Genomic DNA, 72,089 nt, shown 5'->3' with positions numbered 1-72,089 from the left:
TTTTAGGACTTGTTGCAAGTTCCTATTTTATGGCCTTTGTATTTCAATGTAATGTGTTAGTAGTTTTTGCTACCAGATCCATCTGTGATTTTAATTTTGTTTGCACATGAAAATAAAGTTGGCAATTAAACTTATTGTCTTGGGATTTCCATCCTGAATAGTATTTTTTAATATTTTTTAGTGATGATAGCATTGTAAGCGTACAAGAGTCTCCTTGGCTGGTAAGAATAAGGATGTGTCTGTGTAAGCCAATCAATGTGAAAAAGGTGCTCGAGGTTGGTTTTCAAGCAATGTATTTACAAATTATTCAGCCTTAGAGACCCACATTCAGTTTTATATTCAGATGCAGTCCAGGGTTGGGGGTGGGAGGAAAATAAAGCTCTGAAGTGGGGTACCTAATCATATGAAGGTTTTCAATTTTGTTAGGAATAATAGAGAAGCAATATTGAGAGAGCTGTGGGGTTAATGAACACGGATGTGGCTTTCATGTGCAAATTTCTTTTGATTAGATGAAACAACAATTCCCAGAGTTGGGACTGGTGTCCACACACTCAGGCCTGCATCTGCATGTAAATGGCTTCATTAGAGGCCAAATCTGTGTGCACAGATGAACTGTGTAAGGCACTCAGAGAGTCTCTGCTTCATGAGCCACTTTCTTGCTGTGTCTTTTTCCCTTTCAGAAAATTAGTGGTAAATTTTCCTTTTTGCCAAAGCTTTTGAAAAAAAGGGATGGGAAGCAGTGAACTGTTAACATATTTGTCCTCTTTTTCTTATTCTTACAACTTGCCGATTGAAAACGTAACTTTTTCTACTTCCAAGTAAAATTGAACTTTCTCAATTTTATCTTGCAATTATTGAGGTTAGTGTTCTGTGGTTTACCATTTATTAAATGCTGACAGAAGAATGGACCTCGTGTCAATCAAGGGCATCACCGAACATACAAATAACTTGGCTGTTGGCTCATTCTACCTAGGTTGAATCGGACCTCTGAAACTCCCTGGCCTTTTTATGATTGAAGGCTACTAAGGAGAACAGTCTTTTCTTTGAGAGAAAAGAATAAAATATATTCTCAATATGTGCTTGATGACATCCTGAGCATCATTTTAGTTTGAGATATTTCTGGGAAATTTTTATCCATAATCAATTCGTTTATTAATTGAACTGGCTTGCTATCAGCTGTAGCCTACTTATTTTAGATGGAGCATATAGGTGCTAACTTTGTGGGCACTAAAGTAATAATACTTATATAATAGAGATCTGATGTTATGTTATTTCTGCTCTAATATTTTAGAGATGTAGTTTTAACTTTATTTTATTTACAAGCTATAAAATGCATAGATGGATAGTAGCATCAAATGCATTCTTTTGTATCTGGCTTATTTTTCTCTCAGTTTAATGTTTTAAAGATTCATTCACATCATCGTATTACTAGTTTGTATCTTCTTATTGATGAGTAATATTCCTGTAAATATACCCCAATTTTCTTATCCATTTATCTATTGATGTTCTTTTGGGTTGTTTCCAGAGTTTGGCTATTATGAATAAAGCTACTATGAACATTGTGTATAAATCTTTGGATTTATGTTCTCATTTATTTTGAGAAAATACTTGAAGTTGTAGTTGCTCATTTATATGGTAAGGATATGCTAAACTTTATTAGAAATTCCCTATTTTCTAATGTGTCTGTATCATTTTGCATTCTCACTAACAACATATGAGGTTTCCTGTTGTTTCACATCCTAGCCAACATTTAATATTAACAATCTTTTAAATTTTAGCCCTTCAAATGGGCTACATTTGCATTTCTTTGGGGATTAATAATATTGAGCATCTGTTCCTGTGTACACTGGCCACTTGTGCATTTTGTTTTATGAAGTCCTGTTCACAATTTTACCCATTTTTAATATTTTTATCTTATTGAAACATAGGATTTCTTTATATATTTGGAAACATGCTTAATTTTAGAGATATTTATTGCAAATACTTTCTCCTAGTCAATGTTATGTCTTTTCAGTCTTCTAGTAGTGTCATTCAAAAAGAATTTTTAAAAATTGATGAAGCTCAATTTGTTCATTGTTTCTCTTATGTTTTTGTTTTCTATGAACTCTCTAAGAAATATTTGCCTTCCCCAAAGTCACTTATTTTCCCCTCAAAGTATTATAGTCTTAGCTTCTATATTTAGGTCTAAATCCATTTCAAGTGTGTGGTGTGAGGTAAGATTTAAATGTTTTTCTTTATAGATATTTAGTTGTCTCTGCACCATTTATTTTTTAAAAACGCTATCTTTTTATCATATTATTGCTTTCAGACGTTATCAAAAATCAAGTAAATATTTTGGGAGGTTTATTTTTGAAGTTTTCCTTCTATTCCATTAATCTCTATCTTTAATCTACTAGCATATTGTCTGGATTATTGTACCTTTAGAATAATCTTGAAATCAAACGGTATAATTCTTTCATCTTTTTTCTTCTTTTACAAAACTTATAATTATTTCTTATTTTTTACATTATCATATTAGAGTGGCTTATTGATTTATATTTTTAAAACTGCTTAAATTTTGATTGCAGTTGAGTATAGTCTAGGGGTCTATTTTGAGAAAACAAATATTTTGACAGTATTGAATATTCTGATTCATCAACAATTATTTGGATTCTTAATTTTTTCTTAGTGTTTCATAGTTTTCAGTATACATGTCTTACAAAATGCGAATTTCCCATAAATATGTTTTTGTAGACACTATGTTATATGTTCTTGTTTTAATTTTGATTTCCACTTTTTTTTCAGAGTACAGAAACATAAATAATTTTTGTATATTGACCTTGTATTCTGCAAACTGGATAAACATATTTATTAGTTTTCTAATGATAGTTTTTACTCTTAAGCCAACCTTATATACTTAAAGTAAACCCCAGGACACAATCTTTTCATACATTTCTGGTTGGGCTTTGCTAATATTTTGTGAAGACTTTTTACACGTATGTTTATCAGGATATTGGTGGGTAGTTTTATTTTATTGTAATGTCTTTGCCTGATTTTCATATCAGTGTAATGTTTTCTTTATAAAATTAACTGAATAATTTTTCCTCCTAAATTTTCTGGTAGAATGTGTAAATAGCTAGCATTCTTTCTAAAATGTTTGATGAAACCCGTTAGTAAAAACGTCTGTTTTTTTTTGTATATTCTTTGTGGGACCATTTTTAACTAAAAACTTAAGTTTGATAATAGATACAGAAATAATCAGATTATCAATTTCTTTCCGAAACAGTGTAGGTAGTATGTCTTTTAAGGAATTAATTCACTTCATCTAAGTTTTCAAAATTATCAACATATGGATTTTTATCATTCTTCTATTATATAACAAGAAATTTACCAAATTTATTAGTCTTTGAAAGGTTTCATTGATTTCCATTCTTTGTCCATTTTCTATGGTATTTGTTTTCTTTCTTATCTTTAGTATTTTCTAACTTTGTTCACCATGGGTTCTAGTTTCTCTTCCTTTTTGGTTTATTCATATAAAAACTTAGATACTTGATCTTAGACTTTTTTTTCAATTTAAGCATTTAAAATTAAAATGAAGGTTTTCTTACACATTAGCATCATCCTATGCATTTTGATATATTTGCATTTTCATTTTCAGTTGGTACAAAGTATTTTCTAATTTCATTTATAGTATCTTCTTTGAAGTATTGGTTATTTAAATTTATGTTTTTAAATTTCCAAATACTTTGAGCTTTTTAAATATATTTCTGCTATTGACGTCTGATTTAATTTCAATTAGGTCAGAAAATACACTCCTACAATTTAAATCTTTAAAAAATGTATTGAGACTTGTTTGACGATCACACATGTAGTCTATCTTTATAAATGTTTCTTGTGCTGTTGAAATGAACATGTATTCTGATGTTGATGGTGGTGTATTCCATGTCAATTAGATCAAGTTGGTTGACAGTGCTGTTCAGGTGTTCCATATTATTATTTATTTTCTCTCAGTAGTGTTGAAATCTCTACCTACAATGTGGATTTTATTTCTCCTTTCAGTTCTTTCATATTTTGCTTTAAATATTCTGAAGATTTGTTGATGGGTGCTTATACACTTATAGCTGTTAGATTCTTTTAATGAGTTGAACCTTCAATCATTATATGTTTTCCTACTTTTATCCATCATAACAGCAACTGTTTTGAAGTCTACACTGTCTAATATTTACAAAACATCTTCAATGTTTTTTTATGACTGGCATTTGCAAGGCCTATCTTTTAAGCTATTTCTTTGTATTAAAAATGGGTTTCTCAAAGAAAGCAAATAGCTGTTGCTTTTTTTTTTAATCCAGTATGTCAGTATATCCCCTTTATTTGGGGTGCTTAAATCATTTACATTTAATATAATTATCAAATGTGTTTGGGTTCATATCCACCATCAGGTTAATTTAAAATTTTTTTCTCCTCTGTTTTTTTCTGCCTTTTTTTCAGAAACTGAGGACATTTTTATTATTCCATTCTGATTCTCTGATTGGTTTATTTATCATACCTGGTAAATAACATGGTTTGTTTTATTAGGAGTTGTTCTACATTTTAAAATACATATCTTTAATTTATCATAGTCTGCTCTCAACTGATATTATACCACTTTACATATAAGAACAATTTCTGTTTTAAATTTACCCAGGTGAATTGACAATCACATAAGCAAAATTTGATATAAGTCAGGATGTAGGTTTTGTGTGACACATTGTGAATAAATCTGATTTGAAATCCACATCTCAGCCAGTTGGTACTGGCTGATTTTTCACAGAAAAGCCATTATTGGCATCCTAAAGATCTAGACTTGTCAAGGAACATAAGGCAATTAGATAGAAAAGGTGGGGACATGTGGGCTGTGTCTTATATATCCGTGTATCTACAAGGCACAGCACAAAATCAGGTCAGGTACATCTGGAGTTCTAAAAATATATTTGATTGAAAGACAAATAAGTGAATTTAAGGATGACTAGCAGAAGCTGGAGAAAAAACCCAAAGCTCTTCTATACCATTCAATTGTCTAGAATGCTTTTGCTATGACTACCCGGGCAGAAGCATCAGACTTATTCTAATTTTATTTAAGTAAAATTTCATATATCTGAACAATTTTTTTGTGGGGAGGGAGGTTCAATTTGTTAGGTAAAGGATTTTATTTTATTTTCTAATAAAACTGTCAAATGTACTCCTTTGAACTGAGATATTTATTCTGCTCCTATGTTTCTAGAAGGTATCATGCACTTGAAAAATTTCTGAAGACTTGGTAAGTCAGAGTGGCCTCTTTCTTCATTTTTTCTCCCCTTGTTCATGAGGACCATGGAAAGTTATGGCTATGGAGGAAAGATAGAGTGCTGGGAGAGGATTTGAAGGCAGGAGAAATCCCAGAGGCAAAAAAGTGAATGAAAATATTCTGATAAAAATTGTCTTGTACTGTATGTCTATGTATTTTGTATCCAAAACATTTTTTGTTCAAAACTAGATGACTAATTTTAATACAATGTTGGGAAGCTTCTCTTGTTCTGTTTATGATGAGCTGTTTTATTTTCAATTGTTATATCTTTTACTCTTTTATGGAAGGCAAGTGGGAAATAACATGTTCCCAAGACTTGTTTTGGTTACTTTTCACAAATCGTGATTTAAGACATTCTTTCCAAAACATATGGTCATTAGCTATCTTTATCATTAGGAGACAAAAGATGACATATTTATTATTCAACATATCGAAATAGCTTTGTTTCATATTCACTTTTTCTCTGTAACAAGGACAAAACATCTAGTTTCACCCAAGTTCTTCAAAGATAATATGTTTGGGCTGGTTTCGGTGGCTCATGCCTGTAATCTTAGCACTTTGGAAGGTTAGGTGGGAGGCTCACTTGAGTTCAGGAGTTTGGGGCCAGGCTGGGCAACACAGCAAGACCCCAACTCTACAAGAAATTAAAAAAAATTAGCTGAGCATGATGGAACATGCCTATAGACCCAGTTACTCAGGAGGCTGAAGCAGGAGGATCTTTGAAGCCCAGGAGTTTGAGGCTGCAGTGAGCTATGATTGCACCACTGCACTGAGCCTGAATGACAGAGTAAGACTCTATCTCTGAAATAAATAGATAAATAAATAAAATACAATATGTCTGTATCAATTTCCTACTTTTTAATTAATTGTGCATAAATTAGTACTATTACTTTTTTCAGTTTTAAAATTGAATTTCCATAAAAGTAAGTTCTTTTTAATATTCTAAGAAGTCAACTTAACTCTTAGAAATATGTTCTTTTCAATGTCTCATTGATGGCTGCATTCAACACTATTTTAGAGATTTTATTTGCTCCAGCGGAGTTCTTTTGATGAAAGAGATCAAGTCATATAGGAATGTTCTTCCCTCTCTATGAGTGTAAGCTGTGTGGGTCCTTTCAAAACTTTAGGTCTCAGTGAATCAGCACATGAGAGGTAGGTAAGCTTTATTCTGCAACTTCATCAAAGCATATTAACTTCATTTGATGTGCTTATCAAAAATTCAAATCTTTTATTTTGTTTGACTTTCATGTCTCATAATTCAGTAAATCATTCTACTTAGGAAAAACCTGTAATTAGCAAGGTCCTAGTGAGATAAAAGGATGTAGAACCCCTTGATGCTTAACTGGAGTAGGAGAGTAACAACATAAATATAGAGAATGCAGTGATTTTCGTAAGAGCTTTGAGGGCAGAAGAGAAAGCTTTTGGATTATAGTTGAGCATAATACTGATGATGAGCAGGATTTTTGGTAGACACTTTCAATAGAAATGACAGTTTAGATGGAAAGGGCAGAATGAATATAAGCTTGCTGATTAGAAATATAGCCCATATCCTAGGAATGCCCAGTAGTGTTGTTCATGTCAGTGACACTGAGTGTAGAGTGTAGAGAAACAGAGATTAGGGTTGAAAAGATACAATCATGAAATACTGGTTTTTAGAGGGTGATGTCAAAATTAGCTGGTCTAATCTAATTTTATAAATGAAGAACATGAGGAGCACAATTGTTTGTAGTCCAGTGCATGGCTCGGATTTTCTCGAATTCCATTTTGTCTCTTCAAAATGTTCTGTCTATGTGTCATACTCCAGAGAGCCCTAATCACTTTGTCATGTGTTCACATTTGATTTGGTAAAAAAATGGTCATTACTGAAGATTTTTGAGGAGAGAAGTAACATGATCAGAGTCACACTTAGAAAGATTTCTCTGACAGCTCTCTGGAAGATGGATTAGAGAGGAGAGAGACTGAAGGATGGGAAAGAAGTTACAATTTGATTTAACAGCCCAGAAGAGTAATAAGAGTCTACACTATAATGATGACAACAGTAATAAGAAAGAGGAGATGGGAAAATATATATATATATATGTACATATATATACATATATATGTACACACACATACACACACACAATCTATGCATATGTTACATATATAGTAAATATATGTAAAACATATGTGTAGTTATATATAAAACATAGATATAGATGTAGATATAGCTTAGGGTAGAAGTGGCTGGATTTATTATCTAACTGAATGTGGGATTCCAGAGTGAAGGAAAAGTGATCTTTGACCCGGAAGTTCGGAGTCATGGTAATTTAGAGTAAGTCAGCATTATTAACAGAAAGAGGCCAATCCACTGACCTAAGAAGAACCAGGCACACACACACACTCAATGCAGACACAGAATCATTATGAAAAGTTTTATTTCTTCTATGAGAAAAGCATTTTTCAAAAAGCTGGATCACCTAGGTGGGCTAGAGATTGTGATATGGAGACAATTCTGGAATCGTCACGCCAGAGGGCTGGGTTGTATGACCAAGCATGCTCTCTCTCCCAGGGTACACCATAGGACAAAAGGAATGAGTAAAAGAGGACCTAAGATATATTCACGTAGCTGGGCTATAATTATTTAATAAATAGAACCAAAAGAGATCATATTTTTATATATTGGGAAGCCACGTATAGATAATTTTATGTAAAAAGAAAGGGTTTGACTAGCTGGGTCTGTAGGATGAAAAACCTTGCACAAGAATTGTGTATCCTGACTCTCAGTTCAGTTCTGTTTCCATTGCTTTTAGGATGTTGGCTGCGAATACATCAAAGGCAAAACTGTAAAGAAAAATTATAGGAAAATTTAAAACTACATGGAAGGTGTAATAGGATTGGAAAATTATGTTAGATACTCGTGAGCTAAGTTCTCAAGCGATATGAGACACCCAAACCTCCTTTTCTCTGGCTGAACCAACTACTTTCATTCTTTCATTCTAGTAGCCACTAGTTATTTTTGCTTAACTTCCAATTCTATCCTAATTAAATGGGGTGAAAATAAGCCACTACCATATTCAAAGCAGCTTGTGTGTTCTCCCCATGCTTCTGAACTGAGGGACTGGAACATTTACAAAAGGCTGGTTTTGCAGTAAGGCTTTTCATGTTCTAGTTATATGACCTTAGGCAAGTAACTTGACTCTTCTGGTCTTATTTTCTTCAACTATAAAATTGATATGGTAATAATAAGATCAAATTATAGGGTTGCTTTTAAGACTAAAATGAGTAATAGATGTAAAGCGCTTAGAAGACTACCTGGCATAAAATAAATGTTCATTATTTTCCCCAGAGTTAGAAAGTGTTCTGACTTGAACAAAGCATTACTCTCCCCTCACAGTGATCTATGAGCTATTTATAGCTCCATGTATTGTACAGTTTCTTCATGAAATCTTTTTACCACTTTGATGCCTCACCTTTGATCATTTTCCTGCTTATAGCCAAGAATACCTTATAGAAAACAGGTGCAAATGAGAGAGGATACAGCCATATTTTGTCATAAGAACTTTCATTCCTTTTTGAAGCTTTGCAAATAATTGATCAAGGAAGCAGTGTAAATTGAGTATATCCCATATGCATGTCATTGTTTATCAGTATAATTGTTGGTATATATCACTCAGTATAATTAAGACATATTAAAAACATTTTTTTCTCTTTCTTTTCTTGGACTTGGAGCAAATATCCAGTATGCCAAATTATATCGAGACCTGGATGTCTCAAATAATTGTAAGAAGTGGAGAGGTAGACCAGTTCTGAGATTCATAATCCAGACTCTGCACTGGATGAGGACTGATGCTTCTTGTGTGACCTCCCAAGTATTTATTTATGTAACACTTATTGAATGAAGATGTGTGAAGATGTAAGGATGAAAGAAAGGTTCCTCCCTTTAACAGCCTCCATTCACTATATATAATGCTGTATACCCATTTAAGCCTGAATGTAATTGAAATCTAATTCAATATGACTCCGGCAAAAACGAGAAAAAAAAAAGGGTAGTTTAATGGTAGATTAATTGTGTAGGGGAAGCAAACTAGTCAATTATTTTGTGGGTGTTTTTATGTTCCTTGGAAAGAACTGTGAGCAATTAATTAGTATGCAGACCTCGTGTTCTCTAGCGGTATCTTGACTATAGCTAAAGAAGAATAGTCTTTGGCAAGAAGTGATTATAAATTATTTTTAAAAATCAAACATAAAGGAAAAGTGAACTTTCTGGTTCTTGAAATAGGCCTATGGAGACACAGTGGCAGAGCCAGGTGGATTATTCTCCTTGATTTTCAAAATCAGTGTTTTAATGGAGGGCTATTATGTAGAAGAGAAGAAATGATGGTATGCAGGAAAAACAAATTGTATAGATAAAAGCTCTTTTTGTGTGTGGCGGGGAGGAGATTTACACATTTTGTAGGTGGATTTGGACAGAACTAGAATTGCCATGTATTTTGGCGTTGGGCAGCAGAGCAGCTGAAGTCTTAGTAAAACACACATACACACAGAGATGTGCACACACAGGCACACACTCACAGAAGCGTGCCTCACACAGCACTCCTGTTTTTAAAAAACTATTAAAACGTGCCTGTGTTTCCCTCTATTGTCCTTCTTGGTACCTCTTTCTTCCTGTTTTTCCTCCTTCCTCCCTTCCTGTCTTTTTCCCATTTAGGCTGGAAACGACTCTTTCTCTATTGAAAAACCTTCACAACTGCGGTCATTTCACATGCAACTCAGTTCATTGGTTTCAGACCATCTGCTGCCCTCTTGTGGCCATACAATCCACCTACCCATGCCCCAACTCTAGGACCCTGGTGGTTTTTGTCAGTTGAAATGTTTTTTTCTCAGATGAAACGGACATCTCAAATTATAAACAAACTATTTTTACTGTCATATATTACACCATTATCTTATAATACACTTCTCTAAAATATGTAAAAAATATATAATGTTTGTAATCATATTAAAGACAACATATTCCTATACATCATGGGGTGATTGTTGTTATCTTTCAGGGATATTTGAAAGTAATGCGTTTCACTCATTCATGTGGAGTCTTCAGTAAGTATAAGCCACTTTATATTAGTAGATAATGTTCTAACATAGAATGAGCCATAACTCACCATATAGTAAAATTATACCATGGTAAAAATTCTCTGAGAAAGGTACCAGGTAATGATAATTCTTGATCAAAATGATTTGTTTCAAGCATGTCTCATATAACACTTGTAATAATTGCAAGAAAGAAATGGTTTCAGGTAGAATTCTTAAATACGTCTTTTTATAGATTTGGGAAATATGTTTTTCTAACAGATTCTCAATTTCAGTACCAACTATACATAAACTAATACATTTATCTCTAAAGTCATTACACTTCAATTTGTATTCTTCCTTTTTTACCTCATGATTCCAGTGTTCTTTTTTGGTCACAAGAATAAAGCCAAAGTTAAAGCAAGGATAAAAAGAATCATTTTATTAATGTTGACGTGCATGCCCCTGATATTCCTTATTGCACTGCTTTTTATTTTCAGTTTCTCATTACCATTTTAAATTAAGCACAAAGATATTTAACTTATTCAATATAATGCTTTAATGAAAACCAAAGAGCTAATTCCAAGTAGCACCATATACTCAGCTACTCTGAATGCTCAGCAAAGCTGACAATTCCATTTAAGGGAAAATTTTTTTTTTCTTTATTTGGACTGTGGCTTAAAGACTGTATTAGGTAATTCAAATGTTTCTATTGCAATAATTCCTAATCAAAATATTCAAGGAGATGGAGGTATAAGAAACAGAGATTAAATGTTAAAGTCCTGGTACTACTGGAGTGTTAATGTCTGAGACATTGTCACACTGGCACAGGTTGTGCTTAGGGCCCAGCAAGGAAGAACATCAAATTATTTTAGAAAATTATTTCATGCTTTATATTTAAAACAAAATCAAATATTATTTTTAAATAACAAAGAACATCAAATCATTTTAGAAAATTATTTCATACTTTATATTTAAAACAAAATCAAAATCAAAATGTTATTTTTATGTTAAATAGATGATTTATCTATTTAAAATAAGATAAATAGATGATTTATCTATGGGAAAAGGCAGAAATCTGTCGTAATTCCTAATACTTACTTAATGGTTTAGCTGGTTATGGTTTGAATTAAAAATGTATGGAACATGTATATTCTTTATCATATTTAGGGTCGCTAAAGGTCCTAAAACAGTTCTTAGCATCGTCAAACCACATGATTAAACTGATTCTTTGGAGACAGAGAGTAGAGAATAACGATTAAATGAGAAGCATATGGGCTATTGAAAATATTTCTAAGCTGATGACTATGATGTTTCCTTAAACATGAATCACTGATTATTGATCACTGAACATGACTCTTTACCAAAAATGAATGCCCTTTCTCTATGTTCCTTACTATCCTCATCTCTGAAATGGAAAATAGAATTGTGATCGAATCTGAAAGTATCATTATTTAATTGATACCTGAATAAACCTAAATTTTCTTCTTCAGAGCTGAATGAAGAAGGAGGATATTTTTCACCTGGATTAAAGTTATGTAACTATTCAGTTACAGTTTTAAGCTCTCTTGTGACCACTTGTCTTTACTATTTGAAGACAATCTAACCTGGATGATAGAGCCAAAGGTGGTTGTCTTAAGTTGTTTTGGAGATGATTAGCCTGTGCAGTACATACAAACTTTTCCTATTGTTTAAACAAAATAAATCTTAGATAACTATTTCTTTCCAGAATATCATCTTAGTTTATTACTTTAGCAATTTCACTAACTGAACCTAGATCCATGCACAACTTAAAAGAGAATATTTTCTTTGCAATATTTGTCTTGTAGAAACTAACAACAAACAAAAAAACTTTTTCTTGCTGCTGTTAAGCAGGGGAAATTCTGGCTTGCAACTCCATTCTCCTCTCAATGGGTACCCCCAGTTCAAATATGCACATGTTGCAAGAAAAGGCCAGCTTCGTATTTGGAAAATGAGCTGTAGATACTTTTCTCCACTATAAAGAAAAGATGTTCTTACCGCTTTTCCTCAGGGTTTTATGGCGCAAGAAAACAAGCAATTAAAAAACAATCACATGTGTAAAGTAGCATGTTGTATGAGTTGTTGCACAGGCTAAGCAAGAAACTAAATCATTGAAAGTTTGAACATGGCTAAATTGCAAGTCTAGAGAACATTCTCACACTGAGTGATGCTTGTTTATAAAATTTATAAAGTAAGAATGGGGACCTGGACTGCATTTCAAATTTAATGTGATGATTTAGAAATCAAAAAAATTTAAATTATAAGTTGTATGAAATCCTTCAAATGCAAATATTTTTAAATGGCAGTATTGGAGGGTACAGTATGCTGCAAATCAGAAAGAACATGTCCCAAAGGCAAGATTTCTAAAAATCAATTTAGATTAATTGGAAATAGTTCCAGTAAAATTCTTGGACACGTTTATTATTTAGTATGCATCAGAGCTTAGCTATTTAAAAATTATTAAGCACGGCATTTATTGAATAATATTGTTATTTTTATGTTAAATAGATGATCTTTTTTTCTCTGAATGAACCATGCCTTATCTGAAAGATTTAGCTATAACTTTACGATTTTAAGAAAACTAACAAGATCATATTCCTGCCTTTCTCCTTTTTCCCATTTCTTTCTTCCTCCTTCTCTCCCTGTCTCCCTTCCTTCCCTCCCTTTTCTCCTTTCTTGCCTTGTCTCATCCCACCTCTCTCTTTTCCTTTCTTTTCTCTCACCCACGAAATGGCCATGTGCACAAGCCTGATGGATGCCTCATTCTGTGAATAAACTGGCGGTGTTGCTGTATACAGACCACATCTTTCTTCTAAAGCTGCAAGGCACACATTTAAACTCAAATCTCAGAGAGTGCAGCACCTAGATTGCAGTACAAATTGGTATGACCAACCAGACCCAGCAACCATCGATCTTCATTCTTCCTGCCACCCTGGAAACTGAAACCTTTTGTAGCAAGAGGTAACTAAAATTCTGAAGTCGGCTTGCAATAAAGGGAAGCAACAACTTTAAGATTGGACTGAAATATCTGACAGCTCTCTGAAACAAAACAAAAACAAAATGTACCCAGGTTTCAGTTACGCTCTATTTGGTTTCTTTTCTTGTTAAATAAGTGCTGGCATATAACTCATTAGACACCTTGTGGGCCGCCCCACAAAGATGTGGGCAGTTCAATTTAGAGTAAGTGGGAGGTGTATAATTCAGAGTTTACACTTCTAGATAAATCAGGCTTCAGCATGAGATTTTTGCCATATACTTCAGATAATCTTATTCCCCTAGCTTCTGGCTCAAATTTGAATTTAAACAGAAATACAAACAATACATACAGGGGGAAAGTTTTCCAATAACAATTAACATTAATAATGAAAATTCAATTGAGGAAGTAAACACCTCTTAGAACTTGTTTTCCTGGTTCATTCCTTCATTTTGGAGTAGACAGGAAAACTATGTCCTTATCTAGGAGGCTGAAGGCAGATCATCTGTTTGGTCTATTCTCAAGCGGTTCTAAAACCTTTTTAACTAGTCTTGGAGACATGTTTAACTGTTGGTCAGAGAATGTGCTTTTACTACAAAGAGCTTCAGCAGATTCTCTCTTCTTGGTGTCTAGTGATTTCTGCCCAACCCTTGGCCTTTCCTGGGACAGTTTGTGCTCAAACTGGATGATCACATGTCTCCAAGTGTAGCTTGACCCAAGTCTGTTAAATGGGTAGACAGGGCATTAGAAGTGGTTGCGGATTTTTCTTCTATCAGAAAAATATATATTAAAAACAAAACAACAACAATAAAAAGTACATGACAAAAACAAGCAAACAAACAAACAGGAAACTGGAGTATCTCTTATTTGAGAAATATCCCTTCTCCCTCAAGATGATTAGAATTCTGTGGCATGTAGTTTCCACAATTATCAAGATGAAGTTTACTATTAGGCCTCAACAGACAAAATAATACCACAACACACTGCTCTTTGCCAACTATATGGCCAAAGATTTACAAATGAATAACTATTTCACTCAATGCTAATTATGGTATGATGGTTACGAGCATTCTCATTCACAGCTGTTGCTAGTTGTGGTAGACTATTTGCAAAAAATGAAAGAAATTCTCTTACGTGAAAGGATCCCCCCTTGCCATGTAACTTTGCAAATCCCCTCATCAACAGATGGAGTATCGTTGCCCTTCTCTTTAACCTGGGCTGGCTTCATGACTTTCTTTGGCCAACAGAGTGTGGTGGAAGTGATTCTTGATCCAGACATAAAGATACTTTTAGGTCTGCGTATAAAATCATGAGAAGCTTTCTTGCTCTTCTTCTGCCCTTGTCTATAGTGGAGAATCACCTGTCATTGCTATTTGAGATCACAAGTCATTACCTTCCTGAGGAGTGGAGTCTGTTATTAAATTCACTCTCATCTTTCTGATTTAGATTTCTCCTATACTGATTTCTCCTAATCTTCCCTCAGAAAGACTGATTTCTACTGCTTAATTCTAGGCACAGCTTACTTTCAGAATACACATTTTGACCAAACTCTTTATAAACTGTGTAGAACCAGACAAGGGTGGGGTAAGTAAATCAAACAAGGCACTTAGATTGGATGCAGTATTTAAGGGGCACCAAAAATGCAAAAGTCAAGGGAAATAATAGTTTAATGCAGTATTATAAAAAATCAAAATCAATGCAAAAGTCCATAATGAACATACTATCAGTAATTTAAACAAAGACATGATCAGTATGGAACCATGTAACATGGATTTGGGCTAAATATATCTAAGTTAAATATCTTTATTTTGACAGTTTTTACTTGTGAGGCCTCAGAAAATTTATTTATATTCTCCAAATCTCTGTTTTGTCATTTGTATAATGGAACTATTATTTTCGGTGGGTCATTTAAAAGAGTAAATAAAATAATGCATAAACTACTTAGCCTGTTCTTACCACATATTACTCCCCAGTGTTAATGATTTGTCACTCTTTATTCTATGTGTGTATTTTTTCCTTTTGAAGTTTATCATTTATTCAACAAAGATGTTTGAGTTCTCATCAATGATTTAATTGGTCTCAGCAATGGATATAGAATTATGATTTTAATGGTCAGCAAACACAAGCGTAGGCCTTGACAATCCACGAGCTTACATTTCCATAGGTAAGATAGACAGTAATCAGTTAATCACAACACACATTTTAAAATATAATTTAGATAACTATATAATATAGGGATTATGCTTAATCGGACAATGCTTCGTTGTGTAAGTACAAAGCTGTGATGTGTGCGTTAATAATTAAGTGAATCCAGAGAAAGATAACATTCTTGAATAGAGAAAGTATAGTTCTTTGTAAATAGTTGAATAAAAAGAGCGTTTGAGGAGAGGTCAATGATGACAATTGTTCTAAAAATGTTCATTGGATTTTGTGACATAGAGGTCATTGATCACCTTAAAGAGGGCTGTGACTCCAGGTTTGGCTTAAATGAAGAAAAGGGGGAAGTAACAAATAAACCCATGAAGTAACAGTACTCCTTTTAATGAGCATTTTCCCCCAAGATACCAGGCAGACATAGAATAGGGAAAAGAAGGAAGGTTTTTTCTTTTCTGTTTTTTAATTAAAAAATAGAAAAGCCTTGACCGTGGTTAAATATCAAAATATGAAGTTTCCATTTCAGAGGGAAGAATCAAATACACAATCAAGAAAAGGAGTAATCAAATCAGTCTAGTGCCCCTGAAAGTAGAAGAGAAAGGGTTTCAAAGCATCATTTATAGATATGTGGAGAGGCAGTAGATCATCAATTATGAAGCAGAGAAGGAGAAGAGGGGTATAAATATAGGTAATTTGCATGTTGTGTAGTGGAGAGACAAGAGCAAAATATCACTTTTAAAATTGGAGATGTCCTTTTCTCACTATGATTACGCTGTGATAGTGTAGTGTAGTGAGTTCAGTTTCATCCCCAAGTGCAAGTATGGGATCTTCTGTCTATCACTCTATTAAATGACTGGGGACTTCATTTGGTCTTATGAGTTGTGCTGTGTGTTGCTGGGAAAAGGACTCTCCATGAAGTTGTCATGGTAGCAAAAATGAAAAAAACAAAAAACTTGGCATTGGTACTTGTATTATTTTTTCATTGCTGCTCTAACAAATTACCATAATGTAATGGCTTAAACAACACAAATGTATTATGTTACTGTTCTGTGGATTAGAAGTCTAGCACAGATCTCACACTGTGTTGGGGCAGCATTCCTTTCTGGAAGGAGTGCAGGGAAGACTTGGTTTCCTTGCCTTTTCCTGGTTTTCAGAGGCCGTCTGCTTTTTGGGGCTTATGATTCCCTTCTTCTTTCTTCAAAACCAGCAACATTAGCCTGAGTCCTTCTTGCATTGCCATCTCTCTATCCTCTAATTCTTTCATTCACTTTTAGGAACTCATAGGATTATTTTGGGCCCATTTGGGTAATCCAGTATAACCTGCCTGTTTTAAGGTCAGCTGATGAGCAAATTTAATTCTTTCTGCAACCTTAATTTCTCTTTTCTATGTAACATAATTTATTCACAGGTTTTGAGGATTAATATATGAACATCCTTGTGGGGGTCCTTATCTTACCTACTGCAGTAATGCAGTAGTAGATTGACTGAGATTAAGGTTCAGACTCTGCAATATTGCCTTAGGGAAGGTTCTTGATGAAGCCAGGTCAGGGGCCCTGAACTCTTATCTAATATTTCTGGAGAAATAAATGGCACCAAATGCAAGCATCCTTTGGAATATTCATATAGAATTCCTGACTAGTCATCTTCTAAATCCACCCTTTTAACTTAAGGTCCTAATCTCCTCTTCTACTACTTTAGAATTTCTAGAGCCTCTTATTTTACTCCGTGAGAACTACAATTCTGTGGTGATCTCCATAGATTGCAAATTAGACTAAATGGACGTCTAAATATTTGGAAAAAGTAGTTTGTTTGTTTGTTTTTCATGAAACCAAAGAGGGCACTGTCTCTTCAAATCCATTGCCCTGGGTCTCCACACCTGTAAAGGAATGATTAGGGGTAAAACATTGGCATTCTGATTCTGTCCTGCTGAGGTCACCATTCTTTACATAACTTTTAACACAGCAAGACAAACCAACAAAGAAAAACGACAAAAAAACAAGTGTAGTTTGATTGATCTGCTAGGGATTTTTCTTTTGTTTATTGTTTATGACATATATGTATTTTGTATTACTCAGCTCATGCTGCCAAAACAAAATACCATAGATTTAGTGGCTTTCCAGGAATTTGTTTTTCACAGTTCTGGAGGTTGAGAAGTCCAAGTTTAACATGTGGCCTGATTAGGTTGCTTCCTGAGGGCTTTCTGCCTGGCTTGCCAGCAGTGACCTTCTCACTGTGTCTTAATGTGGTGAAGAAAATTCTTTCTTACTTAGGTTTCTATTTTATTCAAGCCTTCAATGGATGGGATGATGCTTACTCACATTGGAAAGGGCTATCTGCCTCACCCAGTCTACTGATTCAAATGTTAATCTCATCCACAAACACTCTCATAGACACACCCAGAAATAATGTTTAACCAAATATTTGGGCACCCTGTGGCCCAGTCAAGTTGACATATAAAATTAACCATCACAAGTCCAACCCTTATCAACTTGGCACCAACATACATTTCCTTAAACGTCACTTAGTTTTCAAGTAAGGACAATAATATGGTCATAAATCCACTAAACATGATACAACTACACTGTGTTCAACTGAAAATGCCTGATACCTTCTCCAGAAAAGGGAATAAAGTCCTTGAGTGATATTTACTCTTCTTCTTGATATCTCATAACTAAAACACTATGATGCAAATCAACAAAACTTAAATACTGTGGTATAAAGTCCATATGTCTTATACTACATATGGGAATAAGAAAGGGAAGAAAACAAAGATATTTACATACACACATACATATGTATAACAAAATATGGAGAAAGTATTCATAAAAATTATAGTTATCATTTACATAGCTGATCATATGGTTGTAGCTGGTATTTATAACATTCTTCTTCTACTACATATTGGTTTTGGTTTTCTTTTTGAGTCAGTGTCTCGCTCTATCGTCCATGCTGGAGTGCAATGGTGCGATCTTGGCTCACTGCAGTCTGTGCCTCCTGGGTTCAAGCAATTCTCCTGCCTCAGCCTTCCTGAGTAGCTGGGATTACAGGGGTGTATCACCATGCCCGGCTAATTTTTGTATTTTTTTTAATTTTTAATTTTTTGCAAGGCTGGTCACAAGCTCCTGACTTTAAGTGATCTGCCCGTCTTGGCCTCCCAAAGTGCTGGGATTACAGGCCTTTACTACATATTCTTTATTCCCTTTGTCTTTGGCAAACATCTCAGCTGGTAATGGTTCTTTCCCTGGTAGAATGACCCAAACCTTCATAACTGAAGGGTCTCAGCCATTAGTAGTTCCGCCTGGATTCCATTGTTTTAGTTTTCCATTGGCCTGAATCACAGGAAATGGTAATACTAAGAGATACCCTAAGGGATTCCCTGTTTTACAGACATAGATTTATTTACTTTTATAGTGGCATAGCAGTCCAATTTCCCCTTGGCAGTTGGGATCAATTAGCCCATCCAGCAGTGTAATTCCCTTCTTTGCTGTTGATTCAGAGGCACGAGGATTCTAAAGGGGCCAGTCAGCAGTTCTAACTTCCATTTCAATGGATCATTGTTTCCCCTAGGGAAGAAATTCTTCCTCTGGAATGAAGACCTCTCAGCCAGCAGAGCATAAACTTACAGGAACAAGAAGCAAACATTTTGCTAGAGGGTACCAGGGGTGACAGAGAGTGGTGTCACTCCCATTTCCATCCCTTGAATCTTGAATCTATGAATTTTGGGTATGGGAAAAACAGCACTATATGTTGGATATTGATCAGTAGCATATGAAGCCTATAGGAGAACTTTGCAGCAGCTGTGCAAGGTATTGCCTTCTAGACAGCACCATCGCTGAGTCTTCAGAAGGCCATTCCACTATCCTATTAAACTAGTTGCATCAAGATGGAGGAGAACATGGTAAGGGCAGTGATTCCATGAGGATGGGCCCCTTGCCACACTTCTTTTGCTGTGATATGAGTTCCTTGATCAGAAGTAATGCTATGTGGTATAGCATGATGGTGGATAAGGCATTCTGTAAGTCTGTGAGTGGTATTTTTGGCATATTTGTGTGTAGTGTTGACAAACCCATATCCACAGTGTCTATTCCTTTAAGAAGAAAATGCCATGTCTTCCATGATGGAAGTGATTCCATATATAAACCTGCCACCAAGTAGCTGGCTGATCACCCCAGGGAATAGTGCCATATCATAGACTCAGTGTTGGCTTCTGCTGCTGGAAGATTGGGCACTCAGAAGTGGGTGTAGCTAGGTCAGCCTTGATGAGTGGAAGTCAATGTTTCTAAGTCCGTGCATAACCTCCTTTCCTGCTACCGTGGCTAGTTTGGTCATTAGCTCATCAGAAAATGACAGGGGTGGCTGGGGAAAGAGGCTGACTGGTATCCACAGAAGATGTCATTCTATTCACTAGATTATTAAAATCGTCCCCTGCTTGGGTCACCATTTGGTTAGCATTGAAATGGGACATAAATATCATCATATTTCTTGTGCATTATGAGAGGTATATCCACATCTTTCTCACAAATATCCTTGCCACCAACTTTGGAATCATGTTCTTTCCAAGTCCCTGACTGTATACCAGTAACATGCCTGGCCATTTCTTCTTTCATGAAAAGATGTAATGCTGGAAGTTTTACATCCACAAGAGGATTTCCCTTCCCCACTGTTCTTCAGAGATGTTCCAGAAAGAGGCTGTTGTGTTATAGCTGTCCATTTTTCAGGCAGTGCTTGCATATTGTGCAGAACCATCTATAAACCAGGCCCTAGTCATCTCTTCTTCTGCCAATAATCGTAGGTACTCTCCATGAGACCATAGGTGCAGGATGGAAGAGAGAAGGTAGTGTAGCTGGAGTGGGAACCATGGGCATTTAGGCTAGTTCTTCAAATAACTTGACATGGGTACTTGTGGCTTCAGAGCCTGCTCAGGCCTGATTGTGTACATAGCACTTCCATTTGATGATGGAGTTCTGTTGTGCATGCCACACTTTTTGGCTTAGTGGGTTGGATAACACCCTGTTCATCATGGGAAACTCAGGTCCCATGGTAACTTGGTGGCATTTGGTTAAGCACTCAGTCTCAACTGAGGCCCAGCATCTGGCCAAGAACTGTTTCTCGGAAGAAAAGTAGTTATCTGCAGAGGATGGCAGAACTTTGCTCCAAAATGCTAAGGACTTGCACTGTGATTCATCTTTAGGGGCTTGCCAAAGGTGGCAAGTGGCATCCCTGTCTGCCACTGACACTCCAAACAGTAGGATCTGCTGGATTATATAGCCCAATAGGCAGAACAACTGGCATAGCAGCCTGGACCTGTTGCAGAGCCTTTTCTATTTCTGAACCACATGCAAAACTAGCAGCTTTTGAGGTCACTCAGTAAATAAGTCAGAGTAACTAAGAAATATATTGCCAATTCCTTACCCAACTAGAGTAAGTTGCCTCCAAAATGCAAGTAGCCCCACTAGGCATTGTGCCTCTCTTTTGATTGTTAGAGGGTCATATGCAACAACTTATTTTTCACCTTAGATGGGTAACTTGACAAGCCCTATACCACTGAACCACTAGAAATTTCACTGAGATAGAAGGCTCTTGACTTTTTGTCAGATGTATTATCTACCTTCTGACACACATATGTGTTACTAATAAGTCTAGAATTGGTGCCACTTTGTGCTCACTTGGTTCCATCAGCATAATGTCATCGATGGAGTGGACCAGTGTGATGTCTTGTGAAAGTTAAAGGAGATACAAAATCCCTGAGAACTAAACCATAACATTATATTAATATAAAGAATTTTTCAGAAATATTACAGATATCAGGAAGCTATTCAAGGTCATGTTCAGGCTAAAGCTGCCTGGCTTTGAATGCCAAAGACTAATTGTAAGTAATTTATGCAAGGCTGTATGCTAAAACCTACAATTCTCTTCCAGGAAACAAAACCATTGGCAAGTACTCCAAACCCTTGTGGAGTGTTAGACTAAATTATCCTTACAAATCTTTCACACAGCATGGTGAGGGGGAAGGGGCATTTGCTCGTCTACCTATTAAGCCACAGGACTTGGAAGAATGTTCCCTACATCCTGTAATGCAGGACAGGAGGTTTGATGTATTTTAATTTTAAATTAAAGAGATCTTTTAAAATAGAGGATATGTAAGAGAAAGCAGTTAGAATTGAGAATAGCCCATAAAGATGAGCTGTTGGCTTCTGGATGCAACATCTGGAGACTGTTAGTACTGAGGATTTGTATAGATCTCTGTTTGGAATTTGAGAAACAAACATGGCCCACAGAAATCTTGGATGGGATTGCTATCCAAGGCAGAAAGACAAAGTTTGCTTATGTCTCTAGCATAATAAATATTAATTTATGTTATAGAAAAAAATAATCACTCATTCATTCAAAAAGCATTTGTGAGATTCCTACTCTGATTCGGGTTTTGTGCAAGTGTTAGAGATTGAAAAACAAAGACTGAAAGATGCCTTGAAACATTAAGAACTTGAGAGAATAACTGTGGACATTTAAAACATCATCATAGTGAGATATTTTCTGATGAAGTTTAAAACAAGAGGAAACGTCTCTCAGGCCGATAAGTGGGGATGGGAGAGTGGTGGTAGAGGAGTTAATTCCAAACAGGGTAACTGCTAGCATGGGAAAAGGCAAGTGGAGTGCAACACAGTAAGTTTGCAAGGAATTATAACATGAGTGAAGCACAAGATTCAAGCAGAATTAGAGACAGTAAGTACTGAAGATGAAAAGGTAGCAGGGACTGGCACATGGAGGATATTCCACGGCTATGACAGAATTTATAACTTTGGTCATTTATGCATCAAATTTACAACTTTAATTTAGATGCACATTGTGCATGATTGTTTGCTTTGACATATTCTTTAAATAAACCAATTTTTTAAAATTGTATGACTTTTTGAAATCTTATATTAGTCTCATAAATAGAAAATTGGTACCATTTTCTATAAATTATAAGTGAAAAGCAACTTCTCAAACTTCAAAAAATGTTATTAAGGGTGAATCAGAGGCAATTTATAGATCTGAATGCCAAAAGTTCCAATTATATATATTTGTTAAGTTCCAACTATAGATTTATGATTATAGAGGTCATTCACTGAATTGGACCAAGATACTAAAGAAAACCAATATTGTAGACAGGATACTAAGGTCAATTTTTGGTATGAAACCTTTGCAATGCCAGTGTTTGGGCACATAGAAAAAAATTCAGAAATAATGTTAGTGCTGGGAGTTTAGCTCAGGGCCGTATCAATCTGCAGGTCGGAGTTGACACTCCAAGAGTGAATGGCTCTAAAGATTTGTGAGGTTCTTAGTCAATGAGCAGATTAGCAGTAGGTTAGACTAGGTAATAACCATTACCTGGAAAATACTAAAGATACTGTTTTTTTTTCTTTTTTTTGCTTTCCTTTTCTCCTCCTTTTCCTCTTCCTCCTTCTCTTATGCTACGATTCAACTATGACAAAAATTGTTTTTCATCACTCATGTGCATAAAGGCAATTTTTTTTTCTTTGTGGCATATCCTCCTAATGGCAAATTTCTAATCTATGGTGATATGTATGTTTTCATTTTTTTCTTTCTTGGTGTTCCAATGTCTGTGACTGGACTTTGACTTGACTCTTTCAAGGTTAGGCTGTTACTGAGTTGCCTAACCTTACCTCCATGCTGAAATAGCCATGCATGTGCAGCTTTGCTGTGAGCTGGATGCTCATGTTCTCCCAAAATTCATATATTGAAATCCTAACTCCCCCAGGTGATAGTATTAGGAAGAGGAGCCTTTGGGAATAATTAGGTTATGAGGATGAAACCCACATAAATGAGATTAGTATCCTTATAAAAGAGACTCCAGAGAGCTAGCTATCCCCTTCTGACTTGTGAGGACACAGTGAAAAGTCAGCATCTGTGAACCAGCAAATAGGCTTTTACTAGACACTGAATATGATCTTGGACTTCCCAGCCTCTAGAACTGTGAGAAATGACTTTCTGTTCTGTATAAACTACTTCATTTATGGTATTTTGTTATTGCAGCCTGAATGAACTAAGACATGATTCTATCCTATGGGTTCCCATAGGAATTGCAATATATAATCCTTGAAATGACCTTTGCCCCTTTGCCTTGGTATGACATTTATGTTACATTTCCTTAATCCTTCACTCCCTCTGATTAATAAACTCACAGATGAAATACATTTTAAGGCATTGTGTTAATATGATAAAACATAGTAGTGTAAAGGTATTTTCTAGATTAGCAAAGAAAAGAATATTTAAATAATGACTTACCACAGGCAGTATCTTTACTATTCTGATGGAATCTAACATTGACACTAAGTTTTAGTGAATTTCAGAACAAATGTGCGAGAATTCATATTCTGGTCTTTCAGTCCATGTTGACAGGGAATTTTAGCCCAATAAGATATTCATCTAAGGCATAAAATTTTTCCTTTTAACAAAGATAGGTGTTAGTGAGTGTGCTGGATCTGCTTGGATAACCATCAACAACATGGAGCTCACAGCAAAACAATGGCAATGAAATGAAAGCTTGCTAGATTGAGAAGGACATTTTAGGGGATGAATGTACCAGGATAAATTCAAGACTGACAGAGAATGTAGAAGCAGTATTGTCCAGCAGTCCAGAGGCCTTACAGCAAGGTAGGCATGCTGTACACAACAGCATATAATAAAACACAGACAACTTTCTATTTGATAATAGAGAGCTCGATGCTGGTGGGATTAGCCAATTGAAAATGAAATGTTATACAAACTCTCCTCCACACTATGTCCCTTCTACACCTTGCCCTGTTTTAATTTTGAATTAGAATTGTCATCATATATAGGTTACACGGTCATTCTTTCAAAGCCTTTTCATCATTGGGATATTTTTCCCTCACACTCTAAGGTACTTTTTCCAAAGAGTAAAAATGACACCTTCTTTGGTGTTTCTCCTGGAGTATCTGGCCCAGTGCCTTGCACATATGCTATGCCCAATAAATTATGGTGGCTGGTTAACTTACGAGCCATTTTATTGTGAAGTACTAAAAAGTCTTACAAAACACATTAAGTAGGATGTTGATTTGAGGGACTTAGACTGACAATGGCCAAAGCCTGTCACAATCATTGTGCTAATAAAAAAAGAGATGCCAGAGTAAATTGGGACAAATAATTTACCGTTGTGATGGATTAACACAGTTTTACCAATGATACATGAAATGTTGATGTGTTTCTTTTGAAATGTGATTAGTTAGAAGTACAAGAGTTGGTCAATAAATCAATTTTGAACAACTAGAAATAACCACAAAAATTTAGAACATAAAGATACTTGTTGTTGAAAAAGATTAGTTCTGAGATTATGGTTAATATTGTTAATTATTTGATTCAGGATTTTAAAATAATTTTTATTCTGGGATTAGTTGACGAATTTAGGAAAATATGATTTTGACTCCAAGCAATGATACTGCAATATGATATCCAAAGTGGAAATGTAAGTGCAGAAATAAAAATGTAGGAGAATCTCCATAGGCAGGAGATCTGTAGGTTAGTTTCAAATTTCTTATTAAATTCTGTGAGCTTTTAGGCAAATCACTTTCTGTCTGAAAAGTTAGGATCTATCTGTAATTTAATAATTATGAAATATTTGTTAAGTTTCAAGTTTATTCTAGGCAATTTTTGAGGCAAGTAGCTGTCAAAATATGTTTTGGACACAAAAATCCCTTTCCATCTCTAGATTTTATTACCTATTACTAAGGTTTTTAATATTTTAACCTGCTAAATCCACATTTCAAACAAAATTCAATGAGAATTACAATATACAAACCAAATCTATGCAGTGAAGCAGGGATAGAGGGCTTGGTCTCCATCTGTTTGACAACACCCCCCCACCCACCAAACATCTTCCTTCACTACTTCCAAATAACTTTATGGTTTAGTCAATTACCATTTAATTTGAACTTGACTTGCCTAGGCCACTATTAGTTGACATTAGCTTAACAGAGGGAAAATTGTAAATAAAGTAGATGTAATAATTAAACACCTACATCATTCCCTCATTCTGGATCTATCAGTGATTTCATACTTTGACTATATCTAAATTATCTGTTTTTCCTGGACTTCAAGGTGGTCTTTAGTTCTGCCCTGCTTTCCATGGGTTAATTAAATTTCCTACAATGCTGAGATGTTTATATTGGTTTCCTCCTGTCCTGTGAAGTTTGTACTGATTTCTGCCACAATAAATTTGATTAGACGAACCCATTGTTTCTTGAGTGTCATCTCTTTTTCTTTTTTCCTCTCAGATCAAGTGTAGTTCCATTCTTGACTTATGTTTTTAACTCCATTGCTTGTTAAACTCAATGAATTAAGCACTATATTATATATTGCTTTGTCGTACTTACCATTGTAATTCTCTTGATTGCTATGTATAATCCACATGAAAAATTCCTTAATTTTTCCTATTTTTTAAACAAACTCATCTAAAAACTAAAAATAACCAGAAACCTTTAGACTTGCCAGGCTTAACATAATCCTCAAGATCTGGTGGTATCTTTATTTTGAATAATGTTGGTTTTCAAAAGGTGTTCAATTGGCCCACAATAAATGGTGGTGGCTGGTTAACTTAAAAGCCATTTTATTGTGAAGTACTGTGCCATGGATTAGAAAAATCTATGCTTCAACTCTGTTCACGTTAAATGTTACCTTCTGTGCCGTATTCTTTTGTTTGTTTGTTTGTTTGTTTTTGAGATGGAGTCTTGCTCTGTCACCCAGGCTGGGGTGCAGCGGTGCCATCTCGGCTCACTGCAACCCCTGCCTCCCGAGTTCAAGCGATTCTCCTGCCTCAGCCTCCTGAGCAGCTGGGACTACAGGTGTGTGCCATCACATTAGGCTATTTTTTGTATTTTTAGTAGAGATGGGGTTTTGCCAGTTTGGCCAGGCTGATCTCAAACTCCTGACCTCAGGTGATCCACTTGCCTTGGCCTCCCAAAGTGCTGGGATTACAGGTGTGAGCCACCATGCCCAGTCCTGGTGCCATATTCTTTGCCTATGCCTGGAGTATGGGCTAAGATATTAAGTCCTTAAGTCTATAAAGATACTCAAGCTTCCTTTACCCTTTGCACATATTGTGCCCAATTTTAGAGAAAACTGGGTCTGCAAATTGTGGTGTCAAAGGGCATAGATTTGATGGAAGATAGTGCTAATATTCACGAGAGTCAGCTTTGCTGTCTGGGTCCTAAGAAAGAGAATTTTTAGGGGTTGTTAGTGCTCTCAAATAAGAAAGCAACTGGGACAATTTACATTTAGATCTGAAAAAGATAGTGGAGACCTTAAGAACTAGGAACTGGTGAGGGCAAGGCAAATGTCTAGGTCCTTACACACCAGTAGGGTTTTAGCTCAAGAAAAAGAGTTTGAATCCAAACCAATGGTGAGACCAGAAGCCCATATATTTGGACTGGGAAACAGAGCACAGATGTAAAATAGAACACAAATCTAGGGGTAAAAAGAAATCCAGTACTCAGACCCAGGACCTTCGATGCTCAGTTTATACTGAAATAACTAATTTAAATCACCAGTATCAATGTCTTTTTATAGTTTCTGCATAATAATCAGAGCTTCTCTGAACATCTACTAAGCACATGATAATAGATGACATGTTTGCATTTTTAAATCTTAAACCAGCCAGTGTTATTTTTAAGTTTGTCTTTTAAGAGGATATTTGTATTTTTATTTTAAACATCAAAAATTACATCATTATTTTATTTCTTCTTCTACAAAGCAAAATTTTTTTTCATTCTCTATGTTTACCAAATGGTATAGATTATAATTTCAGCATACTTTTTATCCATGACAGCCTATGTTCTGAATGCAATAGAATAAAATACTATAGGCAATATAGTAAATTTATTTTTGTATACATAAGTACCATAGATGTTAAAATAAGTCTAAAAAGCTTTGAAAATGGATTTGCCACTTGTTAAATTTTTTGATAAAGAAATTTTGAGAACACATGAACACAGGGAGGGGAACATCACACACCAGGGCCTGTCAGGGGGTGGGGGGCTGGGGGAGGGATAGCATTAGGAGAAATACCTAATGTAAATGATGAGTTGATGGGTGCAGCAAACCAACATGGCACATGTATACCTATGTAACAAACCTGCACGTTGTGCACATGTATCCTGGAACTTGAATTATAATTAAAAAAAACATTTTTTTTTTTTTTTTTAAGACAAGGTCTCACTTTGTCACCCAGGCTGGAGTACAGTGGTGTAAACATGGCTAACTGCAGCCTCTGTTTCCTATGTGCAGCTAACTTTTTTTTTTTTGTGTAGACACAAGGTTTTTTCATGTTGCCCAGGCCGGTCTCAAACTTCCAGGCTCAAGGGATCCTCACCTCAGCCTCTCAAAACACTGGAATTACCGGTGTGAACCACCATGCCCAGTAAAAGAAATATTTAGGTATTGAGGAGACAATAATTCAATGGCAAATTAAATCATATTTTTAAATTTCCTAGAGTCTTATTTATTTTGAAAAACGTGATTTATTACTGAAAATGCATCTTATGTAGATAAACAAGTAATAATAAAGTAATTTTTTTCAAACAGCAGCAGAACTTTTGTTTCTGAAGAAATTTTGAAGTACTATGGTGGAAGTGTAGTTAAGAAATCAGTTACTAATGATGCTCATGTCATGGCAATTTTATTTCAGATCAATACTATGCAAATATAGACAAAATTTGTTCTGTAACACTAAGAGATGTTCTAGATCCATGGCTGACCATCTAAGAGTTACAGCGCTCACAAACCTTGGAGAAAGCCCATTCTTTACATACAAAAATACAACAAACTGTTTTCAGGGCCCTTTAAAATGTACAATGCACTTTCATTGTGTCCTTGGGTCAGAACTTCATAAAATTCTGAAAGAATGCATTATCACACTTACTACAGCAATAGAGAAACTGGGGCTCAGCAATTTAATTGATGTATTTCACGTCATGCTGAATTGCATGCATCCTATGCTCAGACTCTGGGTTTCAACTCCCAAGCATTATTTTCTTTCTCTCACAATAGTCTGCATCCATATCCCACGGGGCAAAATGTTGTAGAGGTGAGGTAAACTGTTATGGAAGAGCCTGCCAACAATATTCTAGACTTTTAAATATATTATCTGACCAATGTCACTTTTTGGGGTTCTCTATTTGTACTGACTGAACACAACTTGTGCTAACCAGAGTAGGTAACTAATTATTAACTAACTAGATGATTTGTGTGTGTGTGTGGTGTGTGTGTGTGTGTGTATGTGTATGTGTTATATTCTGAGCATTCCTAGATCCTGGGAATATATGCATGATGCAAATGAAATTTGTACAGCATTGAAAACTAAGATGTTAAATATGAGAAAAAGTTACACGTATAAATCTAAGAAGTCAGCATTGCAATAATCCTTAGGTGGTGTGTGCATCACAGGATGTGAAAGAAAGCATGAGGAGGATTCCTGGGGTTATGATTACATAGAGATTGTCAGTGTTTGAAATCCCATCAAAAGGCATGCGTTTTCTGAATGTATGTTATGATGCAATAAAAATTTAAAAATTCACTGTTTATTATTTTGAAAAGAAATAGGCTCTTTATAAACACTGTATTATGCATATTTGTTGGTTGGTTATTTAATATTTGAATATATTTAAAATGCCTATATCCCTTCCAAGTGATATACACACACATACACAACAGAAAAGAGCAAAATATAATGAAAGCATTGTACATAATATCACAAAGACTTAGAAGCGTTTTGGAGGGAACATGTAACTATACATCATAGACAAACCAAGTACTAAATGCCAAGGAAATTAATGTTAGATAACAAATTCCCATGTTGAGCTACAAATACTAATTCAAGGAACAAGACTAAATTCCTAATCTGAAACATAACATAAAACATTCTGAAAAATGTCTTGAATGTTGTAATGGACACAGTTGTTTTATACCTCCGAGAATGATTTAAAATTCATTCGCATCTTGCTGAGATATTATCTATCATATATAAGAAACTTAAGCCAAAAATGCCTTACTTACCAGAAAAACACCCTTCGTGACAAATGTGAAGCCAATGTGAAAATTCAAGATCTCAAGAAGATTGTGCTCAGTAATTAGATAGTTTGATAAGATTTATTGAAAACAAATTATAAACAGATAGGAAAAGAAATGGCTTTTAGTACTGAAGGTTGATCTTGTTCAGAAATGTACACACACACACACACACACACACACACACACACACATTAGATGGGCAAAAGTTTTGTTAATTGTAGTACTGATCCAAGATTTGACATTATAAATTTAATGTCTATGTTCCTCACAGCAAAACTGCCTTGCCTGTATATTAGTTTTGACATAAATGTGATACTTGGATTGAGATTTTAACACGTGTGATATAACAGAGTATTTTATTTTACTGAAGAATCAGTGTATTCACAGAAGGTGTTGTAAGCATAAAGCAAAACCTTGTGCATTTACAAAAAAAAAAGATGATGGTCTTTTGGGTTACCCTGTTTTGTTTTTTTTGGAAAAAAAAATTATTCTTAAAATTATCTCCTGTTAGCAAAAACAATGAAGAAAAAGACATTATAAATGAAATGGAAATGTAGATCTTATTTATCTTCAGTCTTTTTGATGAATTTGAGGGGAGTAAGCCTTTTTCTGAGCCGCATAGATGAATGAGCACTGGAAAGAAAACGTGAAGACCTGATTATAGCTCTTGGGACTTTTCTTAGCTCCTTTGACAAATAAAGGTGACACACCCCTCCATTAGGTTGTCCTTTTCTACCTAAAACACAGAGGTTGAGAAGAAAAGGAATCACAGAGTTGAACGGGACTTGATCGTTTATTTTGTTCACTCTTACCCACTTATCAATTCCTTCTGAGAAACATATTAAAATCCCATAAAAACTGTTTAAAATTAAAGTTAAGTTTTGATTATTTTTATTGCTGTTAGGTGGACAATGAGTGCAAAATACCTGAGTTCTAAATACCGGCATCCGGGGTCACTGCACGGCAGATTCCTTTGGGTCACTATCAAGAAACTGATAGTGTTCGGGTCTTATTTCAGGGGGGTTTTCTGATGACTAATTATTAAAAAGTGATACTTAATTACTCATGTTAAGTGGTTAAAAACAGGAGAAACTGGCTTCAGGTGTAGGAGAACTCTGTACTAGCTTCTCTAGTTTTCTATAAATTTAAAACTGTTCTAAAACAAAGTCTGTTATAAAAAAAGTGATTGTAAAACACATATCTGATAAAGGACTGGTGCCCAAAATGTGCATAGAACTCAACAAAAGGAAACAAACCACTTAAGTTTTTAAAAAGGCAAGAAATCTGAACAGACATCGCACCAAAGAAGATACACAGATGGCAAGGCCTGGAGCGGTGGCTTATACCTGTAATCCTAGCACTTTGGGAAGCTGAGTTGGGAGGATCACATGAGCCCAGGAGTTTGAGATCAGCCTGGGCAACATAGTAAGATGTATCTTTACCAAAAATAAAAAATTAGCTAGGTGTAGTGGCACGGCTGTAGTCCCAGCTATTTAGGAGGCTAAGCTGGGAGGATTGCTTGAGCCTGGGAGGTTGAGGCTGCAGTAAGCCATTATTGTACTACTGCACTACAGCCTGGGCAACAGAGCAAAATATTGTGTCAAAAAAAAAAAAAGAAGAAGAAGATATACAGCTGGCAAATAAGCATAAATTAGCATAAAAATAAGCATCATTTCTCATCAGGTATTTGCAAATTAATACAACAACGGGATACCACTACAAACTGACATGACTAAAATTTAAAAATTGACAATGCTAACAAGGATGGGGAGCAGGAACTTTTATTTTTAATGGAAACTCACAATGGTGCAGCTTATTGGTATTAATCTAAGTGAGTTGGAAACTTATGTCCACACCAAGTCCTCCACCCAAATTGGTATAACAGCTTTATTCATAGTTGTCAAAATTTGGAATCGACCAAGATGTCCTTCAATAGTGAATGAATTTAAAAAACTATGGTACATCCATACAATGAAATATTCTTCAGCAATGAAAATAAAACCACAAAAGGACACGGAGTTATCTTAAGTGCATATTACTAGGTGAAGGAAGTCAATCTGAAAAGTCTACTGTGTGAGTTCTACTACATGTGATATTTTGGAAAAAGTAAATCTATGGAGTCAGTAAAAAGATCAGGCTTTAACAGGAGTTCCTAGGGAAGGAGGGATGAGTAGATGGAGCAGGGAGGATTTTGAGGGCAGTGAAACTATTTTCTCTGATACTATAACTATATATACATTTCATTACATCTTTATACAAACACAGAATGTACAACACAAAGAGCGAGCCGTAACATAAACTATGGATTTTAGTTAATAATAATGCATCAATATTGACTTATCAATTGTAACAGTGTATCACACCAATGCAAGACGTTGACAATAGGAGAAACTGTGTATGTGTATGGAGGGGAGGGAGTATATGGGAATTCTCTGTACTTTTTGCTCAGTTTATCTATAACCTTAAAGCTTCCCTAAAAATATATATATATTTTTAAAAGCAGTTTGTTATCAGTAAGTTCTTTTTGTTCCTCACTATCAATGTCCTCTTTAAATATAGTTGAATTCACATTTGCACAGTGAACCAATTCTCTGGGAACTACTATGAAGTATTAAGTAGGAGCTTTGCCTGGATGTATTAAATAAAGGCATAAAGGCATAAAATATCTATTGCTAAAGACAATACCCTAAGTTTTGAATAATTTTTTTTTTTTTTTTTTTGAGACAGAATCTCGTTCTGTTGCCCAGGCTGGAGTGCAGTGGCGCCACCTCGGCTCACTGCAAGCTTCGCCTCCCAGGTTCACGCCATTCTCCTGCCTCAGCCTCCCAAGTACTGGGACTATAGGTGCCGCCACCATACCCAGCTAATTTTTTGTATTTTTTAGTAGAGATGGGATTTCACCTTGTTAGCCAAGATGGTCTTCACCTCCTGACCTCATGATCCACCCGCCTTGGCCTCCCAAAGTGCTGGGATTACAGGCGTTAGCCACCGCACCAGGACTTGAAGAATTTTTTTAATTAACAAAAATTAAAGAAATGTCATTTCTCTTTTTGATTGAACTCTCTTAATCATTGATTTCAGGGAAGATTCATATTGACTTATGATTCATGTTAAGCTTGTATGAAGGAGAAGAGAGCTTTGTTACTTATCTAGAAATCATGCATCATATATTATTGGTATTTTTATGTTTAGCGTCATGTTGATGATACCATTTGTACTAACCATTTAATTATAATCTTGGGGCTGGAAACATGCTTAATTCCCTCTGACACCTTCCTGTTGCCAACATTCCTAATCAGAAATTTCATACATAGCGATAAAGCTATATGGTCCAATTTTTAATATGTTATATAAAGATTATTCCAACATGAAAAATGTAAGAATGCCTTATATTTTTAATAATATATAGGAAGAACAAAAACACCCAGCTGACAAATATAAATGAATGTACATAGATGTTTCTATTAAAGGACAATTTACTATCTTGAAATTTTTCAAAAGCTTGAGTGTGTGATATAGAACATACAGATTTAAGAAATTTTGAATAATAAAAATGCATTGAAGCTTACAGTTTTCCAGTATAGGTCTCATAGATAAAGCAATTGTTGAGCAAGAGCAGGACATAGAAACGATAGTGATGCAAAATAAAGTTAAAAACAAAATAGTAATCATGGTACTGGCAGCTACCACTCATTATTCAGTTTTCATTTGCTAAGCCCTTACATACTTTTTTTTTTTTTAAATTATCTTACAACTTTATGGAGCAGGTAATAACTGTTGTCTTGTTTTACAGATGAGTACATAGGCAAGAAGCTATGTTACAGGCACAGGCAAGAGGTTAAGTTATCTGCTCAAGATGCTACAGCTATTGAATGATGATATCAGAATTAGTACTAAAGAGAGCCCTAAGTGGTGTGTTGTCAGAGAGGAGGGGTTGAACCATTCCAGAGAGTACATGAAAAGAGCATATAAGAATGAGCTTACAATTTTAATTAAGTGCATGCAAAGGGACTGAGTGTATTCCTGGTTGAGGGTAGAGAAAGAATTTTTTTCAAAGAAGAACAAGTCTAACTTAAATGAGCATTAGAAGACATGTTAGCATCTGAAAGCTAGTATATCTTCTTAGGCCCTATTAACCTGTTAAGAACATGTACAGTAAACCCTCACTTAACATCATCAATAGGTTCTTGAAAACTGTGACTTTAAGCTAAATGACATATCAGAAAACCATTTTTTACTCATCAATGTTATAATCAAACAACATTAAATGAAATGATGTTATTTGAGGACAAGCTGTATGTCATTTTGCTTAAAGTCAGTTTCCAAGAGCCTATCAATGATATTTAGTGAGGACTTACTGTATTATATTTTCCTTTTCTGTTAGCTCTTAGGGATGAAGCAAATAAAAAGAAACATAGACAGGAATTGTTAGAAACCTTTCCAAACTTCCCCTTCCCTCATAGACCATAGACTCCTTCCACATGTCTGTACCAAACTTTTCCAAATCTATATTCAAATGCATTTTCTCTTGGAAAGTAAGAAGCATTGATTCTTGTTTCCTTGTATGACATCATTTCTTCTGACATGTTTTGAGTTATCTGGGAAGGGCAAGGGTCCCCAAGACAGGAGTCACCAACTGTAGGACCACTGAGGGATACCTGTCCATGGACTGTTAGGAATCAGGCCTCACAGCAGGAGGCGAACGGCCTACAAGTGAGCATTACGGCCTGGGCTCTGCCTCCTGTCAGATCAGCAGAGGCATTAGATTCTCATATGAGCACCAACCCTATTGTGAACTGCGCATGTGAGGGATCCAGGATGTGCAGAATCTAATGCTTGTTGATCTGAGGTGGAACAGTTTCATCCCAAAACCATCACTCCACCACAGATCTCCCCTGAACCCACATTTCTCCCCTCACCCCATCCGTGGAAAAATTGTCTTCCACAAAACTGTTCCCTGGTGCCAAAAAGCTTGGGGACTGCTGAGGAAGGGCACCCATGCACAAAGACCTGGTGCACTGGAGTCATACCGTAGGAGTAACAATAAGTTAACGTTTATTGAATACTTCGAATTTGCTACAATGTCTAAGAGATTTTTACATGGACAGTCTCATTTAATTTTCTTACCTCTTATTCTGATCATTTAACATGTGAAGTAAATAAAGCATAAAATAGTTTAATCTCTTGAGGAAGTCACACAAGTAGTAAGTAGAACTAGGATGCAAATTTAGGTATCTTACCTCAAGAATTCACATGCTTAACTGAAAAACCAAACTTCCCCTCTACAGACTGTGTTTTGTTTTGTTTTGTTTTTTGCCTCTTATATTCCACTTGTCTGCAAAAGCTTGCCCCATTATGCCTGCCAGTGCTGAATCAGTTAAACCAGTGTTATCAAGTCACCTAACTATGAATGTAGAAGAAAAATCTTAGGAGGGAAACTGCATTAGTTTTATCGATCTGCTTTTGCAGAATTGAAAACAAAAAGCCATCTTGAAGTACCTCAATAGAATTATGGTTTCCCTTGTGAGAATTTACTGTGTTGTCATTCTGATTTGTTCTCTTCTAAAGAAGGAGCACAGAAAAAATTATTAGGTGCTAAAATAGGCTGGCCCTGGTAAATTACTGACACCTCCTCATATCTTTCTAGGGTTTTGTTTCCCTCGACGCATGCTAACATTACTCATGCTGCACTTTAACAAATTATAAAAGGTTTATTCAGATTTACTTTTTTTTTTTAGATTGAGGCCATAAGACATCAAAGCATCATACAAATTACAAGTCATTAAGTGAGGTTCTAGGATTAATATGTATTTCAGAGTATAGCTTTTCTTTATTTCTTCTCTGCCTTGAATCCATCTCTGTTCATGAGACTATTGACTATGATCTATTATGCATCCTAGTTAGGCAGTGATGGTATTGAGACTCAGATGGTGAAATATTACTGCTTTTGGAGAAGACTTTCTGGATGCAAAATACAATATATGTGATTTAAGTATATATTACACATATATATGCAATATATGCTATACATATTTGTGTGTATATATATGTCTATATATGCACACAGACAGACACAAACCCATAAACACACATGAGAGAGAGATTTCAGAGCCTAATGTAATGCTTGCTGCAAGTCAAACGTCTTTGCACCAATCAGTTTTAGTGCTTTTTTTCTGAGAAATGTGTTTAGGAAAGGTAGCAATTCAAATTCCCACATGTTTAAGTCAATCTAATCCTCTCTAAAATGTACATTTCTCTAAGCAGTTTGAAGAAGAATTAGCCCCTATCCAAAAACAAAACAAAACAAAACAAAAGGTTGTATCCTAAATGTTTTACTCTGCCATCGTCTGTTCTATCAAGGGCACTTTGCCACTTTGTTACTTTGTCCTGTGAAAGAAAACTAGAAAACTTGTTTGCAGGCACAGTTTGCTGACTCCTAAGTCACTTGGCTTCAATGGTCAAGCTCCTTACATGCCCTGTACATAGCTTGCCCAGCTCTCACTGCTATTTTGGAGCATTATTTTTGCTAGATTCTGGAAGTCATCAGTTCCACCAGGAACAAAATATCAGGCCGAGGGGCCAATGCAGCCGCCGACTGAGGACTGCAGATACTCAAGGCCCGTATTCTGACTTGATGGGTCTTAATATGCCAAAGAGAAATGGAAGAAGCATCATTGCTTAATTGGAAAATATTGAGAAACACGAGCTTTTGAAAATTTTGTATCACATAATTTCTTTAAAGTTTTGCTTTCTTATTTGAAATATATTTATTCCTTGATGTCAAGTCAACCACTCCATTTTAAGCATTAGAATAGAACTGAAAATTGATCCTTGCTTAACTTTTTCTTTATTCAAAAGAGCCTCATTGAATACGGTCAGAGAGTAGTTTTGAGAAGAGGCTATGAAACTGCAAGTCTTTCCAAGCTGACCTTTCTGGTGAAGCAGTGATCTGATGTCACCAGATAAGAGTAAAACAGTTTATGCTTTGTGCTTTTAAAATGGGTTATAAACGACGTGTTTGACTTTATTAAATTAACTTTTCTTTTCTAACAAACACCATCTGTTTAAGCTTGGCAAGTCTTCCACAGGAAAAAATTAAAAAAATATGTATCCTGAAATAGAAAAGAGAGTATAACTTTTTCCTTCTTAATTGACCCTGGTAATTTACTAAAGTTAGGTTATGCTGGCTCAGAAATAGCTTGTAAGTTTGCAGAACTAATTTAGTTATTTAGTAAAAAAGTTTGTAAAGATTTAGAAACTTTATTTGGAAAGCCATTTCACGTCCATTATCTTATTTAATTTTCCCAACAAAGGTGAAATACTAATGACTTTAGCATTCTATCCTCCCACTTTTAGACTAGCAAATAGAGGAAGGGATGTTGCAGTTTTTTAAAGATGATATAGGGAGCAATGATAGAGGTGAGTCTTAAATTCAAATTTTCTGGCTACCAATTCCATATTATCTCCATTCTACTACAGTTCGTAGGCAAGTGAAAATGACATGAGCTTTTCTGAACACCATAAAGATATGACCTTTAGTGACCTGGAATGCAGAGTTGGATTAAGAAGTATTAGCTGCTCCACAACCAAGATCTGTGCAGCACTTTCTGCACTCCACTAAGGAACAGGTAGAAATGGTGAAGGGATAATATGGCTGAGCAAGCTGCCCTCAAATGGAAATTTGCTGAGACTACGTGATGGAAATAGCCCAACCGTTTTGAAATGTTTTGACCAGTAGCCTGGATAATAACAATCACAAAAGAGTCAGCAAATGTAAAATCTACAGCTGCTCAGGATTTTGATGAGATGACTTCTTTCAGCATCATCAATTATTAGGGATGATCAGAATCCACTTCTGAGAGAAATGATGCTGAAACTAAATGAAATTAGGAGCAGGCAAAAGGGCAGTTCAGATGAAAGGAGCAATCCGTGGTGCTATCATAATCTTGATGACTGCTTGCTTAATGTATTTTACTTTGTAAACAGTATAAAGTAATTGTTGATGGCTTTGCCTGAGGTGCTTATGACAACAAATTTATACCTAGCCAGAGTTCAGTATTGCCAACATGGAGAGTTTTTGTCTCTGGGTCCAAAAAAATCTGATGGAGATACAGGGAGAACCAACCTCAGGCCAGTGATTCTGTACCTGTCTGTGACACATACTGGAAATCTGATTGGGGTAGGACTAAAAACTCAAAGATCTATTGTCACCCAAACTGGCATTGTGCTGATTCCCAATAAAGTATTTTCAAATTAAAGCTCTTCCAATGTTTGATGTTAAATGTTCCATTTGCATTTCTGAGTGCTGCTTCAGGAAGAATTGAAACATGATATATAGAAGGTCCTGGGTTCCCTGGATATGAAGCATTCATATCTTGGTTTTTTTATCTGAGTTTGCTGAACATTCACAACTAGCTCTGTTTCTAATTCTCTAGAGCATCCATAAAGTAATCTTTCTTTAGGTCCTTTGCTCCTCTTTCCAAATTCCTGAAAGAGCAACATAGAGCCCTGTAATAGTGTCTAAAATAGCCCAAGAGGAAGTAAAATGGTTTATATGGGTACAATCTCAGCTTCAAGGACAAAAGTATATTAATTAATAGGAGCATATTTCAAAGTTGACTTCTAAAGCTTGCCATTTCATTACTCTCTTGGCCAAAGTACAAAATGATGATAGTCTATATTATTTAACTACAATGAAATGGCCATAAAATGTTACTGATATTGAGAAAAAAAAGTAGATTAGCCTGTATTTTTTCCATCAGCTCCTTTGAAAGACAAAGTGCTACCATTTCTTCTTTTTGCTATCCATTCTCTGGTTCTTTTTTTTTTTTTTTCTATTCCCATTCCTCCTCCTTTTTCTTCTTTACTCCATCCCCTGATCATTCTACCTTCTCCTCTAGTTTCACCTCTCTGGACTTTCCTTTATTCTTTATATCTTTGTAACACTCACTATGTAGGATCTAGAAAATGAGATTTCATGTTTTTAAATGATTATTATATCAACTGGGTAATAATCTCAAAAGAAAAGCACAGATAGAATGCAATGAATGTTCAGAGATGAGAGAGAAGTCCATTTTAGCTTAGTGGTGGGGAAAGGAAAGGTCAGTGTAAGTTTGATGGATGGAGATTCTCTAAATTGAGAGTTAGAGTAAGGGTAAGATTTGGCCATGTGGGTACAACAGGACAGAGGAATTGCATGCACATAGGCATGGAAGTGGGAAAAAGATTTAATAGCAGCAATTAAGTTTGTTCACATGAGCATGAAATAAATGGAAAGAATGGGAAATAAAATATAAGGTAGGACACACACAATCAGAACAGAGTTTCGAATGTGACATGGAGTAATTTGAAATTTATTCATTAGGTAAGAGAATCTTGATTTTTCTTGAGAAGATCTGTTTTGTGTCTCGTGAAGATTAACATGGCAGTGATGTTTGGGATGGTTTGAAGGTGGCTTCTGTAATAGTTATTTATTTTTTTATTGACTTATTTATTTTTTAGACCGAGTCTCACTCTGTTGCCCAGGCTGGAGTGCAGTGGCACGATCTTGGCTCACTGTAACCTCCGCCTCCTGGGTTCAAGCAATTCTCCTCCCTCAGTCTCCAGAGAAGCTGGGATTACAGGTGCCTGCCACCTGGCCCAGCTAATTTTTGTATTTTTGGTAGAGATGGGGTTTTACCATGTTGTCCAGGCTGGTCTCGAACTCCGGACCTCAAATGATTTGCCCACCCTGGCCTCCCAAAGTGCTGAGATTATAGGTGTGAGCCACCACACCTGGCCTGTAACAGTTATTGACATGGTTTGGCTTTGGCTCGGTGGCCCCACCCAAATCTCATCTTGAATTGTACTCCTGTAATTCCCACGTGTGTGGGAATTACACACACACAACCACAGTGGGAATTACACCCCTCCAACCACAGCGGGAGATAATAGAATCCTGGGGGCAGTTTCCCCCATACTGTTCTCGTGGTTGGGAATAAGTCTCACGAGATCTGATGGTTTTATCAGGGGTTTCTGCTTTTGCCTCTTCCTTATTCTCTCTTTGTCTGCTGCCATCCATGTAAGATGGGACTTGCTCCTCCTTGCCTTCTGCCACGATTGTGAGGCTTCCCCAGCCATGTGGATCTGTGAGTTCAGTTAAACCTTTCTTTTGTAAATTGCCCAGTAACAGGTATGTCTTTATTAGCAGCATGAAAACGGACTAATACAGTCATTGATAGGTTAATGAAGTACTCTTTTACGTTTATGCATTTTGAGTTGCATTTTGAGTTTCCTGAGAAGTAGTTTCAGTAATAAATATCAGCACACAGAGATTTATTAGCGAGTGTTCTTGGGATCCGTACCTGTGGAAGGAAAGTGAAGAAAATATAATCAGATGGAAAGAGAAATCTCAAAATATATATATATATATCTGATCCTAATGGGAGCTCCAAATCTGGTATAGTTCTTCAGAATTGGGACAGTCCTTGAATATGAGCTGCCCCAGGAAGGGGCCATGGCCTTAGGCAAGGTGACTCTTCAGTGGCATTAACTCCTGAGATAGCTTGACAATTGAGTGCTGTCTAGCAATAATACTCCCCATAGCCAAAGCAATATTTCCCGTAGTCTTGCTGGGAAATTTGAAAAACACATCATGGTATCCACTACAATGTTTCTTTTATCTCAGTGTTTAAGATATGTCCCAATATGGCCTTGACCACTTCTCCCTCAGAGCACTTTTCACCCTCTATAGTTATTATAGAATTACTTTATCTTTGTAACTAGGAGGTAATCTTTATGTGGGCCAGAATTTTATCCTACTCATTTTCATCTCAATAGCGTCTGGGACAGTAGGAAATAGGTGTTCAACAGACAATTTTGAATAATTTTTTTTTTAATTTGCTTTAATAAAATCTAACTTTCTCCAAATTTAGAATGATAGACCAAGTGTTTGTAAAATAGTGCAACTATGTAATGATGCTATATCTCAAATCAACCATGAGTGTTTCAAATAAAATACAGCGGAAATTTTTCCTTAAACAATGACTGATAGATTCCAACTCTTCTCTTTTGTGTCTGTATTCATTTGGGGCATGTGATAGGAGCAAATAGAAAATATCTGATTCAAAAACTGACAGCCACTTCAGTTTCCTTATGAATTAAAAACTCTTGTTACAAAAAGCTATCTTTCCATTTTTAACCTTTTTAGGGGAAGTCTTAGTTTAATCAGGCTGTCCTGAATGTGCACTTGTGTCTATCATGTGTTCCCTAATCTCTGACACTAGTATTATTTTGGAAAGTTACTAACCATTATTGCCAACACATATGCATTTTTGTAAGACACTGCTAAATATTTAAGCATATTGAATAAATCTTCCATGTGTAAGGAGAGGCCAATGCTGGGAATTATTTGAAAATACAAATGAAAAGAAGATATGATGATGTACTCTAAAATTTACCATATTCTTATAACACTTTACAAAGTCTAATAAACTCCAGAATAAATATAAAGCAATGTATAATAAGTATTGAGTAATGCTGAGCAATTAAGGATAAGAAACATTAAAAGAAGGAATGATCAACATGAGGATAGTTTGTGGAGAATATGTGTGGTATTTTAAAATATGGCCTCAAAATTCTTTAACTCTACCGGCAAAGAGAGATGCGGCCTATGCCTTCTCTCCTTGAGCCTGGGTGGCTTATGACTTTCTTGACCTAAGAGAGTACAGCTGGTGTGACCACCAAGTGACATAGGAGGCTCGGTCAGAAAAGCTCATGCCGCTTCCACCTGGTTCCTTTGGAACACTAGCTCCGTGAAAGTTCACTTTCAGGAAATTCAGAACCCAGGTATCAGAACCCAGACACCGTGCTGTGAGGAGCCCAAGCCATAGGTAGAGGGCATGTTACAGTGCTCCATTCAACAGCCTCACCTGAGCCACACTTCAACGTGGAAGATGCCTTGGAAGTGATTCCTCTAGATCAGCTGTTAAAGCCCTGGATCATTTGAGTCCCAGACATTGTGAAGGAAAGAAGCCAGTCCTGTTGCGTACTTTCGTACCCACTGATCTGACCCACTGATTTTGTAAGTTATGTTTGTTGTTTTCTGCCACAAAGTTTGGAGTGATTTGTTGAGCAGTAAAAATGAAGATTAAAAGGGCTTTTTGAAAAATTGCATTTAAAAAATTCTTAACTCTCATTGTATTCTTAAACTATTTAAGTTGCTTTAACTATTCTGGAAATGTCATACATTTTTAATTTCTGTTGTTCAGAGGAGAAAGTGACTATAATAGGGTAAGCTACTAAGGCACAATTTTCTCATACCACTAGACAACAGAGGTGGCAGTTTCTATAATTAATTAAAAGTATAATGACATGTTTTAGGAGGTTCTGCATGTCAGATACCACATTATATGCATTATGTGAATTATTAATTATTTTTTTACTAAATTATATTCACCTAAATTCTTTAAGGGAGAAACTATCATTATATTTTATACATGAATATAATGAGGTTTAAATATTACATGAGCAATTGGCCCAAGGACAATCATTCTTTCCATTCAAAGAAAGTTGGGAAATGAATCTAGGTTGAGTTGACACCAAAATCTATAGTCTTAACTGCAATGAACTAGGGTTTTTATTCTTGAGATAGAGTAGAAAAATTTACAAGGGGAAAATAGTATCAAATGGTTTTTGGCATAGTATTTTCCTCTTCTGTATGGAAAATAATGAGTGTATCATAATATTGTAGTAACTTTTTACACATTAATACAAAACTTGGTGCAAAAGATTCTGGCTTAGTCTCTCTACAATATTTAGAGTAAGAGGAGAGTGTCAAGTTACTATATGTGCTGTATATAGTCAAGAAGACAATCTGAAAAGAATTCATTCAAGCAGTTGCTCTTGAAAATAAAGATTTTCTCATAAAGTAAAATGAATTATTGTCCTTTCCCATTGCACTAAAACTCTAATACGACAGTAACCAGAAAGCTGAAAAAATCATTTCAAGTAGGTCCTGTTTTGTGGCTCTGGCCTCACAGATTGATTTTATATGCAGGTTTAGCACTCGGCAGCTGCCAAAAGCCATCAGTGCAATAGCCCATTCAGAGGAAAACAAAATTTGAAAAGAGGTCAGCCAGCAAGGACATGCTGTAAAAGGCAAAGGATAGATATGAAAAAGATCTGCTGGTCCATGCTCTCAATCTGGACATTTACAACATCTTAGAATAGAAGAGAAGACAAGGGAAAGGCTGGACAAGGGAAAGGTTGAAACATATGAGATAATGATCAGTTGCTCATTTAATCTTACGTATTTCTATGAGAGTGGGGCGAAAGATAACTAGCTGAAATTATTTCATTTCAAGTAAGAAATCCCATTTAGAGTGGATGTTGAACCTGGGAACTAAATACATATGAGAGGTGATGAAACCCCATGATCATTTGAACATAGCCCTCTTTTAGAGATGGCTTGAGTCTGTGGGGTAGCAGGGAGCAGTAGATAATTGAGAGTTATCTGGGGATAATTTTAACACTTTTGTCTTGTGTAAAGGTGTTATAAAGTTATGGTATTTAAGTGTTCGAGAATAATGAAGTACATGTATTGAGAGAATGTTGCGATCTTAACTTGGAATCTAACAGGGTGTTTACAACATGAATTATTAAATACAGCATTCTTGGGTAGCTTTATATTTCCTGACTAACACAGCTTCTCAGGGTAACTCAGCATGTACCTTCAGAAAGGATCCTTTGGCTTTACAGAATTTGCTATGAGATAAACATGAATTTAGATGCAAGATTTTGAAAGAAAATGGAAATTTGAATACATATTATTTATACTTTTATTTCCATAAACCAGAGGAGTTTCCCCTAACATTGTTGTTTTTATTTAACAAGTCAGCAGTAATAGCTTTGAGAAGAAATAATTCATGTAACTGAAGTTCAAGACGATAGTGGACTTGACAGTATGTAACTGTGCTGAGTGCTGGTGTACTGGTCAGAGTAACGTGATGCTGGAACGGGGACCAATTTCTGTGACAGGTCTGATGTTTCACAATGTGGCTTCCTGGTTGTATACCTAAGTGGCATTAGTAAAGGGACTGTAGAACCTCTGATATGGCTTGTATCCCACCGTGCTCTGCAGGCTTCCAGCAAAGCTTGACAAAGCGTGCTGTCTGCATGCAGGTTCAAATGTGCTTAGAGACCTAAGTAGTGTGAGCTCTGGAGTGACTCTATTGCAAAGTGGAGTGCAAGTTATGGATTTCCTTTTAGTGATTCCTCGTTTGAATTATTTTACAGTATCTATCTGCTTGATGCTAGCCAGTTCAAAATCAGCTTGAAGATCAGTCAGTAAGTTGTTCAAATGTTTGAATCAATATAGCATATTAATTGAATAATCACAGTACTCTCTAAAGAAGGTGAACAATATGGATTTTGAGTGGTAAATAATGACTGGTACTGACTTTGAACAATAGACAGTACTTTCAAGGTGGTGGTGGGATATTGTAGTAGGGAAGCCTCTAGCAAAAATATTGAGCTAAGTGCATTTCCTTTTTTAATTGCAATTTTACATCAAGGCAAGAGACAGCAAAGGAACACATTCTAAGACTGAGTTTATGTGCCTATCTGGATACTGGTAATGGTCCTTTTAAATATTTGACCACAGGTGGAACTGTTTTCCTTCACAGCTTTCTGAATTTTAGTTTGGCAATAGGCAAAACAAAAATATGCTTGCCCAGTGTCTGACAACTCTGAGTTGATAAACTAAGTGATTTCTTGTCTGTGATAATATTATAAATAATTGGAGTGTTAACCCGTATTCAACCGAACTGAAGTTATTTTAATGTAATATAACTTACTATGCACTATATTGTCAATGCAGCTATATTGTAGCATTGAACAAGGAACATATTTTTAACACCCTTATAGATTCTCTTTGGGAAGCCTTGAGTTCATAGGGATTCCATTTTAAGTAGTTATTTTAATCACCCCTTGTTTGTAGTCTGTTTTAGAAATAGAGCTCAATATTTGCTAAAACATTTAAGAGATCATGATTTCCCTTAGAAATCTTTTCTGGTGTGTTAAAACTCTATAGGCAAGACACTATTCTAAAAAATATTTGCCTGTAATTTCAGTCCTTTTATTTTATTCCCATAGAAAGAAAAATATGTTCACCATTTATACAAAATCATATACTTTATCTGAAAAGAGAATATACTTTCTTGGCTAAAAAAGCTGAGTTTGAGGTCTATTTCATAAAATTATTTCTCAACCCATGCACACTTTTGCTTTCCATATTATTTGTTTTCATACTTAAATTATGAGATCCTTGACAAAATATATACAACTTAAAGGACTAATCAATATTAAGAATATGTTTAGAAAATATACTTTTAAAATTTATTTGCATGTGCACCCACATTTGCATCCCTAGATGAAAAATACTAAAGAAGTCTCAGTCTTAAAGATAACTGTATGCTGACTAGGATCATGGTAAAGAAATTCTATTGCAACATGGGGCAAGTGTTCACAACTCATGGTTCAGGACCATCTGCTCACTTACAATTGTACATATTCATTCTCTCTACAAATATCTGTTCGTGCCATTCTTCTCTGCAGTGTTCTGGCAATTTTTTGTCTTTTACCTGGACAAATCCCACCCAGACCAATGGACTGCTCTCTAGTTCACTTCTTCCTAGGGTTCTTTTCTAATTACCAAAGCCTCTATTAAATCTCCCCTCCTCTGCAATTCTTTGTCACACCAGTAAGTCTTCAATGTGCAACATGTTATCTTGGGCTCTTAAGATGTTTATATGGTATACATTTCCAAGTAAACTTTTAAACTGTTTGAGGGTTAAGAATATATCTAAAAGTTCTCTTGTATATTCACAGCAACTGAGCATAATGTTAAGCACACCTTGATAGATGCTTATAAATCCTTGTTGATTCGGTCACACAACCAATTGATAACCTGAGTCTCGTGGTTAATTTTGCAGTTCAATTTTGTGATACAGAGAACACTATGGTCACTTCGAGTTTCAGAAACTCTTTGTCAGAATTTGAGTTCTAGGACCTCTTAAGACCAAGTTGAGTTAGGGTTTGGAGAACAGATTCTTTCAAGTTCGATTTGTTGCTCTTGATTTTTTTTTTTTTTTAAAAACAATTTTTTATTTTTATTTTTATTTATTTTTTTATTTATTTTTTTTTTATTATACTTTAGGGTTTTAGGGTACATGTGCACAATGTGCAGGTTTGTTACATATGTATCCATGTGCCATGTTGATTTCCTGCACCCATTAATTCGTCATTTAGCATTAGGTGTATCTCCTAATGCTGTCCCTCCCCCCTCCCCCCACCCCACAACAGTCCCCGGAGCGTGATGTTCCCCTTCCTGTGTCCATGAGTTCTCATTGTTCAATTCCCACCTATGAGTGAGAACATGCGGTGTTTGGTTTTTTGTCCTTGCGATAGTTTACTGAGAATGATGTTTTCCAGTTTCATCCATGTCCCTACAAAGGACACGAACTCATCATTTTTTATGGCTGCATAGTATTCCATGGTGTATATGTGCCACATTTTCTTAATCCAGTCTATCGTTGTTGGACATTTGGGTTGGTTCCAACTCTTTGCTATTGTGAATAGTGCCGCAATAAACATATGTGTGCATGTGTCTTTATAGCAGCATGATTTATAGTCCTTTGGGTATATACCCAGTAATGGGATGGCTGGGTCAAATGGTATTTCTAGTTCTAGATCCCTGAGGAATCGCCACACTGACTTCCACAATGGTTGAACTAGTTTACAGTCCCACCAACAGTGTAAAAGTGTTCCTATTTCTCCACATCCTCTCCAGCACCTGTTGTTTCCTGATTTTTAACAAGAAAACAAGCAAGAAAGCCAGCAAACCGGCAAACACACAAAAAAACCTGCTATTATTTTCAGGCTTTCATATTCTAATTCTCACTCAAAAATGTTAGCAGCCAAAACTTTCTAAACAATTCTATAGAATAATTTTTTAAATTCCATTATTAAATTAGTGCCTATGATCTTTGGGAATGATATTCTTTTTAATAAAATGATAAGCTTACCCCCTAAATTATTTTGCACCTTATAATTGGAAGATTCTAAAGAATCATTATTGCTAGTTTAAAATCTTGGTGCCCAAAGAGTTCATGTGAAATTGTTTGATTCACTTTTTCAGATTGCAGATATTTCATGTCTGGACAAAGCATAAGTATTGCTTAAAGTCTGTCTATACAACTTCATAAATGCTAGTTTAGAAATTTCTGGCACTTCATGTTTTGATGACTGAATGTAAACTTTAGAAGGGCAGGGCTTTTAAGTTTTACACTGTTCCACTTCCATCGCTTAAACAATCCCGAACACAACACAAATATTTGCTTTATGAATGTATTTATTTAAACTTTTTTGAAATTCCAATGATATTCTAACTTTGTGGTTTTGTTAGGCAAAGATAGAGCCAATGAATCTAGAGAGGGAATAACGTAACATCCTCTCCTGTTTCAAGATGACCTTAAGATGATCTTTGGTATTATCTTTGATCAACTAATACTTTTAAAAATAATGTTATTTTTGAGGCTATTTTGAATCTCATAGAAATGTAATTTTACATTTTGTGTAAAGATTTGAATTTATTAGGTTTATCTGTGTTGGAGAGTGTAATATTCTACCAACTTTACTTTCTCTTTGTTAACATCTGTACTGTTTACTGATGCCATTAACCAGCAACATATTGCCTAATAAAGGCCAACATACTCCAAATGTTGTTTTGAACAGTAATGAAACCACTAGGCAATTAACAAATATCTTCAATGTTTTTGGTAGAACTTGGTAGAACCTAGCAGCCAAGCTTTACCTTGTTCTTTTTCAGAATTAATGACTGTGCATTTAAAAGATAATATATTTTTTCTTCTGCTTCAGACTTTTCTGAGCAGGGAATTCATTGCATCCAGAGGATAATTGTACAATGTCAGTGGGAGGATAGTAATACTCCCCATATTCTCCATTACCCATTCTGCACAAGACATATCAAATAAAAAATGTACTCTAAGTAGAAAATGTGCACTTACTATGCAGCTACAGTTTCAAAGCATGTTTACTAAAATTCCTCTTGGAAATAGACTTCTTTGCCTAAGCTCTAGTTTAGAAATTATGCAGTTTCCCAGTGGGCAGTATGTACACGGATAGTTCCGTCATTGATTTGTAATAATAATAATAATTAAGTTCTTTGTGCTTTATGCAAAACAGCTAGCATAAGTGATCATGTTTTAATATCTACAGTGGCCTTTAGAGATGTGTTATTTTTTCCATTTTTAATTGTGCAAGCCAAGGCTTAAAAAGCTAAAGTAACTTGCGTTAGCTCGTAGAATTATTGTGATATAACTACTAGCTGGTATTGGAACCCAGTGTGTTTTACAATTAATCTGTGTGTTTTGCTCTTAACAGCAATACCATATTGCCTCTCTCTGCTCTTGGCAATTATTTTACACATCACTAGCTGAGGAATGCAAAAGGAATATGTTGCTGAGTTTACTTGTTTGGAGAAGGAAATTTGATAGACAAAATTGCTAAAAGAAAAGAGGCACTTAAAACTTTTATCTCTGTCTGAAAAAGAAAATTTGTGCAAGTTAAAATGAAAGGTGATTTGCCTAGTAGCATAGATTTAAGAGATTTTAGAAATTGAGAAACACTATAGTCATCTATTCAGTGCGCAGATATTTTGAACACCTACTATGTGGCACCATTGAAAGTAGGCACTGAACATACAGTAATGTACGCTTGAAGTAAAGGTTTCTTTAGTGAAAATTATACAGAAATAATGTGACTCCTCACAGATGAAAGTTGTAGGGACTGATGGAAATACCATATTAAAGATTTCATTGGAATTTTACACAATATTATGGAATTATGTATTGCTAATGAAGGACAACACATTAAATATATGTGATATCATTGAGCTTATGTCTTGCAATATAATATCAATAAATGATTTGTTATGTGTATTTGTGCGTTTTCAGATTTTATGACCAATCTTCACATTCAGCAATCTTGTTAAATTCATTTATTAATTCTAATAGTTGGCAGATTTGTCTGAATTTTAAAGTATACACTCATGTTGCCTAAAATGGTAAGTTTTCAGCCTTACGTTTAAAATTCTTATAACCTTTGTTCATTTTTTTGTACTTCCACAGTGAATAGGGCATTCAGTGTTATGTTCAACAGAAGGGATAAAACAGACATCCTAGACTAATTTCTGATCTCAGAAGTAGGACTTTCAATATCTCACCACTAGCTAAAATGTTTGTTGTGTGGTATTTGTAGATACCACTCACCAAATCAAGAAAGTTTTTACCTATTTCTGGTTTGCGGAGATTTAGTCATGAGCTATTTTTAATTTTATCAATGTTTCCCATGTCTGTTGCATTGATTTGGTTTTATATCTTATATATTTTTTTCTATATTTTATTAACATGAATGATGACCAGCTATTGGTTTTACATACTTGGAACAAATCGAACTTGTTTGTGGTTTAATTTCTTATTTATTTTTCTGAATTCAATTAGCTAATATTCAAATTATAATTATTGCATCTGTGTTTATGAAGGAGCTTATGTTAAATTTCCTGGTATTGTTTAGTATCAAGAGTGTTATAACTTCATAGAAAGAGTTAGGAAGTGTTTTCACTCCTTATAAAACAGGTTGTGTAAGGCTGGTGTTATTTCTTTCTTATACATTTGCAGGAGTTTTCTTGAAGCCGTTCTCTGTCCCTGAAGATGTGTGTGTGTGTGTGTGTGTTTGATATAGGTGATAAATTACAAATTAATAACTTCAATAGCTGTATAATTATGCACTAGCAAAAGTCATTCAGAAAAACTTCTTATTCCTTTTTCATGTTTGTAAAACCTGTATTGATATTCCTTATTAATTTTCAACATACGCAATATATTGTCTTCCTTTTTTCTTGTTTCTCTTTAACAGGGGTTTTTAAATTGTATTAGTCTTTTCAAAGAAACAACTTTTAAATTTGTTGATTTTTTTATTCAACATTTATTTTATATATTATTGATTTCTCCTCTTATTTTTAGAACTCTGACCATTCAATTAAAAAACATTTTTCTAGAATCTTGAGATGAATGCTTGATCGATGATTTTCTGTCTTCTCTTCTAATCTATGCATTAAACTCTATATCTCTGTATATGCTTAGCTTTAGATGCATCTCTCCAGGTTTTGATATGTAATGCTTTCATTTCATTCAATTCACATATTTCTAATTTTCATTATTAGATCTTTTTTGACTCATGGGTTACTTAGAAGCATGTTGCTTCATTTTTAAACACTTAAGATTTTTATTTAATTATTTGTTATTGACTCCTATCTTAATTCTACTGAAGTCAGAGAACATGAACTTTATAATTGTAAAATTCTGCAGTTTTCTGAGAAAACATTGATGATCCAGCATATGGTTTATTTTGGTAAGCCATCCATGTGCAGTTGTAAATAATGTGTACTATGGAGCTGATAGGTTTAATAATCTATATATGGTTAATCGATTAAGTTTATGAATGTTGTAGCTCACATCACTTGTACCTGTAATAATGTTTTTGTTGGATTGCTCTATCAGCTATGAAGATAGCATGTTAGCATGTAAAGCCTTTAAATACTTCTCTGTTTAGTTGTGTGATGTTATAGAATGTTTCTTCCTCCGTAGTGCCACCTCTTGCTTAAACTTCTGTGTTGCTTAATAAAGTATAAACTTAATTTTGATTATTATGCATGGCACATACTTTGCATCCTTTAACATTCATATTTTCTATGTTTTTATGTAGAAAGTATAATTCTAGTACACAGCAAATAGTTAAATTTTTAAAAATCTATTCTGAAATGTTTGGGTTTTAATTAGATGACTTTGTATTTTCAAAAGTAATATATTTAAGTTTAAATCTAAATTCTTGCTATTTACTTACTGTCTATTATTGGTCATATCTCTTTTTTCCTTCCTAATATTCTTTCATATTTTTGACATTTCAGGAAATAGACAAAAATACACTTTACAGCTTCAATCACGTTTATTTTCATACATATATTTCCATTATATTCATATACATTTTACATAGAAGACATAATTTTATCAAGACACTCTTAAAAATGGTGAAAAAATTTTTAAGATGAATAATGGGAATAAATTTCTATTTTTCCGAGATGTGGCAATAAAAGTTAATATTATATTTAACTATGAAAATTATTTAAAGATTTATGCATAATCATTGTAGATATTTTTAAAATACAAATAATTCCAAATAAATTCATAACTAATACAAAGTTATGAAAGCTTCAATCATCTATTTTGACACACAGACACACACACAGCAGAATGATCATAAATATAATGTTGAGAGACTTGCTTTGTTTGCCTACAATATATTATTAATGCTTTTACCTGGCAATGTGTGTATTAATAGTGCATTATTTAAAATTACTGCATAAGTCTGAGTGTGTACTTTAAGGCATATCCTGATTATTTTAGATTAGAGGAGATTCTGAGGATCAGTGAATATAGAAATAATATGTCAATAGCAGTGGGTGAATTTCCTTCTCGGGAAGTTTTAAAAAATGAACACATTTTTGTTGCTTCTTATCAATCAGTAAAGGTAATGGAGGTGAATTCTATGATTCTTTATATTTTGAAATAATGCCAATGTTTCTGTAACTGAATATTATGGATTTATAAATGTGGCCGGGCAAGGTGGCTCACGCCTGTAGTCCCAGCTACTCGAGAGGCTGAGGTGGGAGGATTGCTTGAGCTTGGAAGGTGGGGTTGCAGTGAGCAGAGATCAGGACACTGCACTCCAGCCTGGGCGACAAGAGTTAAACCATCTCAGAAATAAAAAATAATAATACATTTTAAAAGAAATAATATGTCAATAATCATGGATCAATTTCCCTCTCAGGAAGTTTTAAAAAATGAACACATTTTTATTGCCTCTTATCAATCAGTAAAGATAATGGAGGTGGATTATGTGATTCTTTATACTTTTGAAAAATGCTAATATTTCTGCAACTGAATATTATAGATTTATACATTTTATTATTCTTCCCAGAAATTTTAACACACACTTTCTATGCTTTGTGATTTCAATTATTTGATTCAGAGAAAATATTTCAGATCACAAAATATGATTCTGTGATATCTTCAGAGAAGTTTGTAGAAGTATGCTGGCTTGTTTAAAATTTAATTCCAAACATAATGAAAGTTGCTACTAAATATTTATTTTCTAAATTAAATAAAAGCACAGTGCATTTAAAAATAAGAAGAGATTATTACAAAGAATAGTTCATTGACTTAACAACATTTAATCATTTACTAAATTACAGTATCTGAAGAGAAAGACCTAGATTCTGGCATCCTTTAAGTGATTTTTTTATATTTAAGCAGATAAATTTGTGGAAGCGATGGGAATGATCTTATCCTTTAAAAAAAAAGTGGTAAAAGTATAAACAAGAAAGGTAGAACTAGCTCTTCAAATATTTTACATTAGTGATTTTAAAATATTTATCTCTTTATTTTTTAGAGACAGGTTCTGCTCTGTCATCCAGGCTGGAGTGCAGTGGCACAATCATGGCTTACCACAGCCTCAAACCTTTGTGCTCAAGCAATCTTATCACCTCTGCCTCCCAGGTAGCTAGGACCACAAGTGCACACCACCACACTCAGCTAATTTTATTTTATCTTTTTGCAGAGGTAGGGTCTTGCTACGTTGCCCAGGCTAGTCTTAAACTCCTGGACTCAAGTGATTCTTCAGCCATAGCCTCCCAAGTCCTGGGATTATAGGTGGGAACTAATTAAAAATAAATATTAAAAATAATTTTTTGAAATTTTCATTCTTCATTCAAGGAGATAAACATGCATTGGCTCATCCATACATTCATCTATTCAGTCATTCTTTCATTTATTAGTGTTTGGGCATCTATTATGTACTGAGAATACAGCTAAAAAGACATTCAGATTGCATTCCAAATTAGGAGCAAGAGCCTAATTAAATTCAGTTAAAATGGCATTATTACTTAATTGAATTACTTTAAATAGAAAGTTTAGGGGCAAAAGATAAATGAAGAAATAATAAAGATGTTGAAGAAAATATAATTAAAAGCTATTATGTACAACTTTATTAAATTGAATTTGAAAATTTAAACAGGCATATTCCTGGAATTCCAAGAAATAACATAATTTTACAAAATAGATAAAGAAGAAGAATAAAATTTAAATAACCTTATAACTATTAACTCAATTGCAACTGGCTTAAAAATAGCTGTAGCTGGCCGGGCACAGTGGCCCAGGTCTGTAATTGCAGCACTTTGGGAGGCCGAGGCAGGTGGATCACCTGAGGTCAGGAGTTCGAGACCAGCCTGGTCAATGTGGTGAAACCCCGTCTCTACTAAAAATACAAAAATTAGCTGGGTGTGGTGGTGGGTGCTGTAATCCTCAGCTGAAGCTGAGGCAAGAGAATCACTTGAATCTGGGAGGCGGAGATTGCAGTGAGCCAAGATTGCGCCACTGCACTCCCATCTGGGCGACAGAGTGAGACTCCGTCTCAAAAAAAAAAAAAAAAAAATAGCTGTAGCTACAGGACCTGATGGCTCCAGAGTTAAATAATATGAAATATTTAAGGAAAAAAAACCAAACCTTACCACAGAAAAGAAAAAAATAAATTATAACTTACTACGTTCCAAGAAAGACAGAAAAAAAAAATTTATATTTATATTTATTTACTTTCAGGAAATCAGATGCAAAACACTTTTGAAACAAAGTGCCAACAAGCTAAATGAAATATTATATGAAAGGATAGAATCTTGATCAAAATTATTACCCCTGAATGTGATGGTATAGCATGCAGCAGACCAACCTTATTCAGAACAAGTAGCAAAAAACATATATACAAATTATATTTTCTTAAAGGCATTGGAGAGAAAGCAACCAGGCTTGGAGGGAAAAGGATTGCAAAATTACAAAGCAGATAAAAATAGAGAGGTGTGAACTGACAGTCTGCAGCCCTCTTTTCCTTGGGGGCATTTGCTTACTCTAAAAGCAAGACAGGAGGCTGAGAATCCAGGCCTCATTTTCACAGGGCCCTCCTGAGAACAGAGAAATCAGAAGAACTAAGCAAACAACAATAACAGCAACAACAACAAGACAAACAGCTTAAGCATTTATAGGCCATGATACTAGAGTACAGTAATGGAGACAGAACAATACTGATCCAGATATAAGGCTGATATTTCTTCTAATGTGTTTACCAAAATCTGATGATGCAAAGAGTATAACGCTAAGAAACTGAAAGAAAAAAGTTGTTCTGATCATTTATTACTTTATTTTATATTTTTGGGGGTTATTCAGAAATTACAATGTTCAGAGTTTAGAAATCAACAGAAGTGGAGCACGAGTGACTACACCAAGCTTTCAATTTGAAGCCCAGGAAAACTTCACCTGAAGTACTTTACCCAAAGACTGAGGCTTTTCAAACTTTAATTTGGTGCATGCATGGATCAAGGTCATAAGCACGTTCTATTTGCCTAGGAGATCAGAAGCTGAACCTTCCCTGGTTGAAAAATAACATCAGTTGGAGCCTTAATAATTTTTTATACAATATAAAAATTTGACAAAAAATTACAAGGCATTCCAAGATACAAGATCATGTAATTGAAAACAAAGAATATAGACAACAGAAACTATCAAAGATCTTCCAGACATTAGAGTAAGAAGACAAAGACTTTAAAACATTTTTACCATGTTCAAAAAAAAGATGAAAGGTCACTGATGAAATACTGGATAATTTTACCAAAAATTAAAATAATATGAAAAACAGCATTAATTGAGAAATCTGGAAAGGAAAAGCCAAAATACTGAAAATGAAATTTCAATGGATGATTTTTATTAACAAATAGATACAGCAGAAAACATAATTAGTAAATTGTAAGACAGGAAATGTAAAACATCTTAATCTAAAACAGGGAAGAAAAAGATAAGAGCAAGATATATGTGGGATCTGAACTGTTCAAAATAAATGTAATTAGAATTTTAGAAGAGGAGGATACAGAGACAGATGAAAAACAGCATTTGAGATTATAAAAGTTTTTCAAAACTGACAATGAATATCAATTTGAAATACCACAAAGTTTCTACAAACTAAGCAAAGTGAATACAAGGAAAATTATGGTTAGAGATACCAAGGTCAAATGTAAGCTACTAAGATAGATACAATACTTTGAATTCCAAAAATTAGTATCAGTAGCAGCAACTGACTTTTAAAAAATAAAATAGAAAATACTTTTTAAATTACTTAAAAAATAAAGCAGAAAATAAAAGGGTATGTAAAATATGGAAACATGCATTATATATCCTTCAAAGCTATTCTTTAAATATAAATTAATTTTCCAACAGAAAAGAAAAAAATTATCACCAGAAATTATGCATTAAGCAATAATAAAGGAATTTCATTAAGTAAGAGATGATATGAGACGGAAACACAAAAATTCAGGTAAAAATGAAGAGTAATGGAAAGAAAAATATATGATTACATCTAAATGAGTATTTAATAATAATAACTTTGGATGTAAATATATACATGCATGTATATATAAATATATATATATGTAGAGAGAGAATTATACAATATATAATTAGTGCAAAAGTCAAAAGAGAATTAAACAGCTTAAAGATTCCTAATGTTCCAGCATTATTTGAAAAGTGGTAAAAACAAATAATTTCCACTGGGCTACAATAAATCAAAGATACATAAAACATGTAGGGTAGCCATTAAGAGAAAAATAGAGTAAAGAGATGTAACAGAAAAAATAGCATGATCAAAAATATTTGACTATCCAGGTAAAGGACATAAAACATAAAATATGCAAGTAAAATGCAAAACACTCCCACATTTTATACATATACATATTGTATATAAAATCTTACAATGTGTATGTATATTGCATACATATGCATATTACATTTACATTAAATGTAGTTATATAATTATGTTTAAGCCTATTATACTGCTGTCTGTTTTTTTTTTAATTTTTACTTTATGATTTATTTTTTCTTTTTTGATGACAGAGTTTCTCTTTTGTTGACCAGGATAGAGTGCCATGGCGTGATCTCAGTTCACCGCATCCTTTGCCTCCCAGGTTCAAGCTATTCTCCTGCTTCAGCCTCCCGAGTAGCTGCTTACAGGCATGTGCCACCATGCCCAGCTGACTTTGTATTTTTAGCAGAGATGTGATTTCTCCATGTTGGTCAGGCTGGTCTCAAACTCCCAACCTCAGATGATCCGCCTCCCTCGGCCTCCCAAAATGCTGGGGTTGCAGGTGTGAGCCACCACACTGGCCTACTTTTTGATTTTTATAGGTAAATAGTAAGTGTATATATTAATGACATATATGAGATATTTTGATATAGGCATTCAATGTGTAGTAGTAGTAACATCAGAGTAAATGGTGTGTTCATCACCTCAAGCATTTATCATTTATTTGTGTTATAAATATTCTGATTATTCTCTTTTAGTTATTTTTAAATGTACAGTATCATTGACTATAGTCATTCTGTTGTGCTGTCAAACACTAAACCTTATTCATTCTCTTTAACTATATTTTTGTACCCATTTATCATCCCTTTGTCCACCTCTGCCACCACATCACTACCCTTTCCAGACTCTGGTAACCATCATTCTACTATCTCTTTGAGTTGTATTTATTTATTTATTTATTTAGTGAGGGTCTCTGCTGCACTGCTTTGGGTTGGAGGAGGGGTGACACAAGTACTTCCTTGGCTACCCCAGCTGGTGTCCCACTAGGTTGTTTGTACCCCAAGTTCACTTGCTCCAAGCCTGGGACAGCACCAGTACTTGCCTAGGAGTGGCAGTCTTTGTGGCTTAAACTGCCTTTAAAATTTGTTTAGAACCCTAGAGCACTTTACCCATGGTGACGGGGCTAGCTGGAACTTAGTTTCTAACCGTGAGATTCTCCTTAGTCTAAATGTTCCCACTGTGAACACAGGCTGAATTCTGCCCTGTGTTGCATTCCACTGTGACCGGGCAGTACTGAGTTTCAAAGTTAATTTTCACAACTACTGCGCTCCCCCTCCCCGAAGCTCACAGATTCTGTTGCTGTGTCAGGCAGCTACTGCTAAAACATGGGGGATGTGTAGGTGATTCAAGGCTGTCTTTACTGTCCTTTTCAGTACCTCTCTCCTTGATATAATGCTAAAACTAAGTACCAGGATTGCTCAACTAAGTTTTGGTTCTTATGAAGGTGCTTTCTTGCACGAATGGTGGTTTAATTTGGTGTTTCTGTGGAAGGGATGATCGCTGGAGGGTTCTGTTTGGCCATCTCGCTCTGTCTCCTTCCTCTCTCTCTCTCTCTTTTTTTTGTTTTTTTTTCTTTATGGCTTCTTTCTTTCATTCTTTTGCCTTAATCAAGTATTTTAAAATTCTTCTTTATGTTGTATTATCTTCTTGTTTCACATTTAGTATTATTTTATTATTAATTATTTTAGTAATTACAGTAGAACTTAAAATATTTTATGTGTATGTATGTAATGATTTATACACGCACATGCATACATACAATTTAAGGTAGCATAAAAATAATAAAAGAACTTATAATAACAACTAAAATAATCACATACCTGGAGGAAAAATACAGGAAAATATGTTCCAGTGTTCTACACTGGAAACTACGAAAGCTAATTAAGAACAATTAGAGGGACCTAAATAAATGAAGAGACATTCTGTGCTTATGCATTGGAAGACTAAATTTTACAAAGATGTTAATTTTCCCCAAATTTGTATATAGTTTTATTATAAACCCTATCACAGATTTTTTTGTTTTTTGCTCACATTTAAAATGTATCAAGAGTCCAACTTATCGCCACCCCCACTACTAGAATTCCCTAGTTGAGTCTACCATCTTACATTTCTTAGCTGGTCTTACTGCTTCTGTTTTGGTTTTCTTATAGCGTATTGTTATCATAGGCCCTACAGTGTTAAAAAATAACAATATGTTTCTACTTGTACAAAACACTCCAATTCTTGCCAAATTATAGGGTAAAAACTGGTGTTCATAGCATCCCGCTTCAGTGCCTCTCTTAATCTCCCCTTCCCGAAACACCTGTGATCTCATCTCCTAGTACCCTCTCCCTGTTTACACGGTTGCAGCCCAATTTTCCTCCTTCAATAGCTTGAACATCTTTAGCACAGTCCACACCCGGGTTTTTCCATTGCCTTAACCTCTGCCTAGATGGGTTTTTTTCCCAGTTAACAATATGTTCACCTCCTTACTTCCTTCAGGAATTTACTGACTGCAAGTCTTTGGGATGACCACATTTAAAAATGCAACCCATCAACACCAGGATCAGTGCCTGACACAGTGTCTTCAATAATGTACATCCATTTCTGTATTCAGTAAATGATTGGTGGACACATCCAATATACCCATCCTATGGCTTGAAGAATGCCAGTGTAGATAAGATTTAATATTTACTTTAAAGCAGAGGTGTCCAATCTTTTGGCTTCTCTGGGCCACATGGGAAGAGGAAGAATTGTCTTGGGCTACATATAAAATACACTAACACTAGTGACAGCTGATGAGCTAAGAAAAAAAAATCACAAAATAATCTTATAATGTTTTAAGAAAGTTTACAGATTTGTGTTGGGCCACATTCAAGTGTACAAATTTGTGTTGAGCCTCATGTGGTGGGGGATATAAACGTAATATAACAACTATCATCTATATGATTTGCAATTTATGCAACACATTCACGTACATTTTTCATTTGAGCTTCAGTAATAAGCTGAAGTGCACTGTAGAGAAAGCAGATGTTTTACAGATGTAAAATTGAAGAGGTTTAATAATTTGCCAAAATGGAAAAGCTGTGTCTTAAAGCCTGATTTTCTGACTTTGAAACTTTCTTTTTTTAATCATATAAGACTGCATTTTGTTTAGAGTTTGGAGAATTTGACAGAAGAGCAAAATAAAATTTATGCCCACTGTAAATTTAAAATGTTTTGTGCATCGTAGCGGTGGCATGAGAAACAAAATGGAAAACTATGATACCCTGTTCCCTCAGGCCAGTTCACATTCTGTAAAATGGAAATCATGCATACGTAATTCTCTTGGGGGACCTTGAGAAAATTAATGAGGCTATGTTTGTAAAAATTTTTTACATTATATAGAGAAAAGCATTACCTTCAGGAAAGAAACTATCAGTAATCCATATTTTCCTGGTACATAAGCTCAGCATACGGATTCTGACAGGAAATCCATGGCTGTTTAAGTCCAACTTTGAAACTTAATATATTGATTTTAAAAGTATTGGGTTTCATAATTAAAACATTAAAATATTTATTACATTCTTTAATTAAAAAAGGCAAGACAAACTTATCTTCCAATGGCGTGCCAATCTGTAGACCATTCATTCTATGCTTAGGACACTAAAAAAATTAAGGACTTCGAAGTTATTAACTTGATAGCCATTAAATTTTGAAAGAAGAACATAAAAGATTCCAAGGGAAAAAAAAAGTAAAATAATACTAAACAAAATAATTAAAAGATAATTATTTTGTATCTAGACTCAGATGCAGAGATTGTCAGATTTGAAAGACTAATATATGAAAAATGGCATCTAATTAATAATAACTATAAAGTGACTATAAAATAACCTTGCCAGCATTTTTAATATAACTTTTTATTATAAAATGGATTTATAAAACATGATAAAGCAGTTATTTATATAAAAAAGAAAAAGTATATATATATTTTTTGTTTTATTTTGTTTTTGTTTTTTTGTTTTGTTTTGTTTTTGTTTTTTTGTTTTGTTTTGTTTTGAGACGGAGCCTCACTCTGTCGTCCAGGCTGGAGTGCAGTGGAGCGATCTTGGCTCACTGCAATTTCCATCTCCCGGGTTCAAGAGATTCTCATGCCTCAGCCTGTCAAGTAGCTGGGACTACAGATGTGCGCCACCATGCCCAGCTAATATTTTGTATTTTTAATAGAGACAGGGTTTCACCATGTTGGCCAGGCTGGTCTTGAACTCCAGACCTCAGGTGATCTGCCCGCCTCGGCCTCCCAAACTACTGGGGTTACGGGTGTGAGCCACCCTGACTAAAAAAAAATATTTTCTAAACTAAAATGCTAACGTACAACAGAAACATCCATAAGGTGAAGTCATGATTAATAAGGTTTAAAATAATAATAATTAAAGTACAAGCATTGGTTTGTAAGCTTACGAAAATATGCATATAGTAAAATAAAATATTGATTTAGCTACTCATTCAAAATTGATACTTTATATATATAGCCACTAAAGTTTAATTTTGTAAAATCTATGAAAAATTAGAACAATGCAAAATAAAATATTAAAAAAATTTCAGCTTTAACAAATTTTTTATAAACTCAAGTTAGTGTTTCAGGGCATTTCATAATAAGTATAAGTTCACTTATCTCTCCTACAGGAATTTTGCTGAATTTTCTGCTTGGGAAATACTGCCCATTATTTTTCATTGTGATTAATTTACTTAAAATAAAGCTTAATTGAATAATATATTCCGAATGCATGGTCCCCAAGTATTTCATATCATTTCATTTTTACAGTAGATAATGATGCAGTACAATTCAAATGAAAAAGATTTCTGATCATATGAAAAAGCAAAGAAGGAAACTGTGGTAAAAAAAATGTGATGGTTTAGTTGATGTGTCAACTAAGCTAGGCTATAGTACCCAACTATTTAGTCAAAAGCCAGTCCAGATTGTAGTGAAGTCATTTTTTAGGTGTGATTAATATTTAAATCTGTAGACTTTGAATAAAGCAGACGATCCCCTATAATGTAGGTGGGCCTCAATCAGTCAGTTGAAAACATTAAGAAAAAAGACTGAAGTCCCCAAAAGAGTGAGAGATTCTGCTGCTAGACTGACTACCTTTGGACTCAGGTCTACAGCATGAACTCTTGCCAGAATTTTCGGCTTGCCAGACTGCCCTACAACTTTCAAAATTTCTTATTCCCACAATTGCCTGACCCAATACCTAAGAATAAATAGATCTCTATTTTCAGTTTTTTTTTTTTTTTTTTTTTTTTTTTTGAGAAACCTCTAGAGTGTTTTCCGTAGTGGATATACCACTTTACATTCCTGCCAACAGTATACAAGCATTGCCATTTCTCCACATCCTCTCCAGCATCTGTCAGGTTATGTTTTCAATAGTAGCCATTTTAACTGGGATGAGATAATATTTCATTGCAGTGTTGATTTGAATTTTCCTGACAATTAGTGATGTTGAACATTTTTTTCATATACCTGTTGACCATTTGCATGTCTACTTTGGAGAAATGTCTGTTGGGGTCTTCTGCCCATTTTAAATCAGAATTTTTTTTTTTTTTTTTTTTGCTATTGAGTTGAGTTCCTTATATATTCTAGCTATTAATCCCTTGTCAGATGAGTAGTTTGAAAATACTTCCTCCCATCCTCTAGGTTAACTCTTCACTTTGTTGGTTGTTTCCTTTGCTATGCTTAAGCTTTTTAGATTGATGTAATCTTATTTGTCTAATTTTCCTTTTGTTGCCTGCACTTTTGAGGTCTTACACAAAAAATCTTGCTCAAACCAATGTTCTGTAGAGTTTCTCAAAAAATTGTCTTCTAGTAGTTTCACAGTTTCAGATCTTACATTTAAGTCTTTAATCCATTTTGAGTTGATTTTTATATATGGTGGAATATAGGAATCCAGTTTCATTCTTCTGCATATGGATATTCAATTTTTCCAGAACCATTTATTAGGAAGGCTGTCCTCTTCCCATTGTGTATTCTTAGTGTCCTTGTCAAAAATACATTGGCCATCAATGTGGGGATTGACTTCTGGGTTCTCTGTCCTGTTCCATTTTTCTGTGTGTTTTTATGCCAGGGCTATGTTGTTGGCGTTGTATTATAGTTTGATGTGAGATAGTGCCTCCACCTTTGTTCTTTTCACTCAGGATTGTGTTAGCAATGGATGAATGGTTAAAGAAAATGTGGTATGTGTGTATACAATGGAATATTATTCAGTTACAAAAATAATAAAATCCTATCATTTTTAGCAACATGAATGAAACTGGAAGTCATTATGTTAAGTCAGATAAGCCAGGCACAGAAAGGCAAATATCACATGTTCTCACTTATATGTGGGAGCTAAAAGTGGATTTCATAGAGGTAGAGTAGAATGGTGGTTACCAGAAGTAAGGGGTAGGGGGTGCTAAGAAGAGAAGATGGTTAATGGCTACAAAAATTATTTAAGATAGAAGGAATAAGTTCTATTGTTCCATAGTATGGAAGAGAGACTATACGTAACAGTAATTTGCTATATATTTCAAAATAACTAGAATAATTTGAATGCTCCTGACACAAAGAAAATATAAATGTTTGAGGTGATGTATATTCCATTTACCCTGATTTTATTATTATACATTTTATTCATGTATAAAAACATCACATGAACCTCAAAAATATGTACAATTATATATCAATAAAAATAAATTAATGAATCTCAATCTCTATGAACATACATATAAATATATACATTCTTTTATGTACTATATGTATATATTCAATGTGTAATATGTATATATACTATACATTGCATGTATACATATATAACATAGAAAGAAATCAGATACATATATGCATAAATATATGTATATATAGGTGTGTGTGTATATATATATATATATGCATAGTTTTTAAAGGCATTTTCTTATGGGTAAGATTTGGTATTACCTCCCAGGAAATGAAGTGATAAATCTTTTCAATGTGGTTTCAGAGACAGATAGTTAGGACCCTAGAATTATTTATGCAAAATGGAAGGTGGTATTTTAAGCAGAAAGGATATGAGACAGATTGTATGACTTGAAGTTATTGTATGAGAACAGCTTTGATTAATTAAATACCTCTTTCTCCTCAAGACTAAAGAGAAACATAAAAGCCTATAGACAGAGTGCTTAAGAAATACTTAAAGTCGATGAAACTATACGTTTTCCAGGCTTCTGCCATGGTATCTTAACATGTCTTTTTGTTCATTCTTGAAGATAACCACTCAGCAGTGAGCTTGAGTAATGTTTAGCTTCTGTATCTAATCAAATAAAATAATCATTAAGGTCACCAAATGAACTTTACAAGTGAAGAGCTATGGAAAAGAATGATGACCAGATAAGTGAACATTAGAAAATGTGATCAGACTACAGAATGCAGGATTTTGTTTCATCATAAACACAGACCTTTGTCAGCACCATTTCTGGCTATGAAAACTTTAGGGCAGGTAAGAGAGTGGATGATCTGATATTTAGGGATTATTTAATTTTTCCTTTTAAAAAATCTTTTAAGTTCAGGGGTACATGTACAGGTTTGTTACACAGGTAAACATGTGTTATGGGGGTTTGTTTTACAGATTATTTCATCACCCAGGCATTAAGCCTAGCACCCATTAGTTATATTTTCATTTCTCATAATTCATATGCTAGTTACTTACCGGCTTGGTTGCTGGTCTATTTCTCACGTTCCTTTCTTAGCTCTGTATTATAAATTCTCATAATGATTGACTTCTAGTTACATTCAACACATGGTAGGCATTGGTAGGCATGAGTAGGAGGCAAGTCAGGGTATCACTCCACTCTTGTTCTGCCTACAGTGGCATTTCTAGCAGTGCCCTTTCATCCATATTGGTTTTAGTTCCTTATGAAATGCTCTTTGCTATGGCCTAAATATTTTGTGCTCCTTTATCCCTCCCCCAAGTTTATATTTTAAAACCTAACTATCAATGTGATATACTAGGATGGGGCCTCTGGTAGGTGAATGATTACTGCCCTTATCAAAGATGCTCACAGAATTGCCTTGCCCTTTCCAACATGTGAGGACACAGTGAGAATGTGCCACCTATTAACCAGGAAATGGATTCTCACCAGACACTGAATCTGCAGGTAAATTGATCATGGACTTCCAGCTTCCAGAACTGTGAGAAATAAATTTCTGTTGTCGCAAACCTACCTAGTCTATGGTACTTTGTTATGGCAGCCCAAGTGGACAAAGACACCCCTATTTCATGGTCTCTACTTTTGCCTGCCAAGAGGTGGGCTTTAATATCTGTTAGTCAGTCTTACCTTCCTGCTATGGTAACACCATCATCTCTCATTGATCTTTTGTCCCAGGGATGGTGGTGTCTTCCTGCAGGTGCTAATTTTCAGGGTGCTTTATACTACTCACTTATACTACTCAATTGCTTAACTAATTATCCATCTCATATTTCCTTTGCATAAAAAAATTAAATAGATTTCTGTTTTTCTATCTTCATATTGTTCTTAAAGGTAGTCATATAATTCTCTAGTAAGAGAACAGAATTTCTCCTATATGGTAATGAGTTTAGGTATGGACCCATGTGCATGTTAGATTTTCTGATTATTATTCAATATCACTTCAAGAATTTTCATGATATGTTGCACTTTTGTTGTTAAGTGCAATCAAATGTACTCATATTCTTATTTTTTATAGAATTTTGTATTTTGTCACTTTTATAACAAACGCTTCAGCATTACTCACCAAAAAAAAACCCTTTACTATCATTTTAGTTCTGAATTGGGGATTTTAATGTGTCACATTGTTGATGAAGTGCAGTTGCAATAGGGACTCTTCTACTTTTGCTATGGATTTTAGCTGTTTTAAAACTAGTTGCACCTTTGGTATAACTAGTTGCTTTAGAAATATCTCTAGGCTGAGTGTGAATATCAGTATTAGGAGGGAATTTATGAAGATATTGTATGTCCCAATTAAACAATTAAACAATATTTCACTAGACACTAAGTGAACACAGCACAGGTTCCTTATTGGACTGCCTTTGGGAGCCTTGCCATGGACCCACCTAATAGGTAAGATTGAAAAATAATAACAGCATTCTAATAATTAAGTAACTTGAATTATCTCAAATTATTTTAATGGTTAACTTAGAGGACAAATCTAGAGAGAGGCTTTTTAAAGTAGTGAAATTCTGGGATTTATTTCTCTGATCTATATGTGGTTCACAACTTTACCCATATATCAAACATTAATGTAGTTCACAGTATCCTCAAGGGTGTCAGAAATCTGGCCACTGTGCTGAGCTGGACTTTGAGTGTAACCCAGTTGGACCCTAGGGAGAGAGTGAATATTAAAAGCAGCATGCACTCAAAAGGAAACCCATTGGGAGAACAGCAACATTCTGTTCTGCCTGGATCAGAGCTCAGTGACCCAGATGCAGCAGAGTGACCTAAGAGCTCCCAAAACAATTCTCTAGCTTCCAGAGTGAATGACACCTGGGACTGAAAACTCAGAAATTCAGAGTTTACATGTAAGGGAAATGCTGAAATGATATCAAATTATATTTTTAAAAATCTGTGTATTGAGTGTTCTTACACATATATTTGAAAATTCAAGTAAAAAACAAATTTATATATGGTAAGAAAAGCAAACCTACATATATGAGTATATACAGAAGTATTTTAATGTTTTCATATCAACTCACCTCTGAGTTAATTAATAGTATATTCCCAACAATTCAGGCTACTTATTACATATATATATATATATATATATATATATATATATATATATATACTCAGATTCTACAATCAAATATACCATATGCCACAATGTTATGAGTTACTTCAACTTCAAAAATCAAAGGAAATGAAATATTCCTCTTTATATATTTCTCCAAATGGTTACAGTTCTTCTTTTGGTACTTATTGACTCTATTCAACATTAGAATTCTTCTCAGCAAAGTAGCTGAGAATCTCCAGACTTTTATTATAAAAAGCATTTCAGATATGATATTTCTTTTATAACACAAAAGTAATCAATAAGAGTCAGCTCTTTAGGATGAGAAGATTCACCAAATACCAGAGGGATTTGAAGGAAAGATTTTGTTCCATTCTCACTGCCAGAAGGTCAGATTCAATTTGATGCCACACTTTTGTTTTTGTTGTTGTGGTTATCTTAAAGCTTTCACGTAGTTGTAACTCTGAAGTGGAATGCTAGACAGCAAAGAAATAAGAAAAAAAAAAAGTTCCACAAGAGTTCTGAAGATTTTTATGAAGAAAGATTTCTTAGAGTGAAATAAAAAATGAAAAATGAAACTAGGGCAAGGTAGTCTTAAAAGTTTTGGCTTTGAGTTATAAGCACCACAGGAAAAAATAGTTTGTCAATTTAGGTCTAAATTTAACAGGCGATATGCAGGTGGTAAAGCATTTTGTCAACTACGGGTAATGAGGCTTCTCTTGACTTCATAAAAGTTTGAAGACATCTAAGTATATACCAGAAATTCCATACGTAAATTGAAACTAGTACTGGTTATCAGTGATAGTTCGGTAACTAAACCCTAATGAGAAATTTGCTTGCATTTTAAAAATCAAAGACAATTGTTAAAATAACTTTTGTTTTTTGAAGTGTAAAGGCCAAGTGATGCATAACCAGAAAATTTCCTTATTACAGGGGTTTATTTAGTGTTCTATTTACTCCTTACGAATTATACTTAGTATAGTATGGCAGACCTCAATAACACTGCCCAGACTAGGTGTTTAAAACTATATCTTTGTAACAGCCATATGACATGATTGTCTCTAGGGAAGTAGTTCTCTCTCTCTCTCTCTTTTTTTTTTATCAATTGCTATAGTTTAGTGCTAATGAAATAATATTACAGTTTCTCACCACATTCTGCAAAAGTCAAGATGTCCTGTTGACTCAAACAGTAACAGTGGTATCTGGATTTATCTTATGTCAGGGTCAGCTTTGTTCCACAAAGCAGCAGTGTTCTGAGATCATTCCGTAACCATAGCAAAGTGTAACACAGAGTTACTCTGCTTAATTTGCCTCAAATGAAACAGAATGAAAGTTTAAAATGTCCAGACTGAAAGTTGCTCACTTTCTCTAAAGAATTACTCCATCCTCTGCAGAATAGTTGATAGACTGGGGCCCCCAGAGCCACATTGCCTGAATTTGATTCCTGACCCTGTCAATAGCTGAGTGACGTAGGCAAATTACTTAGCTTCAGTTTCCTCATCGGTTAATCTGAAATAATGATACAAGCCACCACATAGGGTTGTCATAAGGATTAAATGTGTTAATATATTCAAACTGGTGGTGTTACTCGGTGAATAACGGCAGCATTATTCATCTTGTCTTTCAAGATAGGAATTTTATTATTTGCCTTGACTTTGAAGACAGCAATCTAGGGTCATTCGATCTCCCTCCCTTTTCTCATCATGCTCAAGTCCTGTCATTTCTATTACTTTAAAATTTATCACATTTTTCTCTTTCACATCTCCCTCATTAACGTTGAACTTGGCTCATTGCAACTGATGTCTTTTTTTCTTTTACATTCCTTACAAAGTATTTATGGAATTTTCAAGCATAAATTTGTTCACTGGTTTCCCGTTGATTGCTGCAGTGGTTGTCAAGTTTTGTGAAAAGAGTTTACATCATTATTACAAAGAAAAACTTTCATGAGAGTCCCATATGTACAAAAATATCAGCACTGAAATTCTGTAGTTGCAGTGGCAAGTGGGGGTTAGGAATCTTTTCATTCACTCTGCAGTTTACCATGTCTGACTTGTAGGCCTTGTCTTTTACCTCTGCACATTCCTATGCTTACTACTATTCTTTGGTCAAATACTTTCATATGTTGACTCAGAGAACTCATAGTTTATATTATTTAAATTACGCTTATGTTTCTACAATTATCACATTTGCATATTGCTGTACTGTATTGCTATTGTCCTTCTTTAACTGGACTCTACACGTAAGAAAATGAATTGAGTTTACCTGTCTTGTGTTCCTTAAAACTTCTAGTGTACAATTTTGTGTACTACAGATGCTTAATAGTGTGTGAACAATAGATCAATTATGCTTCATGTCTATTTTCTGTTGTCTCCTCACTTAGGACGAGATCCACCCTGCTCTTGTTTATGCCCCATACTCCCCCTTGTGTTTCTTGGCCATCTAGTGCCTCCCCAGAGTAGCTTTCCACCTGGTCTACCTTTCATTCTTGGAGGATGAGTTTGTAGGAAATACTTCATTCTGACATCAAAAATCTTAGTGCCTGTCATATTAGTTTTCCATTGCTACTATGATAAATTATCACAAACTTAGTGACTTAAAATCACACATATTGACAAATTATTCTAAATTTCTGCAGGTTAAAAGTTCAACATGGGTATCACCGGGCTAAAATCAAGGTATCAGAAAGGCTGCCTTTCTTCATGGGAGTCTACAGGAGAATCCATTTCTATCTTCTCTACCTCCTAACAGCCATCTATAATTTTTGGCTCATTGTCCCTTTTCTGCCTCTTGAAAGCCAGCATTGGTGGGTTGAGTCTTCACATCTCATCATGCTCATGTCCTCTTCCACCTTCCTTTTCCGCTGTGAGGGAGTCTTAGGATTACATTATATCCACACAGATAATCCAGGGTAATCTGTCTATCCCAAGCTCTTTAATTTAGTCATATCTACAAAGTCCTGTCTTTTCATGCATGTGACATAATCACAGGTTCCAGGGGTTATTAGGATGTGGATATCTTTTGGAGGCATAATTCTGCCTGTCAGACCTGGGACTATTTATTAGGATGATGTTGATGATAATGCTTTGCAATTGCATAGTATGTGTATAGTTTTCAAATTCCTTTCTTCTCATTTCGTCTAATCTAAATAACATTTGTCAAGGGCATTGGTCACGTCATTTTTCTCGCACTAATCTTACAAACTTTCATTTATATATCTAGTGTCATATAGATAGTCCTAGTTACATATCTGAGTCTCCACTAGATCAGAACTTAAAGATGTAAATTATATTTTGTTTATTTCTGGACAAACTATTAGCTTGTATTTAGTTTTATTTACTTTGCCAAATCAGTAACTGAAAAACCTATGTTTTAAAGGTAATTATGTGACTTGTCCAATACAATATTTAAAAATGTTGGAGCCACAATTAGAACTCAAATCTTTTGAACCAAAGTTTGCCTTATGAACCAAAATTCTTTCCAACATACCCCAGTACTAATAATATACTAGCTGATTACATATTTTCATTATACAGTTACATATCTTCTATATAAGGATGATAAAAACTATGTTTACAAACATACTGGAAAATCTGTAGTGCTGTAGTTTGCATACCACTGTTATGTAATGTAAATTTTCCAGGGTTGAATTTCCCACAAAGAAATTAGAGTGTTTGAAAATGTGAAATTCTCAATAGAAAAATAATTTGTGGCCGGGTGTGGTGGCTTACACCTGTAATCCCAGCACTTTGGGAGGAGGGTGGATCACTTGAGGCCAAAAGTTTGAGACCAAACTGGGTATCATGGTGAAAACCCGTCTCTACTAAAAATACAAACATTAGCTGGGTCTAGTGGTGCACACCTGTAATCCCAGCTACTTGGGAGGCTGAGGCAGGAGAATCGTTTGAACCTGGGAGGTGGAGGTTGAAGTGAGCGAAGATCATGCCACTGCATTCCAGCCTGGGTGACAAAGGGAGACTCTGAAGAAAGAGAGAGAGAGAGGAAAGAAGAAGGAAGGAAGAAAAGGAAGGAAGGAAGGAAGGAAGGAAGGAAGGAAGGAAGGAAGGAAGGAAGAAAGAAAGAAGAAACATCATCTGTTTGTTTTAGAGTAAATCCAGTTGTTATCAGCATCAAATATACAGAAATATTATTCATTAAGGTATATAAACATGTGATGTAAGTAAATGAGAAATCAAGAAAAGGATTCAGAAGATTTTTTCTCTTTTAATAAGTTGATAATATTAAAAATAATTATTCTCTTGTTGGGGAAATTTGGGCTTTTAAAAAAGAATGTAGATTTAGAAAAACGGGATAGGATGCTTTCAATAATTTTATGAAAGCTGACAAGTAAAAAGCAAGAAACCTTTATATTAAAGATATCCCTTGCATATAATCTTTGTTTGCACATGTTCATTAATTATGGGCTAGAAAAAGCATAATTTGAAGTAGGAAACCTCTGGGGGAGGTTCTAGATTAAAATCCCAACACCTTTGGTATTGGTGATTTGAATGTCACTTGCTGGAACCAGCTAGTGACCTCTGTTCTATCCTGTCTTTGGCTCAATTTTAATCACACAGAACAATCAGACTATAGAGAGGTGTGTGCTTTTTCTGTAGTCAAATAAGACTGGCTTTCATTCTAGGAAGAATTCTCCTTGGAGCTCCGTTTAACCTGTGTTTTTTATCAGGATGCTATGAAGACTTATTAGGACCTAGGATACAACGAATTGAGCATAATCACCTCAGACTCTATGGCTTATAGAAAAGATATACCTCCTTGTTAGCCTGTTGGGAAAGATAAATGTTTTTGGTGTTTAAAAGAAAGAAAAACTACTAATGTTGCATACTATGCCACGAAGACAAAATGACTAGAATATCTCCAATCTTCTATACCCATGTCCTTTGCCTGAATTTTATTGACTTTTTACTTTCAAGATTATAATTTAAGTTCAATTTATCTTGCTACCTAATTGTTCCAGTACAAAAGAATTAATTCTCAGGGAAGTATGTGTTGAAGTTTCCTGAGTCCCCAAAACCCTTGGGAAATTTTACATCCAATAAGTAAAAATATCCCTTAAAAAATGTTTAACAAATGTCTATAGTTAAGTACAATACTTAAAGCACAGTTACTGTTTTTTTCTTTTTTCTTTTTTCCCTTAGTGGCAGTGATCCAAGATTGACTCAGGATTAATCTTCAGGAAAGTTCTAGAAGACTAGTAGAGGACTCCATCCATGCTAATATGTGGGAAGAGTATTAATAGAAAAAACAGTGAAAAGTCATTGTCTCAATAGAGTTTAGAAAAAAAAACAAGATTTTACAAGCTTCTTTCTTTTTATTTTTCACTTGTGCCTAGAGAGGGCATATAAATCTGCAGTTCTCTGCAGACTAGTTTCAAGAGAAACTTAACATGGAGGGATGCATAGCAATCTGAATTTAAGATCAAGAATGCAATTTTTATAAACTCAATAATGCCATCATTTGTTTGAAACCGAGGTGCTCATTTTCTGTTGCATAGATTTCATTCTGACCTTAATAAGAAAATAGCATATTCTTGTATGTGTGTGTGTTTTATTCTCTGAAGCTGTAATATTAAAAAAACATAAATCAAAGCTGTTTTGACAGATGAACAACACAATTTTGTAAGAGGATGGAAATTTAAAAAAAGAAAGACCCAACAGCTGATAAAAGATGAGTTGGACTGGGAGGATTGATGTTAGAGCTGAAGGCAGCATTAGAGAGTAGACGCTCATTGGCTTTTTAGCAAGACTGGTGACTCATTCTACATAAATGCAGTTTGTGATATGTAATGAAAAGCTTTCTATCTTCACTGCAAGCAAATTAGCAGGTATTTTGTGGCAGGAATGTTAATGTTATCTTGCATTTGTTTCTGAGCAGGAGCACATTAACAGAGCAGGTTTGAAAAGAATTTCACTTTTGTAACATCAGGTGCCGAAGGTATTAGAACAAGGTCACCTCTGTAAAGTAATGAGGGAAAATTAGGTTATAAACATGCAGTGCCTAAAAATATATTCAGTCTGCTCTGCAGAGTGAATGCAATAGAAGATCGCCCCAAATTGCTAATTTTCTTTTACTCCGAATGACACTCAGACCCCAAGCTGAATTCGAAAAGTTAAATAATAAAGCTAGACAGGGTAGAGGAGGGTTACTGAGGCTCATAATAGACAACTAATTCAAATCAATAGGGTCCAAATATCTGTACACAGATACAAACTGCTTCATAATTTATAAACCAGAAAGCTTGGAATACTTTATGCAACAAGCCTCAGAGGTTCATATTATCTGCTTGGGAGAAATACTATGGCAGAGAGAGGCAAATAAAAGAAAGGTAAGATATTGCTCATATTGGATAACATTAAAATGTAGGAGAAAGCTGAATGGCTGTCGGGATTGAGAGATGAACTAGAATATAAAATAACAAAGTTTTGAAAAGTAAAGTAATAGAATTGTGAATAATTATTTTCCTTTTACCACTAATATAAAGATACAAAATGGGTAATGTGTGTGCAGAAGGTCTACTGGATCTGAATAATCAGTTCTTGGTCCATCTTCTATGATGGATCATTAAGTATCAATGACTGACTTGCGGGATCTGGGTAATCACACTGGTGGCTTTCCCTGGACCAGAAACAGACATGCTGATGTAAGTCTCTAATCTTGCCCTAAATATCATCAGCCCATTTGCCTGACCTCCTCTTTCCTCGGCCATGGTTTCTGCCTCATTATTATTTTCTACACTAAATTAAGCTTGTTGTTATCCACTTCATCCTGTCCAAATATGGTAAAAATATATGTGGTGGTTAAAATGTGAGAAATCAACCCTGATCACCAGCTACAAAAATTCTTCGAGTTATATAACAACTTAATTACTGGATTAAGCAATTAACTGTAAGTAGAAT

The 72,089-nt window shown here is 34.8% G+C and overlaps 2 long non-coding RNA genes across 3 annotated transcripts; one reads left to right on the top strand and one right to left on the bottom strand.

Annotated features, from left to right (window-relative positions):
* Positions 1 to 9,126: 9,126 nt before the first annotated feature.
* LOC129490507 (uncharacterized) lies at positions 9,127 to 13,303 on the top strand. Its single transcript, XR_008660268.2, has 3 exons — positions 9,127 to 9,197; positions 10,336 to 10,381; positions 13,120 to 13,303. It is a non-coding gene; the product is annotated as an uncharacterized lncRNA (long non-coding RNA).
* A 26,495-nt stretch (positions 13,304 to 39,798) lies between these two features.
* Positions 39,799 to 66,430, bottom strand: LOC129489143 (uncharacterized). Of its 2 annotated transcripts, XR_010113585.1 has the most exons (3): positions 66,325 to 66,430; positions 65,518 to 65,651; positions 39,799 to 39,928 (listed from the first exon to the last, which is right to left on the bottom strand). It is a non-coding gene; the product is annotated as an uncharacterized lncRNA (long non-coding RNA). The 2 variants fall into 2 exon arrangements; XR_008659914.1 differs by lacking the exon at positions 39,799 to 39,928 and having other exon boundaries at positions 65,380 to 65,651.
* Positions 66,431 to 72,089: the final 5,659 nt, after the last annotated feature.

This window comes from Symphalangus syndactylus, chromosome 9 (assembly GCF_028878055.3).
Source record: "Symphalangus syndactylus isolate Jambi chromosome 9, NHGRI_mSymSyn1-v2.1_pri, whole genome shotgun sequence".
NCBI classification, from domain to species: domain Eukaryota; kingdom Metazoa; phylum Chordata; class Mammalia; order Primates; family Hylobatidae; genus Symphalangus; species Symphalangus syndactylus.
The sequence above is the reverse complement of the archived record's forward strand: the minus strand, read 5'-3'. Positions and strand labels throughout refer to the sequence as shown.